Source organism: Colius striatus, chromosome W, assembly GCF_028858725.1.
Source record: "Colius striatus isolate bColStr4 chromosome W, bColStr4.1.hap1, whole genome shotgun sequence".
Lineage (NCBI taxonomy): Eukaryota > Metazoa > Chordata > Aves > Coliiformes > Coliidae > Colius > Colius striatus.
The window spans coordinates 37828184-37900272 of NC_084789.1; positions in this window are offsets into that span (position 1 = coordinate 37828184).

Below are 72089 nucleotides of genomic sequence, written 5' to 3' on the forward strand. Positions count from 1 at the left end.
CCATATGACGTCAGCTCAGCAATATAGACTCGGGGAAAGGATCAGGAAGGGGGAGGTGTGATTCACTTTGGCCTTCCAAAGCAACCATTACTCTTACTGAAGCCCTGCTTCTCGGGAAGTGGCTGGACATCGCTGCTGATGGGAAGCAGAGAGTAACATCTTTATTTGTTTTGCTTTGCTTCTCATGCACACGGCCTTGCTATTTATTTATTAAACTGCTTTTATCTCCAGGGTCATGGTCCTGCTTTGTATCCTGCCTCTTCCACATAGGATCTTGAACTTCCTTGAAGATATTATATCTTTCCTTCATGCCTGACAAAAGTCGTCTCCAGAGGCTGAGGGCTTGTGTCTTTCTTCCAAATGCCTTGTCAATGCCCCCATCCTGGGACAGGGAGCCCAGTTGCCTGGCTTCCCTGCCCTTTAAGTCCAAGCTGTTGGCCCCATTCTCCCAGCATCAGAGCAGTCAGGTGAAAATGTGCTCACCTGAGTGGTGGCTGTAATCCTTTCGCACATCTCACAGCTCGCTCAGGGACAAGGACCGGGTGGTTATATCTGGCTCTGACTCTTCGTCCCACTCCCATGATGACCCTGTGTGGTAGTTTGACCCTGGCTGGATGCCAGGTGCCCACCACACCGCTCTATTCCCCACTTGCTCAGCAAGCCAGGGAAGGGGAGAAAATAAGATGGGAGTCTCGTGTGTTGAGATAAAAGCAGTTTAATAAAGAAGCAGCAAAGCTGTGCGCGTGGGAAGCAAAGCAAAAGCAGATAAAGCTGTTACTCTCTACTTCCCATCAGCAGCAATGTCCAGTCACCTCCCAAGAATCAGGGCTTCGGTACGCGTACGGTTGCTTTTGGAAGGCCAGAAATGAATATTGTCTCTTCCTTCCTGCTCCTCTCCCCCAGTTTATATTACTGAGGTGACGTCATATGGTATGGAATATCTCCTTGTTCAGCCTGGGTCAGCTGTTCTGGCCGTGGTCCCTCCCAAGATTGTGCTCACCCACAGCTATTGGTGAAGGTGGGGGAAGGAATGCTGGAGGGACAGCCCTGATGCTGTGCGAGCAGTAGTCATAATATTGATATCATCAGCAAGCACAGCACTGCAAGAGCTGCTGTGGAAAATCACTACCATCCCAGACCCACTACAGATGGAGCAGTGGAACAGTCTGCCCAGAGGGGTTGTGGAGTCTCCTTCCTTGGAGGTCTTCAAGACCCACCTGGACATGTTCCTATGTGACCTGATCTAGGTGAATCTGCTTCTGCAGGGGAGTTGGACTAGATGATCTCTAAAGGTCCCTTCCAACCCCTACCATTCTATGATTCTATGAATAGAACCTTGTGATTGTTGACAAATTGATTTTACAGAGCTGCCCAGATGTGGGAGGTATTGATATATTCTGGTAGAGGTTGATACCTTTACTGATTGGCCAGAAGCCTTTCTCTGTCACACCAATCAAGCTAAAGAAAATTAAGTGGCTGTTACAAGAAATAATTCCGAGGTTTGGAGTGCCCCTCGGAATATCATCAGCACTCTCACTGACATTACTGCATGTTAGAGTACAGCCAAGAAGCGGAATGTCAGTCCATATGAATTAATGAATGGAAAACCATACGAATCACCAGAATCCAGTCCAAATATACATGTAACAAAAAAACCCAAAATGTGTATAACTATTTGCTTTCTCTCAGAAAAACTTTAGTCAAACTCTAGAGCATCATAGTGTAGACTCAACCTCTGATCTTGGAGAATCCCATGCATAACTTCCAACCTAAAGATTGCATCTACGGAAGGACATGGACAACAGAGCCCTTACAAGAAAAGTGGAAGGGACCTTATCAAGTGTTACTGACCACATTCACTGCAATCAAGATTGCCCAATCAGATGCCCGGATTCACTATACCAAAATGAAGAAAGCACCATCCCCAAACTGAAGAGTGGTGGGGGACCCAGAAACTTTAAAATTGACTCTGAAACATGATTAACTGTCTGTATTTTGTTTTTCTTTTATTTTTACAGTCTATGATGGTGGAGACATAGATAGAAGAAAGATTATCATCAGGCCTAGTATGAATGACCAAATTCAAACCCATGATCCAAATGGTTGGTGAGTAAATGTAGAAACACATAAAAAAGAAGAAAAAAAATCAGACCATTAAATAGAAAAATTTTTTAGTAGATGTGAATTAAATCTGAGTTCATAGATAAAATCACTGATTGAAACATTGCTCATTTTGATACTAGTATTTATAATAATTGATCTGGCTTGCGCTTGCCTAAAACAACAATTGACTCACAAAGCAAACTTTAATCAAATTATTATATAAACAGTAACGAGAGAACAGAATAAACCAACAGAGGATCCACCATCACATGACAATTCAGCATATAATGATGTTCCATTGTAAATAGGAGAAAATATTGAGTAATGATTATTAACACTTTCAAAGGGGGGAAATGTTATAGAAAGTATAAAATTTAAGGGATTTTATTGAATAGTTTTAAGTAAATTAGTAAGTAAGTTAGCATAATTAAGCAAAACTAGGCCTCCTTTGTGGAGCTGCTCCCAGAGGGAAGAACATGCATGAGAAATCAGGCACCATGGGGATGAGAGTCATAACAAGGTGGATTAATCAGATCCATGCATCTGCAAGCCATAAAACATCCAAGAACAATATTGGGAGTAACTGCTTTGAAGGAAGAAGAAAAGGGTTTTGTTATTAACCATTAAGCTGCTCACTGTCCTGAACCCACCACACCCCCCTCCACCTTCCCCTACCATTCTGGTACAGAACACCAGATAATCAATAGCCTAAATCAGTTAGTTGGCCAAGTGATTTCAAAATGTATATGAATATATAATATAACTTGTGCCATAAGGGACCAATCTGTAAGAGTGATATAATGTGTAAAATTAACAAGTGACCAATCAAGGTCTTTGGGAATGATCCCCATTGTGCATCATCAAATAAAGGATGTCTCTGCTTATCTGACTGTCTAGGTAAGTTTTCTTCCCAGCAGATTTACAACAATTTCACAAAGCTGTCAGACCAAGCAAAAGAGCTTCAACATATTTATCACATGATGAGTAAAAACCCCCTGTATTTATTCTCATTGGTTAGTAATTATTATTTTTCTGTTATTGGTTAGCTCTTTTTAAATTAGCCTCGCCTGCTATGGAAATCAGCATGCATGCTCCTTGAGAAGGGGATGAAGATGAAGAACAAGTCCTTTTGCTCTTGAGTTGGTGGTTGAAATCTCCCCCTGCAGTCTTTGTCTTTTCCTCAGTTAATGCAGATCTTGGGCAAACATCCAACTTGGCTCCTGAGGCAGAGTATTCCCTCCTTATCAAGGGTACAGTCCTTAGCAAGGCATGCATTGTTTATACAAAGTAGTTCAGAATTAGACAGTGCAGCTAATGATTAATGTTCATCATAAATGAAACAGCATCACGAAACCTTAAACATTAACCGTTCAAGGTTTTAACCAAACTTTAGGTTTTAGTGTCACTAAATCACAGAATCGTAGAATCATAGAATGCAGTTTCTGCCAATACAGGATCCCTTCCTCGGGACACGGCCTCTTCTGGGCATAAGTTTAATGAGCTGCTTTGGTGTGGGTTTCTTCCCATAGTTACAGCTTCTGTGAATATTGAGTCTCTTCCACGGGACACAGCCTCCTCCGGTCATAGTGATACAGGGTCCCTCCCTTGGGACATAGCCTCTTCTGGGCATAATTTTAATGATCTTCTTTGGCATGAGTTCTTCCCCACAATTACAGCTTCTGTGAATACTAGGTCCCTCCGATGGGACATGGCCTCCTCCGACCATAGTCACTGTCCCTGGCACGGGGTCTTTAGCAAAATGAGTCTCTGGATATCTCTGGCGTGGGTTCTTCCCCACAGTTGCAGCTTCTGCAGATACAGGGTCCCTCCCTAGGGACATAGCCTCTTCTGGGCATAATTTTAATGAGCTGCTTTGGCGTGGGTTCCTCCCCACAGTTACAGCTTCTGTGAATATTGGGTCCCTCCCACAGGACACAGCCTCCTCCGGCCATAGTCACTGCCCCTGGCATGGGGTCTTTAACAAAGTGAATCGCTGCCCCTGGCATGGGGTCTTCTTTATCAAAATGAGTCTCTGGCCTTGATGCAGCATCTTTAACAAAATGCAAACAAATCACAGCTTCACCAGTCATCTCCACAGGATGCAGGGGAGTCTCTGCTCCAGCACACCTCCTCCTCTCTTTCCTCACTGACCTTGGGATCTGCATGGTTGTTTCTCTCACTCTTCCCGCTCCTTGCACCACCACCATCCAGAGAAGAAGAAGGGGCGGAAGAAGGAAGAAAAAGGAAGAAGCCTCCTCTTCTGGCTTCTTCTTAAAAAGTGACTGTGTAGGCGTCTAATTGGCTCAGCCCCAGCAGTGGGTCTGGCTCAGAGCTAGGGAGAGTTTTGAGCAACTTCTTACAGGAGCCATCTTTACAGCCCCTTCCCCCTTACCAGAAAAGGCTGCCATGTCAAACCATGATGGTGGAATGTTCCTTTTTTTAATCTTCTGTATATTGAATAGAGAACCATCTCTGTGGTCATAACCTTCAGTAGAACATATCTCCATGTTTCATATTTCTTCATGGAAGACTCCAGCTATATTCCATTCATCCAAACGTTCTCACTTTCAAGAGCCACAGGGTTTTCCTCAGTCTTTGTTCAAAATACAGTGAGATTCCTTTCTGATACTTTCCTTTCCAGCGACTTTATTCTGAAAATCCTTCATTCCCTCTGATTGGGTCTTTTACTAGGTGCTGTCTCCATTCTCCCTATTTTAACCCCTTCTGTGCCATCATCATACCATGTTTACCACTTAATGCTTGTTAGACAGCAAGATGATTGTAAAACAGGAAACTAAATACTCTTTAAAGGATAATTTAAAGTGTAGATTGACATCTATGGAGGTAGTTGTAACCAGTAAAGTGCAAGAGGCAACAATACAGTACCCTCTAAAGGGCTCTGCCATAAGCACATTTGATTACTTTGAAATAATCCATGTACCATTTACTATGAACATCGAACTTCTTTCTAGATGGTATGTGTAGTCCAAGTATCTAAAACAAAGAAATAGAAATCAGCATTGGTAGGATCTCATTCTTCCCTTTGTGTGTCACTGGAAGTATTTGTGTAGCACAGAGTCTGTTTAACAAGTCTGTAAAGCCTGGTTCATGAAAGCACAATACAAATACAGTCTTCAGTTTGGTGTAGGTCAAGGACTTCTGTTTCACAGAATCACAGAATCTTAAGTGTTGGAAGGGACCTTAAAAGATCATCTAGTCCAACCCCCCTGCCACAGCAGTGTCACCTAGAGTAGGTCACGCAGGAACTTGTCCAGGTGGATTTTTAATGTCTCCAGAGAAGGAGACTCCACAGCCCATCTGGGCAGCCCATTCCAGTGCTCCCTCACTCTCACAGGGAAGAAATTTTTCCTTGTGCTTCTCTGTAACCTCTTATGTTCCAGCTTGTACCCATTGTCCCTTGTCCTATCATTGGACATCATTGAGAACAGCCTGGAGCCATCCTCCTGACACCTGCATTGACACCTGACATTGTATTTACAAATACAATGTATTTGTAAACATTAATGAGATCACCCCTCAGTCTCCTCTTCTCCAAGATGAAGAGCCCCAGCTCCCTCAGCCTTTCATCAGAAGGGAGATGCTCCACTCCATCTCTGTGGCCCTGTGCTGAACTCTCTCCAGCAGCTCCCTGTCCTTCTTGAACTGAGGGGCCCAGAACTGGACACAATATTCCAGATGCAGTCTCATGAGGGCAGAGTAGCGGGGGAGGAGAATCCCGCTCAACCTACTCACCACACTGCTCTTGAGGCTCTTGATTCACCCACAAAACCCACACTCCTTTGGCTCTTGATTCACCACTAGAGCTTTCTGCAAATGGTCCTGTGAGCTGAACCTGCCTTGAGGGGCAGCTACAGGGAACCTGGCACTAGTATTTCATGTTCCTTTCTAGGTCTGTCACTGCTGGGTTTACTTGTGAGCTGCACAGCCTGTAGTTAACATCTACTCTCTGTTGTCTAGGTGGCAGCTGTAAAATGGACTAAGACTTTCAAATGAGTCTGAGGAGCTCAGATGCTAACTTTTATTAAAATTAACAAAGCTGCGGTTTACAATTTGCTGACTTTGGAAGTTCTCTCTCCCCCAAAATATCATGCACAAATTACTGAGATTTCTCAAATGTGCACAGGAGACTGCTTTGAAAGGCCTAAGATGATACATTTTATTTTCTTTTATCTCTGAATTTCTTGGTTTCCAGAAGACAAAAGGTTGATTTTCAACTAAGTCTCTGGAAATGGGTTTCATCTATGGGGGTGGGCTGCAATGAAACAAGCTACTGTTTGTTTTTATGAATAAAGTTGTCCCAGTCACTGGAGAAAGGTATACTATAATACATATAATTATATGTATCGAAATGACAGCTATTTAAAAAAGATGGACAGAAGCAAATGCAACTCCCAAAAGATAACTAATAACAAGAGAGCGTTTCCTGATTATTTGTTTGTTAAGTTGCTCTGAGCTGTTGCAGCAGCCAACCAATCTTTTTTTTTAAAAAAATGTAGTCAGGTATGTTGTTAAGTAACAATTGGATGTGACTGAGAGAGTTTATGTTAATTTTCTTCACGGTACAGATCTTCCTATATCCAAAAGTAAATATTCCAGGTACCTTCACATGTACTTAATTTGTCATAGGTAGAAGAGAAATATTGCTTTTAGTATTAACATTTTATGGAGGACAACTCTGTAAAGATCCTGTAAATTATATTTCCTTTTATCTTCTTTGTCTTGTCTGTTCAAAAGCAGATCCATAGTTTGTGCATTTCCAGTTTAAACCAGTGTCTGTTCAAGTTTTGCAAATCACAAATTGAAACATTCCTGTAGTCATTCATGTTTCTTTGTGGCAGACTCATTCAATGCCAACTTCATTGGCATTCATATACTGATGAGATTCTGCAGTCTGTTATGAGGTCATAGTCAATCAAGTGTTAGAGCTCAGCTCCACAAGAGTATTTGGCATATTGTTAAAAAACAAAAGCCCAGCCCAGAATACTCCAGGGAGATTATGCTCTGTCCTGAATGCTCAGAAATTGTGCTTTAACTGTAAAGTTCATTATCAACAGTTGTAATGCATCATCAACTTTTCTACCTGGAGGCATGTGTTGTCATGTCTTTATATTTTCTTTTTAAGAGTCTACACTTACAGAGGATTCTGGTTACATAAGGCAGAAATGAAGTTGTATCACCAACATTTTCCTGTTACAGAATGTCATGGTTTGACATGACAGCCTTTTCTGGTAAGGGGGAAGGGGCTGTAAAGATGGCTCCTGTAAGTAGTTGCTCGAAACTCTCCCCAGCTCTGAGCCAGACCCACTGCTGGGGCTGAGCCAATTAGATGCTACCACAATCACTTTTTAAGAAGAAGCTGGAAGAGGAGACTTCTTCCTCCTTCTTCTTCCTGTTTCTTCCTTCTTCTGCCTCTTCTTCTGGCTGGTGGTGGTGCAAGGAGTATGAACAGTGGGAGAAACAACCACGTGGACTCCAAGGTCAGTGAGGTCAAAGAGAAGGAGGTGTGCTGGAGCAGAGACTCCCCTGCATTCTACGGAGAGGACTGGTGAAGCTGAGATTTATTTGCATTTCTTTAAAGATCTCGCATCAGCAGTAGAGACTCATTTTGATAATGACCCCGTATCAGGGGCAGAGACTCATTTTACTAAAGCTGACCCTGGAGCAGGGGCAGCAATTCACTTCATTAAAGGCCCCGTGCCAGGGGCAGTGACTATGGCCGGAGGAGGCAGTGTCCCGTGGGAGGGATCCTCTCACTTCACTACAGACCCCGAGCCAGGGGCAGTGATTTTCTTCTTTAAAACTATGGCCGGAGCAGGCTGTGTCCCGAGGGAGGGACCCTTTAACTGCAGAAACTGTAATCGTGGCAAAGAATTCACGCCAGAGATATTCACCAAGGACTGCGTCCCATGTCCTGGCAGAAGCCACAGCTGCTGGGAAGAACCCACACCAGACTGTGTCCCGTGTGAGGGAACCCGTATCGGAGCAGGGGAAGAATGCAAGGAGTCGTTCTCATCTGAGAAGAGAGAAACGGCAGAGCCCATCTGTGAGAGACTGATCACATCCCCCATTCCCTGCCCCACTGAGCTGTTGAGGGTAGAAGAGGTAGAGATATCAGGAGGAGCGTGGTGGGCTCGGGAAGAAAGGAGGAATGGGGGAGGGAGATTTTAAAGTGTTGATTGTAATTTTTCTCATCATCCTACTCCCTTTTTGCTTTTATTCTATTCTGTTTCTTGTAGAATAAACTTTCCTACTTTCCTCTCTAAGTCGAGTACTGGAGTCTGTTTTGCCCGGAACTGTAATTGACAGTGAGCCCTCCCTGCCCTTGTTTTAATCCACATCATCCTTGGTTATCTTTTTACTCCCATTTCGCTGGGGCCTCTGCCATCCTAACGAGGGTGGAGGTGAATGGAGGCACCAAGAGAGAGACTGTCATGTTGCTGTTTTGCTAGCTGGGCCAAACCACGACACAGAACAACTCAAGTAACAAACAAGTTGAATCTATAAGGTGTCCTGGGTTTGGCTGGGATAGGGTTAACTTTCCCCTAGATGCTGCTATGGGGCGTAGCCAGGCTATTTGACATCATGCTGACAGCATGCTCAGGGTATAAGGGCATCTGTTGGGGTGCAGTGCCCTGTGGGGGAATTGCAGTTTATGTGTTGGACTGTGAGCAGTGTGTAGCAGTTTTGCCTGGGCCAGGTTTTTTGGTAGCGGAGGGGCTACAGGGGTGCTTCTTTAAACAAAGACTTGCCAGAAGCTTTCCCTGTAGCTCATAGGATTAGGGCCAGTCAATTCTAAGCTGGAACCTGCACCTGACCCAGGCCTGGCCAATTAGTGATGGAGGTGTAAGAAACAAACAAGTTTTCTCGCAAATGACTCAGGTCAGACTCTGCAGTGAAACACATTTATTAAGCATTCTTGCAGGAGCAGATGTCCTAGCTAGTAGGCACACCTGATGGATACAACATTTGATTTTGTATTCCATATCCTGTGTCCCTCCCTTGTTTCCTCATTGATTAGGTACTCCAAGGTTTACAACTTCCCCAGGGGCCTACAATCCCCTCAGGGGATGTCTGGTTCTTGTCACCCATACCCCCACAATCTTATCTAAATTTTAAAGCTCATTGGGCATCTATTGCTAACTGCAATACAAAGAAACAGTTATTGATAGAAATTCTTTGTCTTAATCCCCTTGGCTTCATCCTGTAAAAACAACATTAACATTTTCTACAGAGATAATGCCTCTGTGAATAACATATTTGACAAGGAGAAGAAGTTGTTGAGCAGTTGCAAAACTGCAGCAGCAACAGGGAGGGAGAATATGAAAACATCTCCACAGACACTAAGGTCAGTGGAGAAGGAGGGGGGAGGAGGGTGCTTAGGCCCTGGAAGAAAGACTCCCCTGTGATATGTGGTGAGGACCATGGTGAAGCGGGTTGTCCCCCTGCAGTCCACGGAGGACCACTGAGAAGCAGAGACCCACTCACAGCCCATGGAGGACCCCACGCCAGAGCGGGTGGATTCCTGAAGGAGGCTGTGACTCCGTGGGAAGTTCATCCTGGAGCAAGTTCCTGGCAGGACCTGGGAGTCTGTGGGGGAGGAGCCCATGCCAGAGCAGGTTTGCTGACAGGACTTGTGATCCTGTGAGGGACTCACACAGGAGCAGTCTAGGTATCTAGAGAACTTCTCACCTCCAATGGTTTGGAACTTCACCCTTGAACAACTACATGACCCTGATAGTGATGTGCGGAAAAAACTCTATAACATGGTTAAGGGTTATAAAGCAGGTATGTATTGTGCTGGCAGGTGCGAGGGAAATAATTCTGCCCAGCTCGCACACACTATTGTCTAGCAAAGGGCTACTTATAGGGTACAGGTAGGGGTATGCATAAGCGCCTATTACATATTCATGACCTATCCCCACTCCGTATTGTAATAAGTCCTCTTCGAGCTTACACTTGATCAGTGTCTCTGGTAGATTTCCATGCCATGGAGCAAGATGCAAACAATTCTGTTTTCCACATTCCAAGTCCTTCTTATCTGCAGCTGTCTGCACACCAGCTTCTTACTTATCAGCTTTCAGGGTCTTCAAGGCCGTTACTAACCAGCGGTTCGAATTCCAGTGAGCTGAGTTTTCTTATCATGGTGTTAGTTTACAGTGAATCATGTCTTTCTAACTTTCTCAGGTCTTTCCCTTCTGTATGTCTGCTTTTACTCATCAATTCCCCCGTCTTTTAATATGGGCAAATGCATTTGCCAAATGCATTTCTACCTCTCAAAGGGGAATTGGAAAACAATTCACTTGTAGCTCACCTTTTAATGCATTTTCATGGGCACTTGAAATGGAAGACAAAATTGTTAGTTGTCGTTGCATTCTCCGATTCCAAATAAACAGAACAGCAGAGAAAACAAAGCTAACTGAGACTAGTATCAAAAGAACTATAATGGGGTGACACATCTTATTTAGGACGCCAGTCGCGGTGGGGGACCATCCAAACAGCACATCCCACCAATGCTTGTTTGAGTCTTCTCTTACTCGTTTCGGTACCCTGGTTATTCCCCCGGCGTCATAGTGGACTGTTATCAGGGTCTTTTTCCTATTTTCTTGGACCTCGTTTAAAATTTTGATAAAATCCTGATGTTTCTTTAATTGCGTCACCAATGTAAGATTCATTCCAATAGGTACAGGTGATAATTTGGGAAGTGTTGTATAATATGATTTTATCAGCTGGTCAGATACAACTGGTGCCAAATAAGAAAAGTCACACCCAGCAATCTTAACAAAGTTACAAATGCAAAAATTAGAATGATTCTTACTATCCATGATTATCTTACCTATTACTATAGAGGTGCAAGCAGTCCTTAAACACACACAACCTTGGCCAATATATACAATTACAGTCTTCTGATTAGCATCCGGATGGATCTCAAAATAACAGATGCTTTACTTGGTGTCGAGGCAGATGTCTTGAGCATCGAGTGTACTATTTTCACAGATCAGTCCTTGTTGCTTTCGAATAATGCAAGGCTCCAAATTTACAGTTTGCCACTTCCCGTGCACCATTCGTGCCCATGTTAGTCAACATAAAGGCTGTGGCTGTATCAGTGATGGGGTCATAGGTAAAATTTACCAGAGTCCATCAAGACTGAAGCTCCTTCTCTAGGTTTGTGGCACTGTTCCAAACCACTTTCTGAATTTCAGTGGGGAAAATACCTTCACCAGCCTCTCGTATAATTGGGACGGCTGCCAACTGCATCCATAATTGTACCTGTATGCAACTGAGGGCCAAAGAAACATTGTCCTGGACCGTATCAAGTGTGTTTGCTACCCATTCATGGTATTGCTTTTCCACCTTTTCCCACCTTGGTAACCCTTTTGATAAAAGCCACTTGCTAGTTCCTAATGCTGATAGAGAATATTGTAAAGGTTGTTGTAATCTTATCAGACCACTATTTGCAGTGGCTAATCTATTCATCAAAATTTCTGAATCAACTCCATTTAGGACATCCAATCCTGTCCCCGATATGCCGGTTAGGTCTCTCTGCGTTTGGCCCCTAAAGAGCCCTTGTTTCTGCAGCCAACTTGTCCAGTCCTCAAAAGATGTGTTCAGGAAGGGAGAGCATGCCGGCTGAATGTCAGAAACATTGATTCGTATTAGCATCTCAACATGTTTAAGAGACCATTCTGGGTTAAACAACATTTGTTGTTGACCTATATTCTTGGTCACATATGGCGCAATCTCAAAGGTCTTTAGTTCTAACCTCAGGTCAATTTCGACTTTATAGTGCAGTACCTGACCTTCCAATCCTTGCCATAGGCAGGTGACCAGGGCTGGTTCGGTTAGGTTAAAATTAAACCAGCACTCAGGTCTCTCTAGGCACACTTCTCCAAGTTCATTTGAGGATGTCATCATCCTTATACTAATCATAGTTTCCCCTGAAATCACAGTCTCATCATCCTCGTGATATGCTTGACACCCCCACTGTTATCTCATTCCCCATTTTTGCCCATAACCGGGTAATCTCGTCCCACTGACTTTTGTGGTATACCTCATTCCCATGAGAAGCCATCGTAGCCAGCCTTGTTCTTGGATCCACCTTTCCCTTCATCATAATATGGCTCTTCTGAGCATGATTCCAAGGCCAGCCCTTAGGCTCTTGGTTGCAGGCGAGGGAGAAGATACTAAAACAGCTTAAACTCTCCATTTTAAAGGTCTGCCCTTAAGATTGTGAGAGGACCTTTGCCGGAGTCGGAGTCTTAAGGGCCCAGTCTCTGTTACTTCCCAACGCTGCTTATGAGCTTTCTTTACTCTGGTATGATGTATCCACGATGTCTGTTCCCATATCTTAACAGCTGTGTGTGTCGTCAACAGAACCTGGAATGGTCCTTCCCATTTTGGCTCCAGGGGTGAATCTGAAAGAGATCTGACATATACATAATCACCTGGTTCTATATTATGTACTGGCCCATCCAGGCCACAAGCACGGGTCCCTAATACCAGTTTTTCTATTTTTCTGAGTTGTTTTTTTAAGCTTATTACATAGTCAGTTAACACCTCAGCACCAACTTGTGTTGATGTTCCTGCTTGAACGAATAGCATCTTCCATACAGTATTTTGACGGGACTCAATCCCTCCTTAGCTCTTTGTTTGGTTCTTATTCGCAGCAAGGCTAGAGGTGGTGACTGAGGCCAGGCTAGTCCAGCTTCTTGGCCCAATTTTACAATCTGTAAATTAAGAAGGTGGTTCATCTTCTCCACCTGGCCACTTGCTTGGGGTCTGTAGGGAGTATGCAACTGCCAATCTATCCCCAGAACACGACTAATTTGTTGTTTAATTTTGGCCAGAAAATGAGGGCCTCTGAGGATATTACTGCTGGGACCCCAAACCTTGGTATTACTTCATGTAGTAAAGCCTTAGTTACCTCTCTAGCCTTGTTTGTTCGGCAAAGGAATGCTTCTGGCCATCCTGAAAAGGTATCAGTTAGTACAAGTAGATATCGGAACCCCCTTTTTCTTGGAAGTTCTGAAAAGTGAATTTGCCACCACTGTCCAGGGAAATTACTCTTCCCTATCTGCCCTAGCTCCATTATCCGGCTTACCTGTGAGTTATCCTGTAAACAAATCTCACATTGTTGTGTTACTTGTTTGATGGTTGTGTACAAGTTACAGGCGACAATGCGTTTGCTCAGATACTTATACAGGGCTTCGACTCCCCAATGAGACTTTCTGTGTTCAGCCATGATTATAGCCCAACGTAATGTGCTAGGCACCACTACTTTCCCTTGTGGTGTTGTAGCCCACCCATTTTCCTTTGTTTTTTTCCCTAAATCATTATTCAACTTTTAGTCTTTTTTCAAATAGTTGGAAATTTGATTGATGGGGATTTTTCCATCTGGAATCAGAGACTGTATTTCTGCCGTACCTTTCTCAGCTGCCCTCTTTCCTTCCCGGGTCGCCATGGAATTGCCTACCTCTTGTGCAGTTGTTCCCTTTTGGTGAGCTTTGCAATGCATAATTGCCACTTCCTTTGGTAACTGTACAGCTTCTAACAGTTTCAGAATTTCCTCTTCATGTTTTATGTGCTTGGGTGGATGTCCTGGTTTGAGCCAGGATAGAGTTAATTCCCGTGAGGAATCAGGAAAGGGTACAGCCTGAACAGCTGACCCAGGCTGGCTAGCAGGTATTCGATACCATGCCCAGTGTATAGGTGGGGGTTGGCTGGAAGAAGCTCTCTTCCGGGGTCACGGGATCTTGGTCGCCGGTCCGGAGTGGTCGCTTAGGTTGGGTCCCCGGTGGTGAGCAACTGCATCACTCACCAGTTTTCTTTGTAATATCCCCTTGAATTTGTTATAGTTTTTCCTCTTCAATTTTCCCTAGTAAATTATTCTTATTTCAACTGAAACGGGCTCTTTTACTTTTTTTTTTCTCCCTCTCCGATCCTCTCCGCATTCCGCCAGGAGGGGGAGGGGGAAGGGGAGGAGTCGCGTTTGGTTTTTTTTTTTTCCCCTTTGCTCTGGCTGGGCAAAACCACGACAGTGATCCTCTTTCTCTCCAGATCGCTCCATGGGCATAAACCACTCCAAAGGCATATTTGGAATCTGTCCAAATGTTAACCTTCCTGTCTTTAGCAAGCTCTAATGTTCAAGTTAAAGCTATTATTTCAGCCTTTTGTGCAGAGGTGCCTGAGGCAAGGGGCCCAGACTCTATTACCTTTTCTGTAGTGGTCACTGCGTACCCTGCTTTGCGCTTTCCATTTTTGACAAAGCTGCTGCCGTCTGTATACTATGTGTCCTCAGCATCCTCCAGCGGATGTTCCTTCGGGTTTGGTCGGCTGGAGTAGACGGTCTCAATGGTTTCCAGGCAATCGGGAGTCACTGGTTTCCCTGTTACTCCACTAAGGAAAGATGCTGGGTCGACAGTGTTAGTTACTGTTATCTGGACATCGTCCTGTTAACCATAATGGCCTGATATTTGAGGAATCTTTGTGGGGATAACCAGTGCCCCCCTTTTGCTTCCAGTACAGTGGACACTGTATGAGACACCAACACTGTGATCTGCTGACCCATCGTGAATTTACGAGCTTCCTGGATGTTAATTACTATTGCTGCCACCGCTCTTAGGCAGCTCGGCCATCCTCTGCTTACTTCATCCAATTGTTTGGAGAAGTATGCCACTGCCCTTTGGTCCGGGCAAAGCTCCTGAGCCAGTATTCCCAGTGCAATTCTTTGCTTTTCATGAGAGAATAACCAAAAGGGTTTTGTAGGGTCTGGCAAGCCTAAGGCCGGTGCCTGCATTAGCTCTCACTTTAATTTGTGAAAAGCCTGAACGGCTTCCCCAGTCCAAGCGGGATTCTTTGTGTCACTCTTTAAAAGTTCACAGAGTGGCTTCACCAACAGTCCGTAATTATAAATCCATAACTGACACCAACCTGTCATTCCCAAGAACATACGGAGCTCCTTGACTGTCTGTGGTCTGGGAGTCTGGCAGATGGCCTCCTTCCGTGCTGCTCCCAGGGTCCGTTCACCAGCTGTGACTTCATATCCTAGGTATGTCACTTTTTGCTGGGCTATCTGAGCTTTCTGTGGAGAAACTCGATAACCACTCAGTCCGAGAAAATTCAATAAACTTACAGTCCATGCTATATTTTGCTCCTCTGTTACTGTGCCTACCAGGATGTCATCCACATACTTTAACAGTGCTCTAACCCCATTGCTCTAAGTCTTTAGCCAGCTGGTTGCCAAAGAGAGTTGGGCTGTTTTTAAAGCCTTGTGGGAGCACAGTCCATGTAAGTTGTGTCCTTCTCCCCGTCTCTGGATTCTCCCACTCAAAGGCAAACAGCAGTTGACTCTCAGCTCAGGGCTCAAAGGTATGCAGAAGAAAGCATCCTTTAAATCCAGTACAGAAAACCAGGCCAATTCAGGTTTCAGTTTTGTCAGCAAAGTATATGGATTGGCCACCACAGGGTATAAATTCTCAGTTATTTTGTTCATGACCCTATGGTCCTGAACTATTCTGTAATTATGTAACTCCCGGCACTACTCTCGGTGCTGCTCTCGGCACCTCTCCCGGCGCTGCTTTTGGCACCTCTCTCGGCACTACTCTCGGCGCTGCTCCCGGTGCTACTCTCGGCGCTGCTCCTGGCGCCTCTCTCGGCGCTGCTCTCGGCGCCTCAGTCATTATCACTCTCCCCTGTGTTTTCTCTGTTTCCCCTCGCATACCCAGTCTAACATGGGGTCGTGCTTCCCCAATCTCCCCTGATCCTCCTGCACCGTACTCCCGTCTGACTCCGCCCGCTCGGCATTCCCCGTGTGCTCGACATTCTCTGTCTGCTCTCCCAGATTCTCTACCTCCACGCTCATCCGAGTCTCCTGATCACTATAAACTATCTCCTCTGTCTGCACTCCCCGCTCCTTTTCCCAGAGAGCTTCCTGCACCGATAACTGAGACTGTTTTTTCGCTGTTGACTTTAACAGAACCCTTTTAATATTTCCCCATGCTTCAAAAAGCTGACCCATTCCCATGGCCCCCTCTACGGAAGCCTGACACAACTCCATGTCCACCACTGTCCATTTCTGTGCATTTAATAATTCTATGGGTGCCCATATCACACCTCGCCCCTGCAGCCATGTGATCTAAACGACTGTGGGCATGTACTGAATCTGTTCACCCACCTCAGATGCCATCGTCTTAAGTCCCTCAATCATTTCCTCCAAGTGCGCCATGGCTGTGAACATCCTGCGTTCTGCCGATCACGTCGCGGTCACCATATGTTGCCGCCACCGGCAACACCTTCAGGCCGCTTGCACGGATTACTCAGCCCCCCTGCGGAGGGGACAAGGATCACCACACACTCAGCGTTGATGATACTTTATTCCAACCCCTTGTTTACACCATGTGCTTATATCTGCTACTCCCAGCACCTCCTCTCATTCCACCCCATGCCCACCTCTTCTGTACCTTCCACCTCTCACGTTACAACCCGAGATCTTACGGATGCCTACCACACCCGCCTGGACATGTTCCTATATGACCTGATCTAGGTGACCCTGCTTCTGCAGGGGGGTTGGACTAGATGATCTCTAAAGGTCCCTTCCAACCCCTACCATTCTCATATCCTAGAGGCCTCCTACCTCCTTTTCCTCCTTTGTTGTGCATTGGGACACCCTGATCCTGGGCTTGGAGGAAGTGTTGCTTGAAGACTGATCAGCTCTCATTGGCACTTCTGTCTTCTAGAATCATATCCCATGAGATCCATCCAAGTAGATCTTTGAAGAGGCCAAAGTTGTCTTGCCTGAAATCCAGGGTCACGGTTCTGCTTTGTGTCCTGCCTTTTCCACACAGGATCTTGAACTCTACCATATCATGGTCGCTGCAGCCGAGCATCCCCAACCAGGTCCTCCTTTTTTGTCAGTAGCAGGTCCAGCAGCACAGCCCTCCTTGTTGGTTCCTCGATCACCTGCAACAGGAAGTTGTTGTCAACAATCTGTAGGAACCTCCTGGACTGCATGTGCTTGGTTGTGTGGCTATCCCAGCAAATATCAGGATGGTTGAAGTCCCCCATGATGACCAGGGATTGTGATCGTGAGGCACCTCTCAGCTGTTCGTAGAAGGCCTCATCCACATTCTCCTGATCAAGTGGCAAATATCATGTTGATATTTAAGGCTCTGCCTTTCCAAATCATCATCAGGAGCAATACAGTGGCAACACATTTTATATTTCAGAAACAATCATAGGAAAAATCTAAACATATTACTTGTAGGCACAAATATGACTTGGACCAGCCAGCTTGAATAAAGATGGTAGGGACAAGTTAATGCAGCTGGCAAGCTACTTCCAATTATCAGAAACAGGTGCTGCAAGTTAATCAATTGGGCCCTGGGTGATCACATGGGCAGAAGCAGTATATAAGGAAGTAGCTAGCAAAGGAAGGGTGGCTTTGAGTCAACTCTGTTGGTTGTATTATGTTGCCTGTGTGTCTCTGCATGTGCATTACCTAGATTCTCTACATCTTTGAATGAATATTGTTTCCACCATTACAACAATTACTACAAGATGAACGGCTGCCAAAATTCCTACTTTAAGTAAACAGAAAAATGTGTATGTTTTCAAGATCTATTCAGCAACCTTACATTTTCAATTAATTTTGTAGTGATTTGATAATAACAAATACAGTTAACTTCCCATACTTTGAACAAAAGAAAAGCTATCCTAGACTTTCTATTTGTTTCATCTTCACTCCAAACTCTGTTCACCTGTCTCTCATTGTTTTGAAATGTTTTCCTTTTTTCAAATATGGAAGAAAAAAAACAAAACAAATTATTTTTGAAATTTTAGGAAATATATTTTGTGGCACCATAACAGGATAAGGGGTAATAGGATGAAGCTGGAACACAAAAAGTTCCATTTAAACATTAAAAAGCTTATTTCACTGTGAGAGTAACAGAGCACTGGAACAGGCTGTTCAGGGAGGTTGTAAAGTTTCCTTCCTTGGAGATCTTCAAGACCCGCCCGGACACATTCCTATGCAATCTAACCTAGGTGGACTTTCTTCTGCAAGGGGGTTGGACTGGATTATCTCTAAAGGTCCCTTCCAACCCCTACCATTCTATGATATATGGGAATGTGTATTTGTGAAGAACTGCAGCCTTTTGGAAGAATCCACATTGGAGAATTTTGTCTGTCTGTCTCCCGTGAGTGGGACACCACACTGGAGCAGGGAAAGAGCGTGAGAAGGAGGAGATAGTGAAAAATGGGAGTGAAGTTGAGTCTGGGAAGAAGGGAGGAGTGGGGAAAAGATTTTTTTTAATTTGTACTTTTTTCTCATTATCCTACTCTCATTTTGATTGGCAATTAACTTAATTTCCTCAAGATGAGACTGTTTTGCCTGTGACTGCAATTGCTGAGTGATCTCCTCATTCTTCTGTCAACCCATAAGCCTCTCATCATATTTTCTCCCCCCCCCCCCGTCCAAATGAGGAGAGGGAGTGATAGAGTAGCTTGGTGGGCACTTGGCATCCAGCTAAGGTCAACCCACCACAGGGTGCCTTGAGGTGCACTGAGATTCCCTTGGTTTTTCTCTTCCATCAAAGAGAGTCTCAGCTGCTCTCTAAGATGGATGCAAAGTTTCATTTAAGAATAAATTAAAGAACTGAGCTTTGTCAAAGCTATTGGCCACTGTGATGAAGTGGTTTATTGTCTTCATATTTGGGACATTTGCAGGGACCACCTTGCAGGACGGGATTCATGGACTACGCATCAGACCAATATGATCAATGCAGAAGCCGTTTATTTTAGCATTCAATCACATTATATATGTTATTCTTTTCTAAATACATGATGTATTCTATTATAATTGGATAGCTCAGTCTATCATGCTCTGTTCACGTGCCTAATAGCAAAATAGGATTTGTTAAGCTTAACTATGTTAATATCTTGATAGTAGCAGTTTCTACATTCTTTTACCTAATTCCTCCTTTATCTAATTTCTATTCTAAGCTTACACAGTTTCTTTCCCACACACAGCTGCCTTCATATCTACATTCTAATAAAGCAACTTGTCCTTGACTATTCTTTAGGCCCATTGTTCACTGTCTGATATAGCTAAAGTCTGAGGCCTGTGTCTGAGCCTGTGTAGCTTACGGTCTCATATAACCAAAGTCTGGGTGAGCCACATGTCTATTGTCCTTCAGGTACATTGCTACAGACATTAGTTACTCAAAATCATGACTGCCTCAATAACTCACTCATGATTTTCAGACAAAATGAGAGCATTTCACCCTGTATGTTGGTATTATCTGAAAAATAGGTGGAAAATTAAAAATTTGCTCCAGAAACATTCAGGATTAATTTCTCAAACAATAAGTGATTTTATAAAAGTAATATTTATTATTTAAAAGAAAACATCTGGATTATTACATACACTTAAGGCAGTTTCTCACCCTTTATAAAAGCCAGAAGGATCATGAAAGAAATGCCAAGGAAGATCCACAGAAATCTTAAGTCGAGGCTGTGATGGATGCATTCAACAACTTGACCAAACTAGTGTTACTTTGGTTCAGGTTCCAATGAAGTAAAAGCCATAACCGGGCCAAGAACTTCTCTAGTTCCAATCTGTTATCTGAAAATCCACACAGGAACAGGGTGACATGGTGAGCACTGATGCTTGGAAATAAGAAGGTTGGTCATGCAATTAACACATGAGTAGCTGGTGGTTCTTCCAAGACACATTTGTCAAGGAAAAGAAAGTAAGTTGTGGATACAAGGAGTCTCATGCTTACCTTTTCTATTGCATGTAATTTGACTACAAGCCAACCACTTCATTCCATAAATATAACAGCCTAAGTGAGCTTTCTTCAAGGTCTGCATGCTAAGCAGCTGGCTGCACAGCGGTGATCTATCCTTGAGCAGGGACACCTCTCAAGGTTACTCCTCCAGGCTGAGAGACCTCTAACCAACTGCATATCTTTGGTAAGTGACCAAGATCATGCATAATCTTGTATTTTAGTGACCTAAGATTCTGATAACTTTGACACTGTATTGATAACTTTGATCTTATATTGGCAACTGTCATACTTTAGGCCTAGCTGGGAACAAAGAACTGTAGGCACAAATGTGACTTGGACCAGCCAGCTTGAATAAAGATGGTAGGGACAAGTTAATGCAGCTGGCAAGCTGCTTCCAATTATCAGAAACAGGTGCTGTGAGTTAATCAATTGGGCCCTGGGTGATCCCATGGGGCAGAAGCAGCATATAACGAAGTAGCTAGCAAAGGAAGGGTGGTTTTGAGTTGGTTCTGTTGGTTTTTCTTTGTTGCATGTCTCTGTATGTGCATTACCTATATTCTCTATGTCTTTGAATGGCTATAGCTTGCACCACTACAACAAAGAACCGTGAGGCTACTCATTCACTCCATCTTCTGACAGGATGGGAAGATGAATCATAAGAGAAAAGTAAAACCTTGTAAGGTAATATTCCCTGGTAATACCTCTGTCATGGGTTTGTGTGGAGCCACTTTTTGCCTGGTAATGGGGAAGAGGGCTGCAGTGCTGCCACTGTAAACAGTTCTTGAAACTTTCCCTTGCCTCTGAGGTGGATCCACCTCTAGCCCAGCCAGGCCAATCTGGTGCCTCTGCAATAATTATTTAAGGAGGGAAATCTGCAGCAGAAGAGGAGGTAGAGGAGTGGTATAAGATGGAGGTGACCATGCAGCCCCCACAGTCAGAGGAGGAAGGAGCAGTGCCAGACCTGAGACCACCCTGCAGCCCACAGCGAGAACGCAGGCTGTGCTTCTGCAACCCATGGAGGACAATGATAGGACTGAGAGGGCACCACCAACTCCAGGTGACTGTGACTAGATGGGCAGGAGACTGGGTGAGGAGGTGGCCAGGGTGCAGGCTGTTCTGGAGTGCCTGTGGGCCACAGAGACCCACACAGAAGGCAGAGAAGAGCTGCAGCCCTTGGGATGAATACAAGTCAGAGCTGCCTGGTATGACAGACCCCATGCTTGAGTAGGGAGGACTGGCGAGGAGTCAACCTGCTCAGAGGAGAGACAAGCAACAGGAGCTATTGGGACTGACTGCACCCCTCCTCTCATACTCCCTGAGCCATTAGAAGGGGAGGAGGCAAACACACTGGGATAAGGGCTCTGAGTATGGGAACAGAGGAGGGGTGAGGGGAATGTGATCTTAATGGGTTGATTGTGCTCTTCATCATTGTACCACTCTGTGGGCTTTTTTTTGTTTGTTATGTTTTGGTTTAGTGGTGGATTAAATTAATTTTTTGTTTTCTTCTCCAAGTTGAATATTCTTGTCTGTTTAGCCTAGGACCATAAGTGGCAATTGAGCCCTCACTGTCCTTAGTGATTTTTCAAAGGCCTTTGGTACTTATGGCTGATGATGGTCCTTTGTTCCTAGCTGGACATAAACCAGGACACTGGAAAGGTAACATCCCACGGAAGGGTTTTCCTTTGCCCAAGGCAGAATTAACCCAGACAATTTTTCCTACCAAATTTTTCATACATGCTACAGGGGCTTTATCCCCTTCTACAGAATGCAGAAGTTATGATTGGGTGGGTCCAGCTCAAGTGATAGATTCCCTAGAGTTGTCTGACCAGGTGGCCTTTGCTAAATGTGTATCCCAATGTTTTAAGGTTCAAACCCTCATTGCTTTCAGTGTGGTCTTTAACAGTCCACTGTATCGCTCAATTTCCTAGAGGCTAATACATGACAGGGAACGTGACATACCAATTCAATGCCATACTCTTTGACCCAGGTGTCTATGAGGTTGTTTTAAAAATGAGTAAATAAGTCCCATTGTCTGACTCGACCCTTTCTGGGATGCTATGTCACCACAGGACTTGCTTTTCAAGGCCCAGGATTGTGTTCTGGGCAGTGGCATTAAACATGTGACATGTTTCCAACCATCCAGTGTTCACTTATACCATTGGGAGTACATGGCACTTGCCCTGGCAAGTTTGTAGTAGTGTAATATGGAAGGAAAAACTTTGTTACTATGAGGATGACAGAACACTGGAACAGGCTGCTCAGAGAATTTATGGAGTCTCCTTCTCTGGAGACACTCAAAACCTACCTGAATGTGTTCCCGTGTAACCTGATATAGGTGGACCTGCTTTAGCAGGGGGTTGGACTAGATGATCTATGGAGGTCCCTTCCAACCCTTACCATTCTGTGATTCTGTAATATAGTCAATCTTCCAGGTCTACTCATATTTCAGCCATCATCCTCCATACACAGAGACTTTAACTGCTTGCCTTGTTTGATTGCAGCAGATGTTTAATGTTCATGAATATCCTGTGCAATAGTGTACATGGTTAGGCCCATCCCTTGATCATGAGCCCATCTATAGGTGGCATGTCTTCTCTGATGGCCTGAAGTTTCACGGGCCCACTGAGTCATAAATAATTCACTCTTATGTAGCAAATCCAGGCCCACCTCTGACACTTCACTCTTGGCAGCCTGACACAACTGCTGTTTGTATTGATTTTCTTAATTGACCTGACTCTTGGGTACATGGGCATCTACATGATGCACTTTCACAACCAGCTTCTCTAGTCAGGCAGTGTCATCTTGCCAAAACTGGGCAGCCCAGATGGGTTTACATCAACGTAGCCAGTTGTTCTGATTCCATTGCTGTACCCACCACGACATAGGATTTGTTACTATCCATGATGCAGCGTAGAGATAAAGTATTGGCCATTTTTCTCTTTCAGCATTGTCTAAAGCCAGCTGGATGACTTTTTACCTCTGAAAACTGACTTGACTCATCCTTTCCTTCTGCAGCTTGTGTAACTCATAGGGGACTCCATATAGCAGTCTTTCAACTTTGTTGCTTTCCCACTATGTGAATGGGGCCTTATTTTCTGGCAGTTAATAATACAGTGGGACCTCTTTGATATGTCACCTCCTTCTCAAGTGATATTTGAAAATCTTTGCCTTCTGGCCAGTTCTTCATCACTTCTAGGATTCCTGGGCAATTGGAGTGTTCTTTATGAGCTCATTGTGTAATCAACACAACCCACTTACTCCACATAGCAATAGTCCTGTGATGTGTGTAGGAGATCCGCCCTTTGAACATCCAGCCAAGCACTGGCAGTTGGGGTGATGAGAGGAACTGTGCTTAAATGCCAACTACTTTTGAGGCAGCTCAAATTCCTTTTTATGCTGTCAATATCTCTTTTTTGGTTACACTACAGCGGGCTTCAGATCCTCTGTATCCCCAGCTCCAAAACCCGAGGGGTTGGCCTTGGGTCTCCCTGGGTGGTTTTTGCCAGAGGCTCCAGGTAGGGCCATTCTCTCCAGCTACAGTGTAGAGCACATTTTTAAGATCTGGTCCTGTCCGGACCAGCCCAACTGCTCCTGTCCGAGCAATCTCCTGTTTAATTTCTTCAAAACATTGTTGCTGTTCAGGGCCCCATTTGAAATAATTTTTCTTCCAAGTCAGTTGACAGAGAGGTCTTATCAGACTGCAGTTTCAAATGAAAATCCTTAAAAAAATAATAATGCCTAAGAAAGCTTGTGTTTCCTTTTTCCAGAGGAGGCCATGTCCCATGTGAGGGACTCCATATTCACAGAAGCTGTAACTGTGGGGAAGAACCCATGTCAAAGAAGCTCATTAAAATTATGCCCAGAAGAGGCTGTGTCCTCTGGGAGGGACCCTGTATCTGCAGAAGCTGCAACTGTTGGGAAGAATCCACACCAGAGAAGTTTGTTAAGGACTGTGTCCTGTGGGAGGGACCCCATATTGGTGCAGGGGAAGAATGCAAGGAGTCGTCCTCCTCTGAGAAGAAAGAAGAGGCAGAGACCATCTGTGAGAGACTGACCACAATCCCCTTTACTTACCTCCCCCGAGCTGTTGAGGGGGAAGGAGGTAGAGATATCGGGAGTAGTGAGCTGAGCCTGAGAAGAAAGGAGGAATGGGGGAGGGAGATCTTAAAGTGCTCAATCATCCTACTCCCTTTTTTGCTTTTTGTTCTGTTTCTTGTAGGCAGTAGAATAAACTTTCCTATTTTCCTCTCTAAGTCGAGTACTGGAGTCTACTTTGCCTGGAACCGTAATTGGCAGTGAGCCCTCCCTGCCCTTGCCTCAATCCACAACATCCTTGGTTATCTTTTTCTTCCCATTTCGCTGGGACCTCCACCACCCTAATGAGGGTAGGAGTGAATGGGGCACACCGAGCGAGAGACTGTCGTTGTGTTTTATTGCTGACTGGGCTAACCATGACACTCTCAAACATGTCCATTCAGTTCATTTAGTCCATGACTTCAGGGCTCCATCTGTTGTAGCAGTCTCCTAGGTTTTCTGCTCAGATGATATCAACCTGCTACTTCATGAACCTGCATCAGATTTTTCATTCCCAGCAATGGGTGCATCTCCTGAATCAGGTCATCCCTTTCTGAAGAGTATGCTCAGGGGAAAAGACTACATGAAAACACTCAAGGCAGAACAGCAGATTCACACTAACATGAAGGTAGAAAGAACTTGATGAATCAGACCTACAAATCCACAGTCTGTTGCTTGAAGTGCTTGTGCCAAAACTGATTCTGACACTCCAATATATGAATATAGATTTTCAAAGGGACAAAGCCCTACATCTTCACAACAATGGTGGTATTTATGGAGTGGGTGAAGCTTCAATATCAATGGTGAGGCTCTTTAGCAATTAACATAATACCATTGTCTATTCTCACCCAAAATCAAATCCCCTTCAGGTACACATCAAACAGGAAGAGATGAAAGACTTGGCCAAGCTTTATGCTCATAAATCAATGGATCCTCATGGGATGCAACAGAAAGTGCCGAGGGAAGTGGCTGATGTGATTGTTAAACTGCTCTCCATTTTTGAACAATCATGGAGGACGGGCAAAGTGTCTGAGGACTGGAAAAAGGCAAATGTCCCTCCAGTCTTCAAAAAGGGCAGGAAGGATGACCCAGGAAACTGCAGGCCGGTCAGCCTCATCTCCATCCCTGGAAAGGTGATAGAACAACTAATTCTGAATGTTATCACTGAACATATGAAGGATAAGATGGTTATCAAGGTAAGTCAACATGACTTCTCCAAGGGGAAATCCTGTTTGACCAACCTGATAGCCTTCTATGAAGGGCATAACTAGCTGGCTAGATGAGAGGAGAGCAGCGGATGTCATTTACCTTGACTTCAGCAAGGCTTTTGACACTGTCTCCCATAACATCCTTATCAGAAAGCTCAGGCAGTGTGGCTTGGATGAGTGGATGGTTAGGTGGATGGAGAGCTGGCTGAATGAGAGAGCCCAGAGGATGGTGATTAATGGCACAAAATCGAGTTGGAGGTCTGTGGCCATTGGAATTCCACAGGGATTGGTTCTGGGGCCAGTCTTGTTCAACATCTTCATCAATGACTTGGATGAGAGGACAGAGTGTACCCTCAGCAAGTTCGCTGATGACACCAAACTGGGAGGACTGGCTGATTCCCCAGAAGGCTGTGCTGCTATTCAGTGGGATCTTGACCAGCTTGAGAGTTGGGCAAAGAATAACCCCAGGACAAGTGCAGAGTCCTGCATCTGGGGAGGAACAACCCCATGCACCATTAGAGGCTGGATATTGACCTGCTGGAGAGCAGCTCTGCAGAGAGACATCTGGGAGTACTGGTTGATAAACTAACTGTGAGCCAGCAATGGCTGGTAAGTTGAAGTCCACTGTGAGAACAAGGGTTAGAAATTGTGAGACTTCTCCCAGCTGCTTATAGCATATTTTTTTTGCTTCTTCATCCTGGTTAGGTGGCCTATTACCGACTCCCACAATGATTTCTGCCTTGTTGACCTTTCCCCCAGCTCTTGCCCATAAGCATTCAACCCTATCATCATTGTCATTAAGCTCTAGACAATCAAAACACTCCCTAACATATAGGGCATCTCTCTTTCCTTGTGTAGTGGTTTTGGCTGGGCCAGGTGTTTGGTAGAGGGGGGAGCAACAGAGGTGGCTTCTTTAAACAAAGGATCTACCAGAAGCTTCCCCTTTAGCTGATAAGCCCCATGCCAGTCGATTCTAAGATGTACCCTGCAGCTGGCCAAGGTCTGGCCAATTAGTGATTGAGGTAACACCTCTGTGAATAATGTATTTGAGAAGGAGAAGAAGTTGCTGTGCAGTTGCTAAACTGCAGCAGCTTTAGGGAGTGAGAATGTGAAAACATCTCTGCAGAGACCAAGGTCAGTGGAGAAGGATACTTAGGCCCTGAAAGAAAGATTCCCCTGTGACCTATGGTGAAGACCATGGAGAGGCAGGCTGTCACCTCTGCAGTCCATGGAGGACCACCAGGAAGCAACGATCCACTCATAGCCTGTGGAGGACCCCATGTTGGAACAGGTAGATGCCTGAAGGAGGCTGTGACTGTGGCAAGCCCATGTTGGAGCAAGATCCTGGCAGGACCTGGGAGCCCTTGGGAAGAGAGGAGGCCACACCAGAGAGCAGATTTGCTGTCAGGACTTGTGATCCTGTAAGGGACCCATGCTGGACCAGTCGGTACCTGAAGGACTGTTCTCCTGGTGGATGACCCACGTTGGGACAGGGTGTGAGGAGCTGTCCCCATGGGAGGCCCCATGCCAGAGCAGTTTGCAACAAACTGTAGCCCATGGGAAGGATCCCCACTGTATAAGTTCATGGAGGACTGTCTCCCATGGGAGGGACCTCACATTGTAGCAGTGGGAAGTGTGAGGAGGCCTCCCCCTGAGAAGAAGCAGCAGCAAAGTCCACCTGTAATGAACTGACAGCAACCCCCATCCCCCACACTGCTGGGGGGTAATTAAGATGAGTGCTGGAGGAGAGAGGGGTGGGGGGAGGTGTTTTAAGATTTGGTTTTATTTCTCATCTCCCTGTTCTAATAGTTTATTAATAAATCAAACCTTTTTCTCCCCAAGCTGAGTCTGTTTTGCCTGTAACGCTAATTTCTGAGTGATCTCCTTGTCCTTATCTCAACACCCAAACCGCTCATTATTTTTTTTTCTCTCCCCTGTCCAGTTTAGGAGGGGGAGTGATATTACGACTTGATGGGCACCTGGGACCCAGCCAGGGCTAAACCAGTATACCTTGCCTATCCCTTCTTCATATTAGCACCCTACTTTTTCATATGAGTATTTCTTTTTCATATGAGTGTGTTCATATGAGTATATTCCTACACAATCTGCTTCCTTCCTTCATGATCAGCTTTCTCCTACATGATCAGCTTCCTTCTTGAAATGCCTCTATACCAATGCATGCAGCATGGGGAACAAACAGGAGGTGTTGGAAGTCTGTGTACAGGCAAGGGATTATAATCTCGTGGCTATTGCAAAGACATGGTGGGACAGCTCACATGACTGGAATGTACTTGTCCTTTTTAAGAAAGATAGGCCAGCAAGGTAAGGTGGTAGAGTTGTTCTTTATGTGAAAGAGCAACTTGAATGTACTGAATTCTGTCCAGGTGAGGATGAGGGGCAGGTTGAGAGTTTGTGGGTTAGAATTAAGGGTCAGGATAGCATGTGTGACACTGTTGTGGGTGTCTATTACAGGCCTCCTGATCAGGATGGGGAAGTTGATGAGGCCTTCTACAGGCAGCTAGGAACAGCCTCAAAATCACAGGCCCTGGTGCTCATGGAGGATTTCAGCTACCCAGACATTTGCTGGAAGACCTACATGACTAGCCAGTTACAGTCTAGGAAGTTCCTTCAGTGCATCGATGATAACTTCTTGATGCAAATGGTGGATGTGCCAACTAGGAGAGGAGTACTGGATCTTGTACTCACGAGCAACCAGGATCTGGTTGAAGTGGTAAATGTTGAGGGCAGCCTTGGCTGCAGTGACCACGAGATGGTGGAGCTCAGGATCTTGTGTGGTAGGAACAGAATACCAAGCAGGATCACAACCCTGGACTTTAGCAGGGCCAAGTTTGGCCTATTCAAGCAATTGCTAGGGGACATTTTGTGGGATAGGGTATTAGAGAATAAAGGGGCCCAAGATAGTTGGTCTCTGTTCAAAGATTACTTTTTCCAGGTTCAGGTCCAGAGCATCCCAGCAGGTAGAAAATCAAGAAAGGGAGCCAGGAGACCCACATGGTTAAACAGGGAACTGTTGGACAAACTCAAGTGGAAGAAGAGAGGCTAGAGATCATGGAAGGAAGGGATGGCCACTTGGGATGAATATAAGACTGTCATCAGAGGATGTAGGGAGGCAACTAGGAAGGCTAAAGCCTCATTGGAGTTGCAATTGCCTCATTGCAAGGGAGGTCAAGGACAAGAAGAAGGGCTTCTTCAAATACATTGCAGGTAAAACTAATGCTGGAAGCAATGTAGGCCTATTGTTGAATGAGGTGGGTGCCCTGCTGAGAAAGGATACAGAGAAGGCAGAGTTGCTGAATGCCTTCTTTGTCTCTGTCTATACTGCTGGAGACTGTCCTCAGGAGCCCCAGACTTCAGAGGAAGTCAGGTTAAAGGAGGATTTTTGTTTGGTTGATGAGGACTTGGATCAGTTGAGCAATCTGGATGTACATAAATCCATGGGCCCTCATGGGATGCACCCACGGGTACTGAGGGAGCTGATGGAAGTCATTGCTAAACCACTGTCCATCATCTTCATTAAGTCATGGAGAACAGGAGAAGTGCTTGAGGACTGGAGGAAAGCAAATGTCACTTCAGTCTTCAAAAAAGGCAAGAAGGAGGACCCGGGTAACTACAGACCAGTCAGCCTCACCTCCATCCCTGGAAAGATGATGGGACGACTTATCCTGAGTGCTGTCTCCAGGCAAAGGACAAAAGGGTCATTGGGAGCAGTCAACATGGCTTTACCAAACAGCAGTCATGTTTGACCAACCTGACAGCCTTTTATGAAGATATAACCAGGTGGATAGATGGTGGCAGTGCAGTGAATGTTGTTTATCTTGACGTCAGTAAAGCATTTGACTCTGTCTCCCATAGCATCTTTGCAGCAAAACTGAGAATGCGTGGGCTAGATGATCAGGTAGTGAGGTGGATTGGTAACTGGTTGAAGGGAAGAAGGCAGAGAGTGGTGATCAGTGGAGCAGGGTCTAGTTGGAGGCCTGTCTCTAGTGGAGACCCTCAGGGATTGGTGCTGGGACCTGTACTGTTCAATATATTCATTAATGACCTTGATGAGGGAACAGAAGGTATTGTCAGCAAGTTTGCTGACGATACTAAACTGGGAGGAGTGGCTGACACACCGGAAGGCTGTGCTGTCATTCAGTGAGACCTGGACAGTTTGGAGAGTTGGGCAGGGAGAAATCTAATGAAATTCAACAAGGGCAAGTGTAGAGTCTTGCATCTGGGAAAGAATAACCCCATGTACCAGTACAGGCTGGGGAATGAATTCTTAGAGAGTAGTGTAGGGCAAAGGGACCTGGGGGTCTTGGTGGACAGCAGATTGACCATGAGCCAGCAATGTGCCCTCGTGGCCAAGAAGGCCAATAGCATCCTGAGGTGTATTAGAAGAGATGTGGTTAGTAGGTCGAGAGAGGTTCTCCTCCCCCTCTACTCTGTCCTTGTGAGACCACATCTGGAATATTGTGTCTAGTTCTGTGCCCCTCAGTTCAAGAAGGACAGGGAGCTGCTGGAGAGAGTTCAGTGCAGGGCCACAAAGATGATTAAGGAAGTGGAGCATCTCCCTTTTGATGAAAGACTGAGGGAGCTGGGGCTCTTCAGCTTGGAGGAGACTGAGGGATGACCTCATTAATGTTTACAAATATGTAAAGGATGGGTGTCAGGGAGCATGGAATCTCTTCTCAATGGTGACCAATGATAGGACAAGGGGCAATAGGTACAAGCTGGAACAAGAGGTTCCAAAGAAATATGAGAGGTGGAAACAGGGCCTGGTTGCTTGGGAAGAGTATAGTAATATTTCCAGAGCATGCAGGGGTGCAACCAAGACGGCTAAAGCACTTTTAGAATAAAACCTGGTCAAGGAAGTAAAGGAAAACAAGAAGAGGTTTTTCAGGTACATCAACAGCAAAGGGAAGATTAGGTAGAATACGGGCCCACTGCTGAACACAGAGGGTTCCCTGGTGACCGAGGATGCAGAGACAACTGAACTACTGAATGTCTTCTTTACTTTGGTCTTTCCAGCCAAGGCAAGGAGAGTAGGATGATCTGGACAACAGAGGACTTTCCCTTGGTGGATGAGTGTGGATGAGGGAGATCTTAAAGTGCTGGTTGTATTTTTCCCACCACAACAATGAGGATGAGATTAAAGACTTGTTGGGCAAGCTTAACACTCATAAGTCATTGGGAACTGATGAGATGCATTCAAGAGTGATGAGGGAGCTTGCTGATGTGATTGCTAAGATTCTCTCCATCATTTTTGAACAATCATGGAAGACAGGCGAGGTGCCTGAGGACTGGAGAAAGGCCAATGTCACTCCAGTCTTCAAAAAGGGCAAGGAGGAAGATCCAGGAAACTACAGGCGCGTCAGCCTCACCTCTATACCTGGAAAGCTCAGGTAGTGTGTGTGGGTTGGATGAGTGGATGGTGAGGTGGATCGAGAACTTGCTGAATGACAGAACCCAGAGGGTGGTTGGCAAGGGAGGCAAGTCAAGTTGGAGGCCTGTGGCCAGTGAGGTTTCACAGGGGTTGGTTCTGGAGCCAGTCTTATTCAACATCATCAACAACCTGGATGAGGGGACAGAGTGTACCCTCAGCAAGTTCGCTGATGACACCAAACTGGGAGGACTGGCTGATTCCCCAGAAGGCTGTGCTGTCATTCAGCAGGATCTCGACCGGCTTGAGAGTTGGATAGAGAGGAACCTCATGAGGTTCAACAAGGACAAGTGCAGAGTCCTGCATCTGGGAAGGAAGAACCCCATGCACCAGTACAGGCTGGGAGTTGACCTGATGGAGAACAGCTCTATGGAGAGAGACCTGGAAGGCCAGCAGGTCAAGGGGGATTTTCCTCCCCCTCTACTCTGCCCTAGTGAGGCCTCATCTGGAATACTGTGTCCAGTTTTGGACTCCCTAGCTCAAGAGGGACAGGGAAATTCTGGAAAGAACCCAGTGCAGGGCCACTGGGATGATCAGGGGACTGGGACATTTTATGAGGAAAGGCTGAGCAATCTGGAGCTGTTTAGTCTAGAGAAGAGGAGACTGCAGGGGGATCTCATCAATATTTACAAGTATATAAATGGTGGATGTCAGGATGTTGGGTCATCACTTTTTTTCTGTTGTATCTAGTGAAAGTACAAGGGGTAATGGAAAGAAGCTGGAACACAAAAAGTTCAATTTAAACATAAGGAAAAACTCTTTTACTGTGAGGACGATTCCATCCGGGAACAAAGAGCCACAAGGGCGCTTGCTCACTCCTCCCCCTCCTGGCGGAGCGGGGAGGGGAACCAGAAAAAAAGGGGAAAAACCCCCGTAGGTTGAAATAAGAACGGTTTAATAGAACAACAATAAGAAGAAACAAGTTCAGGAAAAAACAGTTTTAACAGTAAATGAGGGGATATACAAAAGGAATGGCGCGTGCCGCGGCTGCTCACCACCTGGGACCCGACATGACCGCTCCCGACCGGCAGCCCAGCCCGCGCTCCCAAAGCCCCACCCCCGACTAGCTTCCTGCCTATATGTACTGGACATGATGGCAGTATGGTATCGAATACCTGTTGGCCAGCCCGGGTCAGCTGCCCATGCTGTGCCCCTTCCTACTTCCTCATCAAAGTTAACTCCATCCTAGCCCAAACCAGGACATTCCACTCCTTATTCTATACCATCTACATCATGCCTAGTTTCACAGTATACAACATCTAAACACCGCATTTCCTCTCCCTGAAAAAATATGGGCACACACAGAGAAGTATATCATCCCCTCAGTATATAGACATTCCCCTAACATTCCCGTTGAGTCCATTTGGTCCATAACTTCAGGACTTATTCGTCATAAATCATTCACAGCAGGGCAGATGGGGTATGTATGTGAGATAGGTCACTGCATACAGTATCAGGAGTTTACAGCTGGTCTATTTGGTGTGTCTTATCTGTAAGTTGAAGGCACTGATCTTGAGGACGTCACTGGGCACCAATTCACATTCCACCATTTGGTATCTTGCTCATCCAGGTCCATCTTTCAGTGATCTGGGTGGTTCTTACTGTAGTGTCAGTGATATGGCATAGAGCAACAGCCCGAGTTCCCGCAGTCTTTCCCCGTATGAAAGATGTTCCAGTCCCCTGATTATCTTCGTGGCCCTGCGCTGGAATCTCTCCTGAAGTTTTCTGTCCCTCTTGAGCTGAGGAGCCCAGAACTGGACACAGTACTCCAGATGAGGCCTCAACAGGTCAGAGTAGAGTGGGAGCAGAACCTCCCTCAATCTGCTGGATAAACTCTTCATGATGCATCCCAGGATGCCATTGACCTTCCTGGACACGAGGGCACATTTCTGGCTCATGGTTAGTTTATTATCAATCAGGACTCCAAGGTCTCTCTCTGCAGAGCTGCTCTCCAGCAGTTCGACCCCCAGCCTGTACTGGTTGTAGTGGGTCTGGGATGGTAGTGATTTTCCACAGCAGCTCCTGCAGTGCTGTGCTTACTGTTGATATCAATATTATGACTACTGCTCGCACAGCATCAGGGCTGTCCCTCCAGCATTCCTTCCCCCACCTTCACCAATAGCTGTGGGTGGGCATGATCTTGGGAGGGACCATGGCCAGGACAGCTGACCCAGGCTGACCAAGGAGATATTCCATACCATATGACGTCAGCTCAGTAATATAAACTGGGGGAGAGGAGCAGGAAGGAAGAGGCAAGATTCATTTCTGGCCTTCCAAAAGCAACCGCTGAAGCCCTGCTTCTCGGGAGGTGGCCGGACATCGCTGCTGATGGGAAGTAGAGAGTAACAGCTTTATCTGCTTTTGCTTTGCTTCCCGCGCACGCGGCTTTGCTGCTTCTTTATTAAAATGCTTTTATCTCAACCCACGAGACTCCCATCTTATTTTCTCCCCTTCCCTGGCTTGCTGAGGAGGTGGGGGATAAAGCAGTGTGGTGGGCACCTGGCATCCAGCCAGGCTCAAACTACCACAGCCTTTTGGCGCCCAACGTGGGGCGAGATAATAGCAGTTTTACATTAACTGCATTGCAATTACAGTAAGCCAATGACTGCAAAGTTCCTGTGCTGGTCACGGAGCCTTGCTGTTATGCAGCTTATCATACACTTTCTAATGTTTGGGAACACGATGCTACTAACATTGACTCTGTGCTGTGCTATAACCTTAATAGCTTTGCTAAGCTGGCTATATGATTTTGTGAATAGGATGAAAGGGCCTGGGAACATGATGGCCCAAATAATAATAGCAAGTCTCATTCTGTTACTGATGGATTTACTATGCTGTGGGAGCTATCTTGTGTAGATCATGGGGCAAAGCACCTCTTTCCCCTCAGCTCGGACTGATGTAGACAATTTTGTTATACAGACTTCCCAGGTCCTTAGTCACCCTTATATGAGAGTTTTAATATTACTAATTAATATGGCTGGTATATTACATATTTTGTGGAATCTGGACTCATCTGGGTATCAGAGAGGAAAAATTTGGGAAGGAAACATGTTAAAATGCCCCCTGAAGCGGCCAGTCCCTGGGTGGCAGGGTGTGTGGATGAATTTGGGCAAATTCCTAGGACGGTTATCACCTCCTGTAACCTGGGATTTTACAAATGAACAGATCAAAAACCTTGCTTTACTGGCACACCACCTGATAGAAGGGTGTCTTACCTACCCTAATGAGGCCCATCAGGTTCAGGCACTATACTGGGGCCTCGCCTCTGCCTACCGAGCTGCATTCCAGTCCTCTCAGAGAACTATGACTGAAGTGGAAACTCAAACAACAGGGAACCAAACAATAACCACAGTTGTTGCCCCAGTAATGAAAAAGAAGCAGTGGATAAGGAGGTCAAGTCCATATCATCGATTAGTAAGGGCAGAAGAGGAGGAAGAGGAAAGCTTAGAAGAAGAAACTGGTCCTTCGGTAAGGATATCAGGAGAAGGAGTGAAAGAAATCGAAAAGGAAATGGAAACTACTCATCCCTCACCTCAACAGAACTTAGAGATATGAGAAAAGATTCCAGTCGCCAGCCAGGTGAGCGGATTGGAGCCTGGCTGCTCCGATGTTGGGATAACAGTCAGCAGTCAGCAATTGGAAGGTAGAGAAGCCCAACAGCTAGGATCTCTTGCTAGGGACCGGGGAATTTATAGAGGCATTGGAAAGATGACCTCAATTTGTAGTCTCTGGAAACAGCTCCTCTCAAGTGTAAGGGCAAGATACCCATTCAAGGAAGACTTTGTAAATGCCCGAGGAAAGTGGACTAGAGCTGATGAAGGCATCCAATATCTAAGGGAATTAGCTGTGTTGGAAGTCATCTATGGTGATCTAGATAATGCCGAGGTCTCCACAGATCCAGACGATATCCAGTGTACACGAGCCATGTTGAGAAAAGTGATTCAGAGTGCCCCAGCTACATATTCTAATATCTTGGCAATGGTGTATCACCCAGACATGGATATACCAACAGTGGAGAGGGTATCTTCTTGGTTACAGAACTATGAAGAGAGCCTCTGCACCTCCTCATCAGTGTGGGATGACGGTCTGACTGTCAGAACTGCCTCAAGAATTCGGTCATCCACTGTCCCGACCAGGGGAGAAGGAAGTCCCAGACGCAGGAGTACACCGCGAAATGAACTCTGGCTCTTTTTGAGTGGCCAAGGAGAGGATATGAGGAAATGGGATGGTGAACCCACTTTTAAGCTGGAAGCACGTGTACGTGAACTAAGCGGGAAGACAGCTGTTAGAAAAGGACCACCCAAGAGGGCTGTCAGTATAGTAGCTGCCAGAACAAAAGAGGACAATCAACAATCTCCAAGACATAGAAGAACTGCAACTACTTCCTTCGATGCCAATGAGGAGAGTTCAGGTCTAAAATTGCAAGGATCGGTTGGCGAATATTCTGATGAAGAACAGAAATACAGGGTCCCTGCCTCCAGCCAGGAGGAGGAAAGGGATGACCGAATCTACTGGACTGTGTGGGTTCAATGGCCTGGCACATCAAACCCACAAAGGTATAAAACCTTAGTAGAAACAGGGGCACAGTGTACATTGATGCCATCAAGGTATAGAGGCACTGGATCTCTGGAGTGACAGGGGGATGTGAAGAATTATCTGTATTAGAGGCTGAAGTGAGCTTAACAGGGGACAAATGGAAAAAACACCCCATTGTGACTGGTCCAGAGGCCCCTTGTATTCTTGGCATAGATTACCTCAGGAGAGGGTACTTCAAAGACCCCAAGGGGTATCGATGGGCTTTTGGTATAGCCACTGTAGATACAGAGAAAATCAAACAACTCTCTAGTTTACCTGGCCTCTCAGAAGACCCTTTTGTTGTGGGATTGCTGCAAGTTCAAGAGCAACAGGTACCAATTGCTACCAGGACGGTGCACCGGAGGCAATATCGCACAAACCAAGAATCCCTGGATCCCATCCGTCAGTTGATTCATCAATTGGAGGCACAAGGAGTAATTAGCAAAACTCATTTCCCATTTAATAGTCCCATATGGCCTGTGAAAAAATCTGATGGAGGGTGGAGGTTAACAGTAGACTATCGTGGCCTGAATGAAGTGACACCACCACTGAGTGCTGCTGTACCAGACATGTTAGAGCTCCAGTATGAACTGGAGTCAAAAGCAGCCAAGTGGTATGCTACGATTGACATCGCTAATGCATTTTTCTCAATTCCGTTGGCAGCAGAGTGCAGGCCAAAATTTGCCTTCACATGGAGAGGTGTCCAATATACCTGGAATCGATTGCCCCAGGGGTGGAAACATAGTCCTACTATTTGTCTTGGTCTAATCCAAACTGTGCTGGAAATGGGTGATGCCCAACTGAAAAAGAAATACTAGCAGCATATGAGGGACTTCGAGCTGCTTCAGAAGTCATTGGCACAGAAGCTTACCTCCTCTTGGCACCACGTCTGCCTGTGCTACACTGGATGTGGAGCATTGCCTGAGGAAGTAGCTCATGCCCAAGAGGCACCACCATATAATGAACTATCAGAAGATGAGAGGCATTATGCTTTGTTTACTGATGGATCCTGCCGCATGGTAGGAAATCATCCTAAGTGGAAAGCTGGTGTATGGAGTCCTACACGGCGATTTGTTGAGGCCACTGAAGGAGAAGGTGAGTCAAGTCAGTTTGCTGAAGTGAAAGCCATCCAACTAGCTCTAAAGATTGCAGAAGGAGAGAAGTGGCCAGTAATCTATCTTTATACTGACTCCTGGATGGTGGCTAATGCCCTATGGGGATGGCTACAGCAATGGAAGACCACCAACTGGCAGCGCAAGGGTAAACCCATCTGGACTGCTGCATTATGGCAAGACATTGCCACTCGGGTGAAAAACATGACTGAAAGTACGTCATGTAGATGCTCACGTGCCAAAAAGCCGTGCCACTGAAGAACAATGGAACAAGCAACAGGTAGACAATGCTGCCAAAATTGAAGTAGCTCAGGTAGACCTAGACTGGGAGCGTAAAGGTGAGCTATTTATAGATCGATGTGCCCATGAAACATCAGGACACCTGGGAAGAGATGCAACATATAGATGGGCTTGTGATTCAGGGATGGACTTGACCATGGAAGCCATTACACAGGTCACCCACGAATGTGAAATGTGTTGCAATCAAGCGAACCACACGAATCAAGTCTCCCTGGAACAGAGGCCGATGGCTGGCTTTTCAATATGGTGAAGCCTGACAAATTGACTATGTTGGACCGCTACCACAAACACATCAAGGCAAGCATTATATACTCACCATGGTGGAAGCAACTACTGGTTGGTTGGAAACATATCCTGTAAACCATGCCACTACCCAAAATACTGTCTTGGGTCTTGAAAGGCAAGTTTTGTGGCGACATGGTACTCCAGAAAAATTGAATCAGACAATGGGACTCATTTTCAAAATAATCTCATAAACTCCTGGGCAAAGAAACATGGCATTGAGTGGATATACCACATCCCCTATCACCCACAAGCCTCTGGAAAGACTGAAAGATATAACAGATTACTAAAGACCATGTTGAGAGCACTAGGCAATGGGGCATGGAAGCAGTGGGATAAAAATTTAGCAGAAGCCACTTGGCTGGTTAACAGCAGAGGTTCAACTAACTGTCCTGGTCCTGCCCAAACAAAACCACTACATACTGTGGGAGGAGAAAAGGTCCCTGTAGTGCACCCAGGGAAATGGCTGGGGAAGGCAGTATGGGTTGCACCTCCCATGGGAAAGGGCAAACCCATTCGTGGGATTGTCAGCCTCAAACACCAACCCCTGTACATACAGAAATAGATACATCAAATAATACATTCTTATAAACATTTTAGCTACATCCTTCACTAATAATTGGAAACATTATCCTCATACATAATTCATATTTTACTAACGATGAGCTACTTATATAACATTTGATTGGGAGGTTCATCTATAGGTCAACTTTGAAGCATGTCAATTGACCCTGCTTCTGCAGGGGGGTTGGACTAGATGATCTCTAAAGGTCCCTTCCAACCCCTACCATTCTATGATTCTATGAACTTTGGCTTGGGGCCTGTTGCTAAGGCCTCAGCACTTCTTTCTGTTATGGTAATCTGAGAATGACCAACACTATTGCTTAATTATGCCTGAGTTTTAGCCAACAAAATGTAAGGAAGAGTTGCACAGATGGTGACCTTGTAATTGATGCTGCTATCATTGCAAAGACTATAAATTGTGTGGTTCTGCATACAATGTTATTTTATGATATGATTGATTCTCTGCATCACAAGGAGGAAGCCAAGCTCCTCCAGTCTACTGTGTTTTATTACTGGTTACTGGTATCTTGGGAATCTCATCATTTTACCAAGGCAAAAATGGTGGGTTGATGACGTGTGCCCGATATATGTGAACAGCCAAAATAAAAATAGCAAACTTATACTTACTGACAAGATAGTTGAAATAACGGCCAGATCGGATAAAAAAAAAAAGTATTTTCCAGTGTTGACATTGCTCCTACCCATGCCATCATATTCTCTGCATTCTTTTGTAGTTCTTTCAGACTTCCCCATGTGACAGCTGCAGTTGCCAAATTCTTAGAAATCTGTTGCTTGCGTGTTGATTCCCACATCGTCAGTGGGGAGGTCTAGGGTATTTGGTTGAAAGGTTGATCCTTCCAGCTCATGACTGTTGTAGTAGTGCAGGCAATATTCACTCAAAGACGTAAAGAGTCTAAGTAATGCACATGCAGAGACATACACAGGCAACGTAGTACAACCACCAGAGTTGACTCAAAGCCACCCTTCCTTTGCTAGCTACCTCCTTATATGCTGCTTCTGCCCATGAGATCACCCAGGGACCAATTGATTAACTTGCAGCACCTGTTTCTGAAGTGGCTTGCCAGCTGCATTAACTTATCCCTACCATCTTTATTCAAACTAGCTGGTCCAAGCTACATCTGTGCCTACAATTCCCCCCTTTTTCTTTTTTGAACCAGCCAGCCTTTAGCAACACATTTCAAAATTAAAGGTACATGAAGAAAACATAAATATTTTTACCCATGGCCATGAGTTTACAACAAAAGGTCAATAACAGCTACATCGCTGAACAATACAATACAGAAATCCATAAACTCAAAATAAACATAATCTGATATGTGTTGCTAGGAGGGACGCACACTGTCAGGAAGGGATGAGTTCTTGGTAGCTCCACTGATATTTCTTTTTCCTGATATAGTTCTGGACTTTTCTTCAGATCCTTTAGCATGCTGATCTGTGAGCATTATCTGTAAGATGGAAGTATCTCTTCAATTCTTTTAATGCAATACAGATAGTTGGAGGAATTTATAGCAGCGTACGTGGTGCCACAGTTGCAAGGGTTTACATTTTAATAGAGTGATGGATTGAGGGTGGATCACTTGGTTCTTTCCTCAAGATTGTGTTTTCCATTGGTCTTACAGTCATTAAGTCCTTTTGGTTGATATGGCTTGATCCATTTTGCCAGAATCCACCAGGGACCTTGATCTGTAATGACACAAGCATAGCCTCTTCCCCACGTTAACAGATCTGCAGGTCCTTGCCACTCTCCAGTAGTGGGATTCTTATACCAAACTTTAGGTTTCTCAGTAAAATCCAAATCCCGACTCATTTGGGCAAAGTGTGTTAATGCCGGTGGTTCATTCCGGTTTGCCACAATTCTGAGATGATTCATTGTATAAAGGGCTTTCATTAGTCTATCTTGAGGGCTTACCCCCTCTTCCCCCATTTTTTGTTTTTCTAGCAGTCCTTTTAAGGTTTGATGTGTACATTCAATAATGGCTTGATCGGTGGAATTTCCTGGGATTCCAGTAGTATATTTATCACCCCATAATTTTAGAAACTTATGTGTTTTAGTGGCTATGTATCCCGAGCCATTATCAGTTTTTATCTCTCTTGGAACACCAAGAACTGCAAAGCAACTCCTCCAATGTCTTATGACGTCTCGAGAACTGTCACTGGTTAAGGCTGTGGCCCAAACCATGGCTGAATAAGTATCAATAGTGACATGTATACGTTTAAATTGCCCAAAAGGAGCATAGACAGTGATATCCAATTGCCATATACCTAATGGTGCCAGACCTCTGGGATTGACTCCTACTCCTAGGCCGATTTGATTCTGGCATGCAGGGCATGTGGAAAAAATACCCTGAGCGTCTGATATGGTCAGGTGAAACTGCTTTGCCAGCATTTTCGCACTTTGATGAAAAAAATCATGCGATCTTCAGGCTTGAGAAAATTTGTCAATTATTGGCCCCGTAGATATTGGTATGGAGCTGCCACTATCTTGTCAACAATTTCATTGCCAACTGATAGGCCATCTTTTAAGCCTGAATGGCTTCGAATATGTCCAATATAATAAGCAGTTTGACGTTCATTTATCTGATGCCAGAGTCGCAGAAAAAAGTTATACAAATTCTGATTAGAGATTTCTTTCAACAACGCTCTCTCTAATCGAGTGATGGCATCGACCACATAGAGGGAATCAGAGATGATGTTTAATGGGACATCTGGCCATTTCTCAAAAGTTTTTGCCATTTTCCATTCTCCCACCAAACCACTCCTGCTTTGGCTTGGATCTTACTTGCGTCGGTAAAAACAGTCAGGCCTTTAACGGGTACTGCTGATCTCAACGGCCGGTCTTCCATTTGAAATTTAACAGAAAACAATTTATTGGACGGATAATGATTATTTATAGTTCCTGGATATGACAATAAGGCCCACTGTAATTCATCAGATTGTTGCAGTGCCCAGTTCAAGAACTCATCTGTGAGAGGAACAAAAATGACGTCTGCCTCAATCCCTGCTATTTACAGCAGACGTTTCCTGGCCTTAACTATTATTTTTGCAATTGCCTCCAAGCCTCGTGGTAATTGTTTTTTGCAAATTATATGGCAAAAATATCCACTCCAAGATCCTCAATGGGTCTTTCGCTACTGAATCCCATTGCATCAAGACTGCCATTACATGCTGGTTTTGACTTATCACAGCAATATTAATTGACAAGTCAGGATCATATCGGTGACTATAGTTATTGACTATCTTATTTCCTATTTTTTCTATTGCTTGGATTTGCTGCTGGGACAGTTTTCGTGCACTATCAGCCTCTACTGAGCCCTTTAACAAAGGCATTAGTGGCGCAAGATCCTCATTCGTGATACCACATATGGTTCGTACCTTTTGGATATCAACTATTAGCTTTTGAACGTCTGTTCCATTAGCAATTTCTGTTTTAATTGCCACCTTCTGAGGATAAATACACGCACTGGTGATAATATTACCTAAATATTTCCAAGAGGCGTGCATTTGTACCTTCTCTGGCGCAATCACCAACCTGGAGATGCTTAACTGCCGGTTCACTTCTTGTAGAATGCGATGCTGGTCCAGGTCTTTTCCTGCAATCAAGATATCATCCATATAATGGTAAAACAAGACACGAGGGTATTTTTTGCGCAGAGATGCCAGCGCCCAGGCAACATTAGTTTGACAAATAGTTGGCGAGTTCTTCATTCCCTGAGGTAAAACAGTCCATTGATATCATTTTGCTGGCTCTTATTTGTTAATCGATGGTACTGTAAAAGCAAACTTCTCACTGTCATCCTCATGTAGGGGAATTGTGAAAAAACAGTCCTTTAGGTCAATCACCAACAGGGGCCACTCTTTTGGAAGCATTGCAGGAGAGGGTAATCCTGGCTGTAAAGCACCCATGTCCTGCATCACTGCATTAACAGCTCTTAGATCATGTAACAGCCTCCACTTCCCTGATTTTTTAGGGATAGTAAAAATTGGTGTATTCCATGGACTAGTGGATGGCTTAATATGACCTTTCTCTAATTGTTCATTTACTAATTCATGAATGTGGGCGAGCTTTTCTTTGCTTAGCGGCCATTGATCAATCCAAACTGGTTTATCTGTCAGCCAGGTTAACTTCAGGATTGGTCGCCCATCAATGGCCGCCATTAAAAATTTTCATTTGACAAACGAAAGCCCATTTGGCTTAAGGCGTCTCTACCTAAAAGCCAAACTGAAGTGTTCATCACATAGGGTCTAATTTTCACACATCTATTCTCTTCACCCTGTATGCATACCGAAATCAGGTCTGTGCTAATTTTTGTCATCTGTATTCCTCCTACTCCAACAACAGGAGTGTCGAAATTCTCTAAAGGCCAGCTTTTTGGCCAATAGGATAATGGAATAATAGTAACATCTGCTCCCGTATCCAGTAATGTGTTGTACTCAACCATGTGTTCACCATTTGGATGTTGGAATACAACCGTCTGAGTGGGCTTTCCCTGTGAAAGTGGCACTGCCAGTCTTACCTCAGGTACTCCAGTGGATCCAAAACCACCATCTCGACGCTTACGACTTCCTGCAAAAGTAACTTTAGCTCTGAAGGGAACTAATTGAGCTATTTTAGTTCCTTTAGGTATATGAACTGGTGGCTGCAAAACTTTAACCATTATTCCAATATTTCCTTCATAATCCACATCAATTACATCGGGGAGCACAAAAATACCCTGTCGAGAGTCCGATGACCGTCCTAAAAGCAAAGCACTTAAACCATAGCCAAGGGGTCCGTTAGCGTTAGATGAGATAACTGTTACCTCTGTGTTGTGGATGGTTACATCTACTGCTGTTTCCACATCCACTCCTGCGCTTCCTGCAGTGGCTGATCTGAGGCCATCCAGGCAGCTGTTGGTGTTGAAGGGCGTTTTTGTGTCATCGCGCTCGCCCTTTTTGCGCTCATTAACCCGTTTCCCTTAGGCATTGTATGTCTGGCCACTAGAGAGCGGCACTCAGTGGCTCTATGGCCAAAATTGCCATGAAATCTGCCGTTGGACCCAGATGGTCTGGCGGAGCTGTTTGTCCATACCAATGGTCTGGACCAACATTGATTTTTCACGTGTCCTATTTTTCCACAGTTAAAGCATTTTGGCCTCCGATTTCTTTTGTGAGGTTGAACTAAAGGTTTCAATGCTGTTGCCATAGCTTCAGCTAAATGTGCTGATGATCCTACCCTAGAGCAGGCTTCTATCATGTCGACCAAAGCTGCTGTCCGCGGGAGAGCCTGCAGGATCTTTTTGCAGTCATGGTTAGCATTAGCAACTGCTAAGTGTAACCCTATTTCCGCCTTTACTTCAGTTGACATGTTTGGTATACGATCCAGAGCTGCTCTTAGACAGTCTAAGAAGGTCATGAAAGGCTCATTAGGTTTCTGTATAATAGTTGTATATGAGGGAACTGGCACCCCCATGTCAGGAACAATCTTAAATGCTTGACGAGCCAGTGTCTGTGTTTGCTGCAAAATAGCTTCATGCAGTTGGGCTTGTACCTGAGGGTCAGCAAATGGTCCTTTACCCAACATCATATCTGCTGTGACGACTCGCCGTGGATCTCCCTGTTGTAAGTCCATATTTTCTACTACTGCCAGATCAACTCTTTTTTCCCACTCAGACTCCCATAGTAATACCTGAGTGGGCTTCAGGAAAGTTTCTACTAGCTTCCGGCAGTCAAATGGAGTCATTAATCCACTGGTGAAAATATGATCCAATAACGTTTGAACGTATGGGTTGGACAAGCCATATTGCATTACAGCTTTCTGGCTGAAAACACGGTAATAGAAGCAAATGCATTGCCAAGTACAACTTCTGCACAGAAGGCACAACTGATTGCATTTACATGTGCTTTGCAATTAAGTAAAGGAAAAGGAGTTAATATTTGGACTGATTCAAAATATGCTTTTGGAGTAGTCCATCTCCATGGCACCCTTGGAAATAAAGAGGACTACTGTCCTCCCAGAGAACAAACATTAAGCATCAAAAGGAAATCTTGCAACTGCTAGCGGCGGTGCAGGAACCAGTTCAAGTAGCAATCATGCACTGTAAAGCACATCAGACAGGGAACTCAAATATAATTGATGGAAACAGATTAGCAGATCAGACTGCTAGGAAAATAGCACAACACACAGTCTCACAAATGGCAATCATCCCCACCAGAACAGTAGAATTTCTTAAGGAGCCACCAAAATATTCAGGGGAGGATGAGAAATTGGCTGAGTTACTAAATGCAGAGAAAAATTCAGAAGGATGGTGGACAACAAGTACAGGTCAGGTAGTATTGCCTCCCTTAATCATGAGAGAGGTTCTGCAAACAAAGCATAGGGGGTGTCATTGGGATGCCGAAGCTATGACTCAGCTTCCGAGAAGTGTAATATCAATACAAATGTTGGAAATGGCCAAATTAGTAACAGTGAAACGTGAAATTTGTTTAAAGAACAATCCACTAGGGGAAAAAAAAAAATCATGGTGTTAGTTTACAGTGAATTGTGTCTTTCTAACTTTCCCTTCTGTATGTCTGCTTTTGCTCATCAATTCCCCCCTGTCTTTTAATATTGGCAAATTCATTTGCCAAATGCATTTCTGCCTCTCAAAGGGGAATTGGAAAACAATTCACTTGTAGCTCACCTTTTAATGCATTTTCATGGGCACTTGAAATGGAAGACAAAATTGTTAGTTGTCGTTGCATTCTCCGATTCCAAATAAACAGAACAGCAGAGAAAACAAAGCTAACTGAGACTAGTATCAAAAGGACTATAATGGGGTGACACATCTTATTTAGGATGCCTGTCACAGTGGGGGACCATCCAAACAGCACATCCCACCAATGCTTCTTTGCATCTTCTCTTACTCATTTCAGTACCCTGGTTATTCCCCTGGTGTCATAGTGGACTGTTATAAGGGTCTTTTTCCCATTTTCTTGGACCTCGTTTAAAATTTTGATAAAATCCTGATGTTTCTTTAATTGTGTCACCAATGTAAGATTCATTCCAATAGGTACAGGTGATAATTTAGGAAGTGTTGTATAATTTGATTTTATCAGTTGGTCAGATAGGACTGGTGCCAAATAAGAAAAGTCACACCCAACAATCTTAACAAAGTTACAAATACAGAAATTAGAATGATTCTTACTATCCATGATTATCTTATCTATTACTATAGAGGTGCAAGCAGTCCTTAAACACACACAACCTTGGCCAACATATACAATTACAGTCTTCTGGTTAGCATCTGAATGGATGTCAAAGTGACAGATGCTTTGCTCGGTGTCGAGGCAGATGTCTTGGGCATCGAGTGTGCTATTTTTACAGATGAGTCCTTGTTTCTTTTGAGTAATGCAAGGCTCCAAATTAACAATTTGCCACTTCCCGTGCACCATTTGTGCCCATGTTCTATTTTCAGAAGGATAGAGCACAGTTCTATTACAGTTTAGTCCTACTGTAATAATGGGGTGGATCACATATATTGAAGCGTTATGTACAGTCAACACAAATGCTGTGGCAGTATCAGTGATGGGGTCATAGGTAAAATTTACCAGAGTCCACCAAGACTGAAGCTCCTTCTCTAAGTCTGTGCACTGTTCCAAACCACCTTCTGGATTTCAGTGGGGAAAATACCTTCATCACCCTCTTGAATAATTAGGACAGCTACCGACTGCATCCATAATTATGCCTGTATGCAACTGAGGGCCAAAGAAACATTGTCCCAGACCGTACCAAGTGTGGTCGTTACCCAATCATGGTATTGCCTTTCCACCTTTTCCCAACTTGGTGACCCTTTTGATAAAAGCCACTTGTTAGTTCCTAATGCTGATAGAGAATATTGCAAAGGTTGTTGTAACCTTATCAGATCACTATTTGCAGTGGCCAAGCTGTTCATTAATATTTCCAAATCAACTCCATTTAGGACCTCCAATCCTTTCTCCAATACGCCGGTTAGGTCTCTCTGTGTTTGGCCCCTAAAGGGCCCTTGTTTCTGCAGCCAAGTTATCCAGCCCTCAAAAGATGTTTTCAGGAAGGGAGAGCATGCTGGCTGAATGCCAGAAACATCGATTTGCATTAGCATTTCAACACGTTTAAGAGACCATTCTGGGTTGAACAACATTTGTTGTTGACCTATATTCTTGATCACATATGGCCCAATCTCAAAGGTCTTTAGTTCTAACCTCAGGTCAATTTTGACTTTATAGTGCAGTACCTGACCTTCCAATCCCTGCCATAGGCAGGTGAATAACTGGTTCGGTTAGGTTAAAATTAAACCAGCACTCAGGTCTCTCTAGGCACACTTCTCCAAGTTCATTTAAGATGTCACCATCCTTATACTAATCATAGTTTCCCCCCAAAATCACGGTCTCATTATCCTCATGATATACTTGACACCCCACTGTTAGCTCATTCCCCATTTTTGCCCATAACCGGGGAATCTCGTCCCCATTACCTCTGTCCCACTGACTTTCCTGGTATACCTCATTCCCGTGAGAAACCACCACTTGCCTGGAATCTGTAGGGAGTATGCAACTGCCAATCTATCCCCAGAACCCGACTAATTTGTTGGGCAATTTTGGCCAGAAAATGAGGGCCTCTGTCTGAGGATATTACTGCTGGGACCCAAAATCTTGGTATTACTTCATGTAGTAAAGCCTTAGTTACCTCTCTAGCCTTGTTTGTTCAGCATGGAAATGCTTCTGGCCATCCTGAAAAGTTAGTACAAGTAGATATCAGAAACCCCCTTTTCTTGGAAGTTCTGAAAAGTCAATTTGCCACCACTGTGCAGGGAAATTACCCTTCCCTATCTGCCCTAGCTCCATTTTCTCTCTTACCTGTGGGTTATTCTGTGAATAAATCTCACATTGTTGTGTTACTTGTTTGATGGTTGTGTGCAAGTTACGGGCAACAATGCGTTTGCTCAGATACTTATATAGGGCTTTGACTCCCCAATGAGACTTTCTATGTTCAGCCATGATTATAGCCCAAAGTAATGTGCTAGGCACCACTACTTTCCCTTGTGGTGTTGTAGCCCACCCATTTTCCTTATTTTTTCCGCCTAAATTCTGAATAATTTTCTGGTCTTCTTTCGAATAGTTAGGAATTTGGTTGATTGGGATTTTTCCATCTGGAATCAGAGACTGTATCTCTGCTGTACCTTTTTCAGTTGCTCTCTTTGCTTCCCAGTCTGTCATGGAATTTCCTACCTCTTGTGCAGTTGTTCCCTTTTGGTGAGCTTTGCAATGCATAATTGACACTTCCTTTGGTAACTGTACAGCTTCTAAGAGTTTGAGAATTTCCTCTGCATGTTTTATATGCTTCCCGTGGGCAAATAAGAGTCCTCTTTCTCTCCAGATCACTCCACGGGCATGAAGCACTCCAAAGGCATATTTGGAATGCGTACCCTGCTTTGCGCATTTTTGACGAAGCTGCTGCCATCTGTATACCATGTGTCCTTGACATCCCCCAGTGGTCATTCCTTCAGGTCTGGTCAGCTGGATTAGACTGCCTCAATCGTTTCCAGGCAATCGTGAGTTACTGGTTCCCCTGTCACTTCACTAAGGAAAGATGCTGGGTTGACAATGTTAGTTACTGTTATCTGGACATCATCCTGTTCTACCATAATAGCCTGATATTTGAGGACTCTTTGTGGAGATAAACAGTGCCCCGCTTTTGCCTCCAGTATGGTGGACACTGTATGAGACATCAACACTGTGATCTGCTGACCCATCGTGAATTTACGAGCTTCCTGGATGTTAATTACTATTGCTGCCACCGCTCTTAGGCAGCTCAGCCATCCTCTGCTTACTTCATCCAATTGTTTGGAGAAGTATGCCACTGCCCTTTGGTCTGGTCCAAGCTCCTGAGCCAGTATTCCCAGTGCAATTCCTTGCTGTTCATGAGAGAATAACCAAAAGGGTTTTGTAGGGTCTGGCAGGCCCAAGGCCGGTGCCTGCATTAGCTCTCGCTTTTAATTTGTGAAAAGCCTGAGCGGCTTCTCCAGTCCAGGTGAGATTCTTTGTGTAACTCTTTAAGAGTTCACAGAGTGGCTTCACCAACAGTTCGTAATTATAAACCCATAACTGACACTAACCTGTCATTCCCAAGAAAGTACGGAGCTCCTTAACTGTCTGTGGTCTGGGAGTCTGGCAGATGACTTCCTCCCGTGTGGCTCCCAAGGTCCATTCACCAGTTATGACTTCATATCCTAGATATGTCACCTTTTGCTGGGCTATTTGAGCTTTCTGTGGAGAAACTCAATAACCACTCAGTCCAAGAAAATTCAATAAACTTACAGTCCATGCTATATTTTGCTCCTCTGTTACTGTGCCTACCAGGATGTCATCCACATACTTTAACAGTGCTCTAACCCCATTGCTCTAAGTCTTTAGCCAGCTGGTTGCCAAAGAGAGTTGGGCTGTTTTTAAAGCCTTGTGGGAGCACAGTCCATGTAAGTTGTGTCCTTCTCCCCGTCTCTGGATTCTCCCACTCAAAGGCAAACAGCAGTTGACTCTCAGCTCAGGGCTCAAAGGTATGCAGAAGAAAGCATCCTTTAAATCCAGTACAGAAAACCAGGCCAATTCAGGTTTCAGTTTTGTCAGCAAAGTATATGAATTAACCACCACAGGGTATAAATTCTCAGTTATTTTGTTCATGACCCTATGGTCCTGAACTATTCTGTAATTCCCATCGTCTTCTTTGCTGGTAATATGGGAGTGTTCTATTCAGATTCACATTCTACTAGTAATCCATATTCCAAAAATTGTTCCATGATCTGACAGGTCCTTTTTCTACCTTCTAACCTCAAAGGATATTGCCTCACTCCTACTGGTTTGGTTCCTGGTTTTATTTTAACTGTTATAGGTAAGGCTGTTTTGCCTTGCCAGTCATTTCAGTGGCCTGTACCCCAGGGAATGCCTGGTTCACCTTTGCCTTTGGCACTCTTATCTCTTCAGAGGGACTTATCAGGGCTAAACTTAAAAGTTCAATTAACTGGTCACCTCCCACTTTAATTTCCGTCTTTTCCAATTTTTACTTCTGCTTCCAATTTTTCTAAATAAATCCCAACAAAATAGTGGCTTGGAGAGTTTGGCATATAAAGAAACTTATGGATCCCCAATTGTTTTCCAATTCAGACTTTAAAGGTTGGAGAAAATATGCCTTTTCACTTTGGCCAGTAGCTCTCTTTACCGTTACAAAATCATCATCTACAGACATCAAAGCTTGATTCAATACCAAAAACGTAGCACCAGTATCCACTAGAAATTCAACCCCTTGTTGTTGTTTGCTGCGAAGTCCAGCTCTTGGCCTAAAAAAACAGCTCGTAGCCTATTAACCAGCTCGAAGTCTATCAACCAGCTCAAAGCCTAAAAACCAGCTCAAAGCCTATAAACCAGCTCGAAGCCTAAAAAAACAGCTCAAAGCCTATTTCATGCGGCTCAGCCTGGGGTCCGATTCTCAGCTGGGTGGGAAGAAATCCAGTCCTACTCAATGTGAATGATAGCAGAAATCTTCATTTTATTGAAAGCAGGCTCTAACTTATATACACTGCAAGCTTCAAGCTAGCTCAGCAACAGTAGCTAATAGATTACATTTGCATGTTCATCCTACTTAAGGTTTCTGTGATAAGCAAGCTTCCTCATGTTTTCACATCCTGTTTTTCCTTAAAGTTGTTTACCACTTTCAGCCAAGAACAGTCCGTCCTTGAGGGAATAGAAAGCAGCTTACTGTCTACGTGACAGCAACTACTTTAACCATGTCTCTGACTCTGGTCTTGATTGTGCACCAAATCCATATAACTAGAGCCCAGGTTGCCTTGCCCCAACGGGCCTAGCATTATACCCCGGGATGTCCGTGCTCCCTCATTTTTTCTCCATAGTTGTTCACCTGGACCCCCAGCCAATTCCTTCCAGTGTCTCAATATGCTTCCTAAGGGGCTTGCTTAGGGAAATTCCTTTCTCAGTTTTGCTCCCATTACAGCTTCGATTTTACCTTCCTCTAACTTCCACAGAAACTGTTTTTACCAACCAACCTACAACTAATAACAACAACAACTCCTGTTCAGGGATTATAAGTACTCAGGGCAATAAAGTGTTTTGCCTTAACCAAATAACACAGCAAAGCCTTATAGTAAAATCTAAACACCGAAACCTGATCCGTTCCCCCAATCCCCAGAGTCCTGACCCCCCTGTCTGGGGAGGAACACGGCGCCCCTCCCTTTTCAGAGTGATCAGGCTGTCCTGCCTAGTTCTGTCCCCACTTGAAAGTACCCAGTGGCGTGATGGGTCCGTGCACCCGACCAGCAACCCGACGGTCGGCGGCTCGAGTCCCCCCCCAAGCTGTAATCCAAAGTTTTAGATTTCTATACAAAACTCCAGCACTCTGCTACACTCCAAACTACTCACAAAACACAGAACAAATTTCCTACATACAACAACGACCTTCTGGCTCCGCTCGTCTCCAGCTGCCTCCCTCCCAGGAAAACGGAGACTATCAGTGCTCCCGCTATCCCAGCGAGGAGTGCCCAACTTACCATACCAGCGAATTCGCTAATTCCCCAGGGGCGAGCAGTATCGCTCCCTCACCAGGCACAAGGGGTACTTCTACTCCCCTTACAACTTACAGGGTCTTGGTGAGCTCCCCTACTCCTCCTCACAGCGTGAGGTGTCCCATACACAGCTTAGGGACTCTTCCCCTCTACCCCTGCAGGCTTTCCCAATTTACATATCTGGTCCGCTGGCCAGTCTGTCTCTTCCCCTGCAGCGATCGGATGAGGATGGGAGATTCTCCGGAGAAACAGTCCGGTGGCGCGCCTAGAATGTCCCACACCCCACCTGGTCCAGCAGTCGGGCAGAGAGAGTCTCCTGCCTGGCTTGCCAATTGACGTGCGGAACAAACTCTATAACACAGTTAAGGGTTATAAAGCAGGTATGTATTGAGCTGACGGGTGCGAGGGAGATAATTCTGCCCAGCTCGCACACACTATTGTCTAACAAAGGGCTACTTATAGGGTACAGGTAGGGGTATGCATAAGTGCCTATTACATATTCATGACCTATCCCCGCTCTATATTGTAATAAGTCCTCTTCGAGCTTACAGTGTCTCTGGTAGATTTCTATGCCATGGAGTAGGATGCAAACAATTCTGTTTTCCACATTCCAAGTCCTTCTTATCTGCAGCTGTCTGCACACCAGCTTCTTACTTATCTACTTTCAGGGTCTTCAAGGCCTTTACTAATGAGCGGTTCGAATTCCCATGAGCTGAGTTTTCTTATCATGGTGTTAGTTAACAGTGAATCGTGTCTTTCTAACTTTCTCAGGCCTTTCCCTTCTGTATGTCTGCTTTTGCTCATCAGGCTCAGGTTATTTTCTCCTCTATCCTGTTCACTGGTGATAAAGGAGGAGTTTGTAATGGAAAAATCAGCCAAGTGAACTCCTGACTGAGAGGCTGGTGCTGGCGGGAAGGCTTTGGGTACTTTGACAATGGATCTACAGCTACAATGGGGACTACAGCTTCATAGGACGGGATGGGATTCATCTCTCCCATAAAGGCACTGGACTATTTGTGAGTAGACTAGCAAATTTAATAAAGAGGTCTTTAAGGGACTTGGGAGGTGGGGGGAAAAGCAAAACAGAACAAGCTGTCCCCTCTAGCTGGGAAACAGGGCAGGACAGGGAATGCAATGATAAGTGCCCTTCATCTGTACACTGGGCTGAGATACGGAAGGCTGACCACCCTGAGAAAGAGTCAAACTGGGGAGGAACCTCCTGCACCCACCCAGGGAAACCTGTGTGTTTGAGTAAGCCCCTGCGCTGCCTCTACACCAATGCATGCACCCTGGGGAATAAGCAGGAAGAACTGGAGATGTGGGTGTGGATGCGGGGCTACGACCTCATTGCGGTCACAGAGACGTGGTGGGACAGCTGCCATGACTGGAGCACAGCCTCCATTTTTCCCATGAACTGAGTGTCATTACTGTCACTACATTCTGAAAATAAATGTTCAAGTTGCAGAAATGCCAACCAAGTCATGTACAAGTATTAGCCTAGCTCCATACCCAGTGATATAACCATACCGTAAACCAATACCAAACAGTATATCAGAAAGAGTGCTTTCGTCCCTTTTCCAAAGGCCATAAACACTATCACAGAGAATACATAGTGCACATGAGAAATTATTGGCCAACATAATTTAAGCATATTGTGACCAACATTGTGACCAGCAGCTTTTTTTAACTAATATCAGAAATTTACACAAGAAAATTGTTTCAGCCAACTGTGTCTTATTTCAACCTTGCGAGCCCCACGTTGGGCGCCTGTGGTAGGCGTCCGGAAGATCTCGGGTTGTAACATGACAAGTGGAAGGTACAGAAGAGGTGGACACGGGGTGGAGTGAGAGGAGGGGGCTGAGTAATACGTGTGGGCCGACTGGTGGTGTTGCCGGTGGCGGCAATATATGGTGACCCCGACGTGATCGGCAGAACACAGGATGTTCGCAGCCATGGCGCAGTTGGAGCAAATGATTGAGGGACTTAATGGCGTCTGAGGTGGGTGAACAGATTCAGTACGTGCCCACAGTCGTTTGCATCACATGGTTGCAGGGACAAGGTGTGATATGGGCACCCAAAGAATTATTAAATGCGCAGAAATGGACGGTGGTGGACAGGGAGTTGTATCAGGCTTTTGTAGAGGGGGCCATGGAAATGGGTCTGCTTTTTGATGCGTGGGGAAATATTAAAAGGGTTCTGATAAAAACAGCAGAGAAAAAACAGTTTCGGTTATCGGTGAAGGAAGCTCTCCGGGGGAAGGAGCGGAGAGTGCGGACAGAGGAGAGAGTTCATAGTGATCGGGAGACTCGGACGAGCGTGGAGGTAGAGAATCTGGGAGATCAGACGGAGAATGTCGAGCAGATGGGGAAAGCCGAGCGGGCGGAGTCAGACAGGAGTATGGTGCAGGAGGATCAGGGGAGACTGGGGAAGCACGACCCCATTTTAGACTGGGTACCATTGGGTACACGAGGGGAAACTGAGAAAACACAGGGGAGAGCAGCTCTGCAGAGAGAGACCTGGGAGTCCTGATTGATAATAAGCTAAATATGAGAATAGAATAAACTGTACACGATCAGGGGATAAGGGTATATTAGGAGGAAGCTTTGGCAATAAAATATCTGAAGCATCAAGAACTGAACTTGTCTCTACGAGTGATTCTTGGCCGCTACAACATCTGGTGCCCCCGACGTGATCTCGGCAAGCCAGAACTCTTCCCCCAAAGGACCGTGGAAGATGAGCGGTGGTAGTGGAGCCCAGCTGAACAATTTGAAGCAGTGAGGAGAGCCAATAAGCCCTGGCCAGGCAGAAACTGAAGGCACCTGAGGAACAGGTATGCATCTGGGAACAAAATGGGTGTACAGATCTCCTAAGAAGAGCAATCTATCCTAAATATAATAATGTGTATTTTAGAAAAAAAAAGGGGGCATTCAGTCTGATGATAAAGCCATAAGAGCGTTATTAACTTGTGCAGGAAAACAGAGAGTTCCTTCTGAAGCTACGACAGCATTTCAGGTTAATACCTGTGAGGATTTGGGCAAATTGCTTTTTGAACATGCTTCAAAGGGAGATAAAATTGCTACAGAATCATTAACCACTTGGCAACTTATAAAGGAGTTGGTACTGCAGCTTAAAAGTGATCGCTCTGTGGTCACTACCACTGCGTCAGCAACCTCCCCGTTGCCCTCACCTCCCTCTATTCCCAGGGCAAAAGGCCCACCTGATAAAAGTGTAACACCTTTTAACTGTTCTTTGTCGGATTATACCATCAAGGACAATGCTAAAAACAAATCAGATGTGCGTTCCAAACAGTCTTCGGCTCAGCTGTTACTAACAGACTTTTCGGAGGACCTCATCCCTCCTGTTTCAGAGAAAATTCTTGCATTGCAACCAGCTACTGTAGCAGTAGGAACCCCTGATCCTGCAAAATTTTGGAAAAGATTGCCCAAACAAGCTCCTAACAAAAAAGAATTAGATTCAGCTGATGCAAACGGGCCAGGGGGAGCCCGAGTTTATCTGGTAATAACTAATCCGAATGGATCACGAGAGTGGGAGCCGTTTCACTGGGGCTACGATCCACTTGCATGCAGCATGGGATCTGGCCTATCTAAGGAACAAAAGTTGTATGTGCAAGCTTTAAAGCAGCTACTGAAAGCTACTCATTGTTCGGTAACAGATGATCAATTGCATGAGTTGTTGCGTTGTATTCGGAGATATTGTATATGGTTCCCGGCAGAAGGGATCATAGATTTAGCATTATGGTACAAGGTGGGGCAAGAGTTTAAAACTAAATAGGAGCTGGGGCTTGAAGCTTCTACCTCTGTTGTGTTTACATGGTGATTGATTTATATGGCTTTACAACCTCTGGCAGGTGAGGTAACAGAATCCTTTGAGATAAGAAAGCAGCAACACCCAGTGTCCTCCCTCGAGCAAAATAAGCTGGGGCGTAAAAGGTAAAGATGATGAATTAGAATCCAAGCCCCTGGACTATTCACTCCTCCCTCCTTGTTCATGTGCAGTGAAGCTGAGTGGCTGCAGCTTCACTCACCTCGTGCACCAACCCCCTCCCCCCCCAAACAAACTCTAAAATCCCCCATCCTAATGCATCCCTGGTAGAAGTCCAGGTAAAAAGGGTCTGTTTTAGAGACACGTTTTAGGGAAGCATTAAATAATGGGGACACTGTGGCATTTCCAGTGATTTTAAGATCCCGCTGACAGCCGCAACATGAGTCCCCGCCATATGCAGTTTTGAAAGAGCTGCGGAAAAGCATCAATGAGAAGGGACTTCACAGCCCATTTATAGCAGGTATATTGGAGGGACTAGTTTGCCTTAAAAATAGGAAATGCTATGCCATTTACTGCTATGGTGTTAATTACTCCAATTAAGGAGTGTGTTTTGAGTATTGCTGTGTTGGCAGGACACATGGTTGAAACTTTAAATGGTCACTTTTATTTTATTTTTACTTTGGGACTGTAGTGCTTTTGCCTGGCCAATTTTTTGGTAGCAGGGGGGCTACAGGGGTGGCTTCTTTAAACAAAAAGAGTTGCCAGAAGCTTCCCCTGTAGCTCACAGGGTTAGGGCCAGTCAATTCTAAGCTGGAACCTGCACCTGACCCAGGCCTGGCCAATTAGTAATGTAGGTAACTCCTCTGTGAATAACACATTCGAGAAGAAGTTGTTGTGCAGTTGCTAAACTGCAGCAGCAACAAGGAGTGAGAATGGGAAAACATCTCTGCAGACACCAAGGTCAGTGGAGAAAAAGGGGGAGGAGGGTGCTTAGCCACTGAAAAGGCTCCCCTGTGATATGTGGTGAGGACCATAGTGAAGCAGGTTGTCCCCATGCAGACCATGGAGGACCACCGGGAAGCAGAGACCCACTCGCAGCCCGTAGAGGACCCTACGCTGGAGCAGGTAGATGCCTGAAGGAGGCTGTGACTCCGTAAGAAGTTCATCCTGGAGCAAGTTCCTGGCAAGACCTAGGAGTTTGTGAGGGAGGTGCCCACAAGCTGGAGCAGGTTTGCTGTCAGGACTTGTGATCCTGTGAGGGACCCAGGCTGGAGCAGTCTGTCCCTGAAGGACTGTTCTTCCAGTGGATGATCCACGCTGGGGCAGTGTGTGAGGAGCTGCCCCTGTGGGAGGCCCCATGCCAGAGCAGTTTGTGAGGAGCTGCAGCCCATGGGAAGAACCCACGCTGGAGAAGTTCATAAGGGACTGTCTCCCGTGAGAGAGACCCCACAGTTCAGCAGTGGGAAGTGTGAGGAGGCCTCTCCCTGAGAAGAAGCAGTGACAAAGTCCATCTGTAATGAACTGACCGACACCCTCATCTCCCATCCCCTGCACCGCTTGGGGGGAAGGAAGGACCGTCCTGGAAAGAGGAGGGGTAGGGGGAGATGTTTTTAAGATGGTTTTATTTCTCATCTCCCTGCTCTTATTGTTTCTTTAATAAATCAAACCTTTTTCTCCCTAAGTTGAGTCTGTTTTGCCCGTGATGCTAATTGCCAAGTGATCTCTCCGTCCTCATCTCATCTCATCTCATCTCACATGCTGTTTGTTATGTTTCTCTTTCTCTCCTGTCCAGTTTAGGAGGAGGAGTGATTTTATGACTGGGTGGACATCAGGCTAAACCACCACAGGGACTTCCCAGGCAGCATTTGCCATTTTATCTATAACTGTCCTGTATGGATTCCCAAAGTGGGATCTGGTTGTGCTGCCCGTGCCTACCAAGGTGGTAACTGTAAAGCAATATCGTATTCCAGGAGCAGAGGAGGAAATTTCCCAAACCATTCAGGTACCTCAAGAATCAGGACTTTTTAGGGAAACTGTGACTGATTTTACCACCCCATTTGGCCTGTCCAAAAAACAGATGGCACTTGGAGAATGACTGTCGGTTATACAAAATTTAATAAATTTACTTCCCCTTCCCCCTTGCAGTTATGGTACTGGACACAGTAACTCTTAGAGAAAAAAAAAACCAGCAAAAATTTGCAGCCTTGGAATGTGGTGATAGATCTTGCTAAACCTGTCTTTTTCTAAAATTGCTTCAGAAAAGCAAAAACCAGTTTGCATTTACCTGACAACAAAATCAATATAGATTCCAGGTATTACCTAAGGGATACAAGCACAGTCCCTCCATTTGCCACCAAGTGATATCAGCTGATGTAGCACTATGGTCTGGTATTGTCACTATTTACCATTATTTTGATGATCTATTGATTATGTCAGACTCAAAATCAGAAATTGAAATGTCTGCCGAATCGGTGACAGCCCATTTACAAGACCAAGGCTGGACAATTAATCCAAAGAAAATACTGTACAAACTGCAGTGAAACAATTACAAATCTTTTTGGAAATGTTTAGGGTATTGTAAAACTTTTATGCCTATACTAGGGGAAACTCACCCCCTTGGAGATATCCCTACATCTCCTGTGGAGGAGGCATCCCTTTATGACAAGTTAACAGAAGAGCACAAAGAAGATGCCTGGTTTACTGATGTAAGCACAGCATACACAGAAACTACAGGGGAAATGGAATATTTACACCTACAGATTGCATGGTGGGACCTACATGTGAAAATTCATATAGTAAACCCTGAGAATGCCATACGGTTTTGTACCTCAACTTCTCTTATTTTACATCCTTTGCTGATATCAAATTCTTGAGTTCTTATATTTCAGATATCTTTGAGAAACACCTGTGTCTGATCTAGAGGAGACAGTATTGGAACAGTATTGCTGATATTGTGAACCCAACATCTAATTGAAGTTCCATCTGAAAAAGTGAAGCCACAGCTCTCCAGTGTGCGGACAATTAACCCACATCAGGTTACTAAACCCAAACTAATATTAGCTGAAGTAGCTGGAGCAACAGTGTATGTATTACTGAAAGATAATACTCCTGTTTTCCTCTTTTATCACAGACTGGCTTGTAGTGCTTTGTAGTCTGTGCTACTAGTACATACACTGTACATATTTCTGCAATATTAATATGACAATATTTAACTGCCTCCACTGTAACTAATTCATCTGCCATTTACGTTGATCCACTGCAGCCTCTAGGGAAAAGGTTGTGTGTATACCAAGTCACTGGTTGAGCTGTTTTACGAACATGAGGATTCCGAAAGAAATTAATACTGATAATGACCCTGGTTGCACAGCTTGGAATATACAACTGTTTTTACAACAATGGAGGATTTGGCATAAGGTGGATATTCCATATAACCCCACAGGACAGACAATAGTCTAACATGCACATGCTGCATTGAAAGTCCTGATTTTAAAACAAAGAAGGGGGAATTCTCCAGGCACACCACATAATCAGCTAGCAATGGCTTTATATATGCTTAATTTTTTAAACAGGAATCGTTTTGCCCTGACAGTTATAGAATGCCATTTCAACACTACAAAGGACCTTACACCTAAACCGTGGGTTCTGTACAAGGATCCTGAAGGAGACTCAGCCTGGAAAGGGCCAGTAGATCTGTTGGTGTGGGAGAGGGATATGCTTGTGTTTTATCACCCACAGGTCCTGGGTGGATACCAGCAAGAAAAGTTAAGTCATGAGCTGGAAGGATCAACCTTTCAACCCAATACCCTAGACCTCCCCACTGACGATGCGGGAATCAGCACGCAAGCAACAGATTTCTAAGAACTCGGCAACTGCAGCTGTCACATGGGGAAGTCTGAAAGAACTACAAAAGAATGCAGAGAATATGATGGCATGGGTAGGAGCAATGTCAACACTGGAAAATACCTTTTTTTTTTAATCCGATCTGGCCCTTATTTCAACTATCTTGTCAGTAAGTATAAGTTTGCTGTTTTTATTTTGGCTGGAAGCAACTGTTCACATATATCGGGCACACGTCATCAACCCACCATTTTTGCCTTGGTAAGTTGATGAGATCCCAAGATACCAGTAACCAGTAATAAAACACAGTAGACTGGAGGAGCTTGGCTTCCTCCTTGTGATGTAGAGAATCAATCATATCATAAAATAACATTGTATGCAGAACCACACAATTTATAGTCTTTGCAATGATAGCAGCATCTTCTGATAGTTCATTATATGGTGGTGCCTCTTGGACACGAGCTACTTCCTCAGGCAATGCTCCAAAATCTCTGCCTTCTGTACCTGAGGCCACCATGGTTAAGTCAGTTGCAGTCCAGTCCTCTCAGAGAACTATGGCCGAGGTGGAAATTCAAACTGTATCTGAGACCACCTTGGTTGAGTCAGGGAATCAAACAACAACCACAGTGGTTGCCCCAGTAGTGAAAAAGGCCCTTGTCTTTGCTCGAGGGCCTGGGTGTACTTGGTGTGTGATGAGAAAGGATGGGGAAACTCGATGTATACCTCAAGGAGACTTAACCTTGGGGGAAAAATAACCTGTTATGTGAGCTATCTGTTATAGATGAACTTTGCATGAAAAACCGGACAAGTGGACAAACCAAGCCGGTTTCCACTTCAACCATAGTTCTCTGAGAGGACTGGAGTGCGGCTCGGTAGGCAGAGGCTAGGCCCCAGTATAGTGCCTGAACCTGATGGGCCTCATTGGGGTAGGCAAGACACTCTTCTATCAGGTGGTGTGCCAGTAAAGCAGGGTTTTTTATCTGTTCAGATGTAAAATCCCAGGTTACAGGAGGTGATAACCGTCCTAGGAATTTGCCAAAATTCATCCACACACCCTACCACCCAGGGACTGGCCACTTCAGGGGGCATTTTAACATGTTTCCTTCCCAAATTTTTCCTCTCTGATACCCAGATGAGTCCAGATTCCACAAAATATGTAATATACCAGCCATATTAATTAGTAATATTAAAACTCTCATATAAGGGTGACTAAGGACCTGGGAAGTCTGTATAACAAAAATTTTCTAGATCAGTCCGAGCTGAGGGGAAAGAGGTGCTTTGCCCCATGGCCTCCACAAGATAGCTCCCACAGCACAGTAAATCCATCAGTAACAGAATGAGACTCACTATTATTATTTGGGCCATCATGTTCCCAGGCCCTTTCATCCTTTTCACAAAATCATATAGCCAACTTAGCAAAGCTATCAAGGTTAGAGCGCAGCACAGAGTCAGTGTTAGTAGCATCGTGTTCCCAAACATTAGAAAGTGTAAGATAAGCTGCATTACAGCAAGGCTCCGTGACCAGCACAGGAACTTTGCACTCATTGGCTTATTGTAATTGCAATGCATTTAATGTAAAACTACTATTATCTTGCCCCACGTTGGGTGCCAAAAGACTGTGGTACTTTGACCCTGACTGGATGCCAGGTGCCCACCACACCACTCTATCCCCCACCTCCTCAGCAAGCCAGGGAAGAGGAGAAAATAAGATGGGAGTCTCGTGGGTTGAGATAAAAGCAGTTTAATAAAGAAACAGCAAAGCCACACGTGCGGGAAGCAAAGCAAAAGTAGATAAAGCTGTTACTCTCTACTTCCATCAGCAGCGATGTCCGGCCACCTCCCGAGAAGCAGGGCTTTGGTATGCGTAGCGGTTGCTTTTGGAAGGCCAGAAATGAATCTTGCCTCTTCCTTCCTGCTCCTCTCCCCCAGTTTATATTACTGAGCTGACTTCATATGGCTATTGATTTTTTGCTATTGGCACAAGGGACGGATGTCAAGACTTTGAAGGCATGTGTTGTTTTAATCTTTCTGATCATAGTGAATCTATTCACAAAGCTTTGGCATATTTAAAGGCTCATGCTAAGAATATTACGGTGGGTTATAACCCTTTTGATAATTGGCTTCAATCAGCTTTTGGGGGGTTGTCACCTTGGTTGACTATGTTAATCAAAGAAGGGTTAAGATGGGTATTGATTATTTTGCTTTTGCTTATAATGTTTAAGAAGGCAGGGCATAAATTGTCTGACTCAGTCTTGATTGTGCAAAAACAAAACGGGGGAATTGTGGAGAAAAAATGAGGGACCATGGACATGGATCCAGGGGTATAATGTTAGGCCCATTGGGGCAAGGCAGCCTGGGCTCTAGTTATATGGATTTGATGCACAATCAAGACCAGAGTCAGAGCCATAGTTAAAGCAGTTGCTGTCACGTAGGCAAGGTCTGTTTTTGGCTAAAGGTGGTAAACAACTTCGAGGAAAAACAAGATGGGAAATTGTGAGGGAGCTTGCTTATCACAGAAACTGCAAGTAGGATGAACATGAAAATGTAATCTATTAGCTGCTGTTGCTGAGCTAGCTTTGAAACTGCTATGTATATAAGTTAGAGCTGCTTTCAATAAGGAAGAAAATTTCTGCTATCACTCACATTGAGTAGGACTGAATTTCTTCCCACCCAGCTGAGAATCGGACCCTGGGTTGATTGCCACATGAAGTAGGCTTAGAGCTGTTTTTTCAGGCTTTGAGCCTGGTTTTCAGACTTCGAGTCTGGTTTTGTTCTTCAGGCTTCGAGCCTGGTTTCAGGCTTCGAGCCTGGTTTTTAGGCCAAGAGCCGAAAACTTCGCGGCACTACTTGGCACAAGCTAATTGGTTAATTGCTATAGCTCAACACTCTTAGTTTAAGTAAAATCTCAGCACAGCTGTGGTTAAAAATATCTTGCTTTTACTTCTTCTCAGCTGCTCACTGTTTTCAGACAGCCTCTTCCTGGCATGCGCCCAAGGTCAAGCCGACCTGGCTATCTGTGTGAAAGCTTGGATTGTGAAAACATGTTTCTAACAAAACTCCATGTCCTGTATCAGCAAGAAACTTCTCTACACACTCACCTGCAAATGCAACTGAGCCCCATTTCCTCCCAGCATCCCCATCCCAGCAGAGCTGTGTCCAGCTGGGGCCGGATCCTGGGGGCATCCTTTGCCCCCCCACCAGTTGCCCAAGCAGAGTCAAGACCATGCCCTGGACTTCCCCATACATCCTCACCTGTGAGTTGCACAGTGACCTGAAAGGAGCATGCAGTACCAGTGCTGCCAGAAGGACAAGTCCAGTGACAGTTGGCAGGGAACAGGCTCCTGGCAATCCAGTGCCATAGAGTTGTGCAGGGGGGGAACCTTGGCCCACACACGTAGTCAGAGTGGGCAGCCCTCAGCCCCACACCACCTCCACTAGCAAACATGATGGGTAGCTGGGAACAAACACCCTGCAGGACAGTGGTGTCAGGTCCTGCCCCTCAGCATGGACCAATGGGGCCAGGTAGACAAGCCACAGGGATGCTTCCTCCTTAAGAGATCCTCTCATATTCGCTTCTAGAGGCAGGACTGGTTGTGGGGGGATCATGCTCTTAGTAACATAACCAGCGTAACCAGAGTACAACACAGTGTCATGGTTTGACATGAAGCTGTTTCTGGTAAGGGGGAAGGGGCTGTAAAGACGGCTCCTGTAAGAAGTTGCTCAAAACTTTCCCCAGATCTGAGACAGACTCACTTCTGGGGCTGAGCTAATTGGACCCCTCATCGATCACTTTTTAAGAAGAACCAAGAAGAGGAGGGTTCCTCCTGTTGCTTCCTTCTTCTGCCCCTTCTTCTTTTCCAGCTGGTGGTGGTGCAAAGAGTTGGAGGAGAGAGAGAAGTAACCATGTGGACTCCAAGGTCAGTGAGGAAAGAGAGGAGTAGGTGTCCTGAAGCAGAGACTCCCCTGCATCCTGAGGAGAGGACTGGTGAAGCAGAGATTTGTTTGCATTATGGTAAAGACCCCACATCAGGGGTAGTGATTCTCTTCATTAAAGACCCCATGCCATGTCACAGAATCATAGAACCAGAGAATGGTAGGGATTGGAAGGGACCTTTAGAGATCATCTAGTCCAATCCCCCTGCAGAAGCAGGTTCACCTAGATCAGGTCGCATAGGAACATGTTCAGGCAGGTCTTGAAGACCTCCAAGGAAGGAGACTCCACAACCCCTCTAGGCAGCCTGTTCCACTGCTCCGTCATCCTCACAGTGAAATAGTTTCTTCTTATGTTTAAGCGGAACTTTTTGTGTTCCAGCTTCATCCCATTACCCCTTGTCCTGTTGCTAGCTACAATAGAAAAAAGGGATGCCCCAACCACCTGACACCCACCATTTAGATATTTGTAAATGTTAATAAGATCTCTCTTCAGTCTTCTCTTTTCTAGACTAAACAGCCCCAGTTCCCGTAGCAGTAACAGATGCAGGACTCTGCACTTCTCCTTGTTGAACCTCATGAGGTTCCTCTCTGTCCAACTCTCAAGCCGGTTCAGATCCTGCTGAATGGCAGCACAGCCTTCTGGGGAATCAGCCAGTCCTCTCAGTTTGGTGTCATCAGCAAACCTGTTGAGGGTCCACTCTGTGTACTCTGTGGGCCAAAAGATTACAGTGTTAGTGTCTCATATAGTGTCCACCGTACTGGAAGCAAAAGAGGGGCACTGGTTTTCCCCACAAAGATTGCTCAAATATCAGGCCATTATGTTAGAACAGAACGATGTCCAGATAACAATAAATAACATTTTCAACCCAGCATCTTTCCTGTCATGGTTTGAAATGACAGCCTTTTCTGGTAATGGGGAAGGGGCTGTAAAGATGACTCCTGTAAGAAGTTGCTCGCAACTCTCCCCAGCTCAGAGCCAGACCCACTTCTGGGGCTGAGGTGAGTAGACGCATCCACGATCACTTTTTAAGAAGAAGCCGGAAGAGGAGGTTTCTTCCTCCATCTTCTTCCTTCTGCTCTGCCCCTTCTTTTTCTTCTGGCTGTTGGTGGTGCAAGGAGTAGGAATAGTGAGAGAAACAACCATGCGGACTGTAAGGTCGGTGATGAAAGGGAGGAGGAGGTGTGCTGGAGCAGAGACTCCCCTGCATTCTATGGAGAGAACTGGTGAAGCTGAGATTTATTTTCATTTCTTTAAAGACCCCGCATCAGCGGTAGAGACTCATTTTGATAATGATCCCATATCAAGGTCAGAGACTCATTTTGCTAAAGCTGGCCCCAGACCAGGGGCAGCAATTCACTTCATTAAAGGCCCCAAGCCAGGTAGACAGTGACTATGGCCGGGGGAGGTCGTGTCTCATGGGGGGGACCCAACCACTTCACTGCAGACCCTGAGCCAGGGGCAGTGATTTTCTTCTTTAAAACTATGGCCGGAAGAAGTTGTGTCCCAAAGGAGGGACCCTTTATCCCTATGGCCAGAGGAGGCCATGTCCCGAGGAAAGGAGCCAATATCCACAGCTGTAACTGTGGGGAGGAATGCAAGACAAAGCAAGTGACTAAACTTATGCCCAGAAGAGGCCTTGTCCCGAGGAAAGGAGCCAATATCCACAGCTGTAAATGTGGGGAGGAATGCAAGACAAAGCAAGTCACTAAACTTATGCCCAGAAGAGGCCTTGTCCCGAGAGAGGGACCCTATAACTGCAGAAACTGCAATCACGGTGAAGAATCCACGCCAGAGATATTCACCAAGGACTGCGTCCCATGTGAGGGACCTTGTATCTGCAGAAGCCGCAGCTGTTGGGAACAACCCACACCAGAGAAGTTTGTTAAGGACTGTGTCCTGGGGGAGGAACCCCGTGTTGGATCAGGGGAAGAATGCCAGCAGTCGTCCTCATCTGAGAAGACAGAAGCGGGCAGAGCCCATCTGTGAGAGACTGACCACATCTCCCACTCCCTGCCCCCCTGAGCCGTTGAATGGAGGAGGAGGTAGAGATATTGGGAGCAGTGAGCTGGGGCCGGGAAGAAAGGAGGGATGGGGGAGGGAGATCTTAAAGTGTTGGTTGTAATTTTCTCATCATCCTACTCCCTTTTTGCTTTTATTCCATTCTGTTTCTTATAGAATAAGCTTTCCTACTTTCCTCTCTAAGTTGAGTACTGGAGTCTGTTTTGCCCAGAACAGTAATTGTCAGCGAGCCCTCCCTGCCCTTGTCTTAATCCACAACAACCTTGCTTATCTTTTTACTCCCATTTCGCTGAGGCCTCTGCCATCCTAACGAGGGTGGGGGTGAATGGGGGTACTGAGCGAGAGACTGTCATGGTGCTGCTGTGCTAGCTGGGCCAAACCACGACATTATTAGCGTCCAACGTGGGGCTCGAACCCCACAGACAGCAGCAGCTTCGTCAAAAATGGACAGCGCAAAGCAGGGTTACCAGTGAGCACTACAGACGAGGTAATAGAGTCTAGGCCCATTGTCTCAGGCACCTCTGTGCAAAAGGTGGAAATAATACTTTTTACTCGAGCATTAGAGCTTGCTAAAGACGGGAAAATTAACATTTGGATAGATTCCAAATATGTCTTTGGAGTAGTTCACGCACACGGCGCGGTCTGGAGAGAAAGAGGACTCTTATCCAACCAAGGGAAGCACATAAAACATGCAGAGGAAATTGTCAAACTGTTAGATGCTGTACAGTTATCAGAGAAAGGAGCAATTATGCATTGCAAAACTCACCAAAAGGGAACAACTGCACAAGAGGTAGGCAATTCCATGGTGGACTGGGAAGCAAAGAAGGCAGCCGAAAAAGGTATGGCAGAGATGGTATGGTCTTTGATTCCAGATGGAAAAATCCAAATCAATAAAATTCCTAACTATTCAAAAGAAGACCAAAAATTGGTTAGGGATGTAGGGGGAAAAACAGAGGAAAATGGATGGGCTAAAACACCACAAGGGAAAGTAGTGGTGCCTAGCACATTACTTTGGGCTATAATCATGGTTGAACATAGAAGGTCTCATTGGGGAGTCGAAGCCCTATATAAGTATCTGAGCGAACGAATTGTTGCTCGTAACTTGTACACAACCATCAAAGAAGTGACACAACAATGTGAGATTTGTTTACAAAATAATCCACAGGTAAGCCAAAAGATGGAGCCAGGGCAGATAGGGAAGGGTAATTTCCCTGCACAGTGGTGGCAAATTGACTTCTTAGAACTTCTGAGGAAAGGAGGATTTTGATATCTGCTTGTATTAACCGATATCTTTTCAGGATGACCCGAAGCATTTCATTGCCGAACAAACAAGGCTAGAGAGGTAACTATGGCTTTATTACATGAAGTAATACCAAGGTTTGGGGTCCAAGCAGTAATATCCTCGGACAGAGGCCCTCATTTTGTAGCCAAAATTATACAAGTTAGGTTCTGGGGATAGACTGACAAGTGCATACTCCCTACAGACCCCAAGCAAGTGGTCAGGTGGAGAAGAGGAATCATCTTCTTAAACTACAGATTGTAAAATTGGGCCAAGAAGCTGAACTAGCCTGGCCTCAATCACTACCTCTAGCCTTGTTACAAATAAGAACCAGACCAAGGGCTAAGGAAGGATTGAGTCCCTTTGAGACTCAAAGGTATGGGAGACCCTATTCAGTTCAAGCATGAACCTCAACACAAGTTGGGGCCAAAGTGTTAACTGCCTATGTAATAAGCTTACAGAAGCAACTCAGAAAAATAGAAAAGCTGGTTTTGGGAACCCATGCTTGTGGTCTGGATCGGCCAATACATAATATAGAACCAGGTGATTATGTATATGTCAGGTCTCTTTCAGACTCACCCTTGGAGACGAAATGGGAAGGACCATTCTAGGTTCTATTGACGACACACATAGCTGTTAAGATACGGGAACGAGTATCATGGATACATCATACCAGAGCAAAGAAAGTTCATAAACTGTGTTGGGAGCTGTTAATATGTTTTAGTATCTTCTCCCTCACCTACACACACCCCATCTGCCCTGCTGTGAAAGATTTATGACGAATAAGACCTGAAGTTATGGACTAAATGGACTCAACCGGTATGTTAGGGGGATGTCTATATACTGAGGGAATTATATACTTCTCTGTGTGTGTCCATATTTTTTCAGGGAGAGGAAATGTGGTGTTTAGATGTTGTATATTGTGAAACTAGACATGATGTAGATGGTATAGAATAAGGAGTGGAATGTCCTGGTTTGGGCTAGGATGGAGTTAACTTTGATGAGGAAGTAGGAAGGGGCACAGCATGGGCAGCTGACCCGGGCTGGCCAACAGATATTCGATACCATACTGACATCATGCCCAGTATATATAGGCAGGAAGCTAGTTGGGGGCGGGGCTGCGGGAGTGCGGGCTTGGCTGCTGGTCGGGAGCTGTCGTGTCGGGTCCTGGGGGGCTGAGCAGCTGCAGCACGCACCATTCCTTTTGTATATCCCCTCATTTACTGTTAAAACTGTTTTTTTCCTGAACTTGTTTCTTCTTATTGTTGTTCTATTAAACCGTTCTTATTTCAACCTATGCGGGTTTTTCCCCTTTTTCTCTGGTTCCCCTCCCTGCTCCACAGGGAGGGGGAGGAGTGAGTGAGCACCCTTGTGGCTCTTTGTTCCTGACTGGACAAAACCACGACAGGTTCTTCCCAGCAGCTACAGCTTCTGCCAATATAGGATCCCTTACACAGGATGCAGTCCTTAATGAATATCGTTGGCGTGAATTCTTCGCCACGGTTGCAGTTTCTGCAGATACAGGGTCCCTGCCTTGCGTCATGGCCTCTTCTGGGCATAAGTTTAATGAACTTCTTTGACATGAGTTCCTCCTCACAGTTACAGCTTCTGTGAATACTGGGTCCCTCCCATGGGACACGGCCTGCTCTGTCCATAGTTACTGCCCCTTGGCTCAAGGTCTTTAATGAAGACAGTCACTGCCCCTGGCACGAGGCCTTCTTTAGGAAAATGAGTCTCTGCCCCTGATGCAGGGTCTTTAGCAAAATGCAAACAAACCTCAGCTTCACCAGTCCTCTCCGTAGAATGCAGGGGAGTCTCTGCTCCAGCACATCTCCTCCTCTCTTTCCTCACTGACCTTGGAGTCCACATGGTTGCTTCTCTCTCTCTTCCCATTCCTTGCACCACCATCAGCCGGAGAAGAAGAAGGGATAGAAGAAGGAAGAAGCAGGAAGAAGCCTCCTCTCCCATCTTCTTCTTAAAAAGTGATCATGGAGGCATCTAATTGAGTCAGCCCCAGAAGTGGGTCTGGCTCAGAGCTGGGGAGAGTTTTGAGCAACTACTTACAGGAGCCATCTTTACAGCCCCTTCCCCCTTACCAGAAAAGACTGTCATGTCAATCCATGACATTTGGTCTTCAACTTTCAGCAACCCCACAGCAGAAGGGTCCTCTGAGAGGCCAGGCAGGCTGTTCAGTTTCTTCTATCTCCAAGGCAGCCACAACAAAAGCCCACTGATACACTTTTGGGTCCTTGAAATACCCTCTCTTCAGGTAATCTATTCCCAGGATGCATGGAGCTTCTGGACCTGTCACAATGAGGTGCTTCAGCCATTTATTTCCTGTCAGACTCATTTGTGCTTCCAATACAGTGAGCTGGATCCTCCTGTCACTCCAGCAATGCAAGTTTGTTCCTATAACTTGATAGGAACAAAGTAGATTGTGCTTGAGTATCAACGAGGGCCTTGTACTCTTGTGGATCCGATATGCCAGGCCATCGGATCCACATAGACCAATAGATCCTATGGTCCCTGTCTTCCCCCTGGCAGGCCCCTCTCTGGAAACCGGGGTAGCATTTTTCCATGAGGAGTCTCTTTTTGTTTTTGCTTGTAGTTCCCAGACTCTTGTCCCTAGAGCCAAGGTAGGTTTTCCATCCCATCTCCTCATCTCCTCTCCTTTGCTGCGTAGCTAAAACCACAGATTGCCCCCTTGTGTGTACCCTCTGTATCTCCTCTTGTGATCAAAACACTTGTTCCCAATAGTCTGTACAGGTGGAGAGAAGGAGATATCTTTCTTAAATTGTTGGAACTCCCAGGATAGTTTTTCCACAGCAGAGACACAGGACCGTAAAGAAGAAAAAAGACTTCCTTTGTACTGCCAGAGTTGGCTGACCACTTCATCCACCGTTTTCCCCTCACCTTCTTTCCATGACATAATAGCCAACGAGTTGGCATAGGATGGTGGTGTGCTTTGGAGGAACTTTCGCCACGTGGGGGATGTGCACTGGACTGAATTGATGTATAACTGCACGTTGTCTGGATTATTATAAATGACTTCTAGTACAGCCAGTTCCCTCAGGTACTGGATACCTTTCTCCACTGAAGTCTACTTACCTGGGTGACAAGGAATGTCTTCCTTGAATGGATACCTTTTCTTTACACCTGAGAGAAGTTGCCTCCAAAGGCTGCGTACTTGTGTCCTTTTTCCAATTGTTTTGTCCACTTGCCTCCTTCCGTAGACAGGGAGCCGAGTTGTTTGGCTTCCCTGTCCTCCAATTCCAGACTACTGGCCCCATTATCCCAGCACCGAAGCAGCTAGGTGACAATGTGCTCCCCTGGGTGATGGCTGAAGTCCTTTCACGTCTTGCAGTTCGCTCAGGGATAGAGATTCATAACTCATTCATAACTTCCACCTCTTCCTCCTCCTCCTCTTATGATGGTCCTGCTTCCATTTCTTCCTCCTCTCCCTTTGTAGTTGGAGTTTCTTCCCTTTCTAAATGAATTGACTTTCACATCCAACATATCTTCTTCTCTATAGGGGCAACTGATACTGTTGTTTTCCCAATTTGGCTGCAGTGCCTGCCACAAGGGTTTGAGTAGCCATGCTGCCTGTTGCTGGGGTCTGAGTTGGCACAGTGCATGTCATAGGAGCTGGGGTAGCTGCAGTGCCTGTTGGCCTATTTTTCTCCCCTTCCCCCTGAAGGTGCTGTGTAATGTTGAGTAGTATTTGATAGATACTAGCCAGGGCCCAGCACAGTGCAGTCAGTTGTGCCTCTCTGGAATAGCCATAGCATTTTCTTTTCAAGTACCCTATCACTCTATCAAGGTCATGTATCTGTTCCAGGGTGAAGTTCCAGACCACTGGAAGTGAGAAGTTCTCTAGATACCTGCCCACATGCCATTCTACCCATTACTATCCATCCTTGTGGCAGATCTTTGGGTGAGACTTTCAACAAATTTTACAGTCTTAAGCAAGATATGAAGCATATTCAGGAGACATAACAGTAAAAGCAGGATAACTGGAATGTCCCAAGAATATCCATATTTCTCAAATGTTTTTGTAGTTAGCCAGAAGGAGAAAGAAGAGGTAGAAGGGTGGGGAAAGTATCCCTCCCTGCCTTCTCCACAGGTTGAGTGAGATTACTAATTAATTCTGAAAGGAAAAGTCCAAAGTATGGGAGCGACCACAACGCTGTCTACAAATACCAGCTAAGCCCCATAACCAATGATATAATCATATCATAAGTCAAATGAGCCCAGTATAACAAAATCGTTATATTCGTTACTTTGCCCAAGGTGATAAACAGCACCGCAGGGAACACATAGAGAAGGTAAGAGTTCACATAAAACTACCATGTAAACATCTGAGCGAGCATTGTGATCAGTTCGCTTGTATAATCATTATAAGAAAACTGTATAACAAATTTCAACACATTTTTAGTCAGATCTGTCCTTATCTCAACTCTTAGTGCCCCACGTTGGGCACCAAAAAAGACTGGTGGTTTAGCCCTGGCTGACAATAACCAAACCACCCAGTTACTCACTCTTCTCCACCTTAGCAGGATGGGGAGGAGAATAAAGAGAGAGTTCTAGAACTTTATGGGTTGAGATAAGGACAATTTAATAGAACACAAAGAGTAAGCAGTTACAATGATGGCCAAGGGGCACACAAAAATTGAGCAATGCCCAATGTAACTTCTCACCCCCCACAGCAGGACAGAAGAACAGCAGTTCCTGTACTTGTCACAGCACTGCCACGCTTGGCAGTTGCTCTTATATCCTGAGCATGATGTCCCATGGAACTGAATAGCCTGGCCATGCCCTCTTACTGGGGAAAGTTAACACTATCCCTGCCTAACCCAGGATATTTGACCAACCTGATAGCCTTTTATGAAGATGTAACCAAGTGGATAGATGGTGGTAGTGCAGTGGATGTGGTTTATCTTGATTTCAGTAAAGCATTAGTCACTGTCTCCCACAGAACCCTCGTGGAAAAATTGAGAATGTCTGGGCTGGATGATCAGGTAGTGAGGTGGATTGTTAACTGGTTGAAAGGAAGAAGGCAGAGAGTTGTGATCAATGGAACAGGGTCTAGTTGGAGGCCTGTGTCTAGTGGAGTCCTTCAGGGGTCAGTGCTGGGACCAGTACTGTTCAGTGTATTCATTAATGATCTTGATGAGGGAACGGAGGGCACCGTCAGCAAGATTGCTGACCATACTAAACTGGGGGGAGTGGTTGACATATGTAAGAAATATTGATGAAGGAAAAACAAAAGGTTGTGTCATTACTGGCTTTTGAAGATACTGAATGGGGAGGTCTGAAGTTTCTTAAAGTCTCACTGGAAGTCCTTGATAAATCTAAAGGTGGCATCCCAGGAAGAAGAGGTGGTCCTCTTGGTTGGCACAGTAGTGGCCAGAATCTCATTAAACTTTATACCCTGTGGGGCAAAATTATCAAATCAACAAATAACACTCTCAGGAGTTAAAGGAGAGAGATTTTCTTTCCTTATGTTTAAACTGATGAATATAAGAACAAATAAATATGACAGTCCTTCTTCTGATGTTATTTTACTTCAGTATATTGATGACTTTTTAATTTCAGGCAAAGAAAACAGTGTGGTAAAAGAAGCCACAGATTTTTCTTTGTTGTTTATTAAACTTTTTAGGAGAGTAAGAAGTATCAAAATCCAAATTGCAATCTGTCAAAAAGGAATTTAGATTTTTTGGACATTTTATTTGTGAAGGGAAACAAAGAATGAATCCAGAGATAATAAAGGGAGTTGTGGAATTGCCATTCTTGCAAACAAACAAACAAACAAAAAGGAATTAAGAAAATGTTTGTGATTAGCTGACTATGGTCCTCTGTGGGTAAACTGCTATGCACAGAAAACAAATGGGTTAGATTAAAAATTGCTAAATGAAGAGACAAATGTTTTAACTTGTATAGAAGGAGAAGAAAAGTTAATCCAGGAATTAAAACAAAGTGTAATCACCACTCCTGTGTTAACACTGTCATCCTTAGGTAAACCGCTTGTTTTGTTTGTCACAGTAGATAAGGGAGTGTTAACTCAAGAATGTGGGGGGGGGTGAATGACAACCAATAGCACATATATATCCAAACTTCTGGATCCCATATTGAGGGGATGGCCAGAATGTGTACAGGCAAAAGCTGCCATTGCCTCTTAGTAGAGGAAAGCAGAAAACTAATGTTTGGAGTGATATTAGTAATAAATACCTCCTAATAAATGAAAAGTATTTTAACTCGAAAAGCTGAAAGGTGACTAAACCCATTCTAGAATATTTGATATAAAAGACAATGTTAAAAAAAACCCCAAACTTTTAGAAAAATCTCAACTTTAATCTTGACTACCAGCCCATGCCTTAATCCATCCACTTCCCTATGGAAGGGAGACATGAAATGTGAAAACTTTGAACACAGTTGTTAAGATATAATAGAGTATCAGTGTGACCTGAATTGAAAGAAACAACTTTACATACAGGTCTCGAGAGTAATTCAAGGCAAAAGGCATAATGGCTATGCAATTATTGAAGAAATGAGTCAAGAGACAAAAGAAGCAGGACGATTACCAAATACCTGGTCAGCCCAGACATGCGAATTATATGCTTTAAACAGAACCTTACACCTGCTAGAAGGAAAATATGAACATTTTATGTTCATTCAAGGTATGCATCTGAAGTGATATAAACTTTTGGAAAGACATGAGAAGATTTGCTTAATAGCAAGGGAAAAGTAATAGTATATGGAGAATTAATTAAACAGGTATTAAAGAATTTATCGCTTCCAAATGAAATTGCAATGGTCCATGTGAATGGGCATCAAAAAGGGAATTCTTTTAGGGCCAGGGGAAACAGATTGGCCAGTGAAGCAGCCAAAGAGACAACATTAAGACATGAGATTGTGAGTATGTATAATCTTGCCCCCAGGTACCTGCACCAAAGGCAACTCCTGTATTTACAGAAAAAGAGAAAGAAACATTAAGAGAGTTGGGAGACATTGAGACAGAGGGGAGGTGGATTCTCCCAGATGGAAAAGAAATGTTAAATGAACAAGCTATGATGGAAATAATGGCTATTTTACATCAAGGAAGTCACTGGGGAATGTAAGCAATATGTGATTTAGTTTTAAGAAAATATGTATGTGTAGGAATGTATACAGTGGCCAAACAGATTT